Raw genomic sequence first — 72,089 nt, 5'->3', positions numbered from 1 at the left:
AGAGATTTTCGAATAAAGGCATCGTCTTCGATAAAAAGCCATCGTTAACTAACGAATTTTGTCTGGGAAGAGAAATGAATCTCATGAAAAGGTTCATTCATTGAGAAATGAATCTCCGACAGCCATTGTCTCTTTTTCATTTACCAAATCAAAAAAATTTTGATTTGATTCGTGACTCTGATTAATTTCTCAAATCTCCTTTCTCAAAGCCACAGCTTCTATAAAACCTAATAAGTTTCATTAAAAATTTCTCTCCTCTCAAAAGCAGCACGAAATCGTAATTGTTATTTTTTTGTATTTACCTTCTCTGATTCATTTTTCCTTTGCAATGTCGATTTTAATTGAGATTACTGACTCGATCTCGTTTTTTATACATGATCGCAATGGAACTTTCAATCGTGGAGCGCGATCGAATAGAAGTTGTTCTTGTTGAAGAGCACGACAAAATTCAAATCTAGTAAGTTATTTATGTTGAATTTATTGTTTTCGTTGTATGCAGTAACAGATCTAGCATTTCAAATGAAATCTGGAGGAAAGAGATGATAGAGAGGCGATATGGAGTATTGATCTATTAATTTTACTGTATTGCCCCGTTAATTTTACAGTATTCATCTTGTTATTTTACAGTATTCATCTTGTGGAAATCTGGAGGAAATAGATGATAGAGAGGTGATATGGAGTATTGATCTGTTAATTTTACAGTATTGCCCCGTTAATTTTACAGAATTCATCTTGTCATTTTTACAGTTTTTCTGTTGAATTTGTTTTTTTTCATTGTATGCAATAACAGATTTATCATTTTGACTGAATTTTTATTTGAATATTAGTCGTATGTTGTAATTTCGTATGATTTTGTATTCTCTGTTTTTTACAGTACATATATATATGAATTACAATATATATGTCTCATTTTACAGGATATCGAACTGTTCTGAAAGTTTCTGGATGTTTGAAAATGTGAAGTACGTTTTTTGTAGGATTTGTTATTTATGTTACAGCGTTGAATGATGAATTTTTCAGTATTGGTGCATATTGAAATGTTTCATATTACATGCACTCTTATGAACATATGTTGTTTTGTGGTAAACAGATTTTTTGTGTGATAATGGATGTATGTATAAATTTAGCAATTTTAGAGTATACATGGTATTATTTTATTGTTTATATTTTGCAATTTTACAGTATACATGATTCTTTGTAGGTTGTAGTTTAAACTGAAATGTAGCATTTGTTACATTTTTATCTTACAGTATAGATGGTATTATTTTATGGTTTAGTTTTAGAAATTTTACAGTATACAAGATTCCATTGAAAATTCTACTGTATACAAGATTCAATTTTACAGTTCTGCTGATTTAATTTTACAGTATACAAGATTCAATTGTAAATTTTACTGTGTAGAAGATTCAATTTTACAGTATACAAGATTCAATTGAAAATTTTACTGTATACAACATTTAATTTTACAGTATACAATATTCAATTTTACAGTATACAAGATTTAATTTTACAGTATACAAGATTCAACCCAGTGCGGATGCTAATAATTAACTCTAACTGCCAATAACCGCTAATAACTGCTAATAACTAACTCTAACTGCCAATAACTTCCTATAACTATAATTTCCAAAAGTACAGTTTGAAAGTACATTTATTTTGTCATGTTGTGCAAGTTGCAATCTTTTTCTAACTATCATGGGACCACTTCAAATAGTTGCTAGATGTTTTGTGATTAACTGATATATTTTATGTGATATATTGTATAATTATACAGCATGTAGAAGTAATTTTACAGTATTCGCGCAAGTCAAAGCTGTGGACAAATAGTGGACAAAATGTTGTGGACAATTAGACGCTTCCTTTTTTTAATATTCCTTTAAGTAGGCACCGTTGCTTGACCATCCAAAAACAATGATTTTGTACCTATTTAACAAATAATATTTTTTTCCAAAAAAATATAAAATTTGGTCTACAAGCACATTTTAATATAGAGTTTATATTAAATAATTTGAATCGGTTGTTTGAATTTTCAAAATGAAAAATAAATACATGAGGCACGAGTGAAGTATGAAAGTGATGAGACATTTCAACACTACTCGTATAATAAATAAATAAACATAATTTTCTCCCAAAAAAACATTAGTACATAACCATTTAACAGTAACTTTGCTGAGAAATATTTGTGTTTTTGAAGTAAACATCATGTAAGACAACTCTTTCTTTTGTTTTGTTGCTAAAGTTACAGGAAATGTGATTAGGTGAATAACAACTACAAGTTTCTTCAATTTTACAAGAAAGGAAGAAAAAAAGGAGCACCATATTAAAATGAAGAAATAGCATTGAAAAAAAGGTCACAAGTCACAACTAGCAACAAAGGCGTGATAAACTATGATCTCTCTGGCTAGCAGTAGACAATTTTTATATTTATTTCAGTTAGTTGACCAATAGAAAAGTCCAGACATACACATCAGTTAATTTCTGTATCTTTTAGTCTTTTCTAAAGGTCAAGCACTTGAGCAATTTCATGTGACCTTCCTTGTGACGGAGAAGTAATAATTGTCAATATAATGTTGGGTACTGTATTTCATAATGTGTAGTGAGGTTTATTTTTTATGAAATATCAAAATCAAATCATATAAAACTTAATACACAGTCAACCTATAAAGCCAATAACATGTTTGTAAAGTTTTTTTTTTTTGTTTGTTTCTATTATCAAGATATATTTTCAAGAGATCCAAACATTTATATTATTATAATTAATTTCTAACAAACTGTAATCTTCGTTCAATATTTTAAAATATTAGATCAATACTATCACCAAATATATATTGGGATGATACGTACAGAATATTAGAAGTAGAACATAACTATTATCAAATTATGGATACACGATATCTTTAGTAATACTTAAACCGCACATAGTACAACCTTTATTAATTTCGATATTATAATTCAGAATGAGTGAGTCTATGGTACTATGCATATTACGATTTGGCACTGTGCTACGGCTCTATATTCGAGTTTTCAAATCCTAACGGTCGATCCGAACCGTTCATCTTGTTCTCCATATTAATATGTATTTGGAGATCAAATTTTACATTTTTTAAAATTTTGTTACTATTTTTTTAAATTTATTGAAAATCATTGTTTTTGGATGGTCCAGAATTTTCAGATCAAGTGATTTTCTAAATATCTAAAAAAATGTAAAATTTGGTCTCCAAACACATATTAATATGGAGAACAAGATGAATGGTTCGGATCGACCGTTAGGATTTGAAAACTCTAATATAGAGCCGTAGCACAGTAACAACCCGTAATATGCATAGTACCATAGACTCACTCATTCAGAATTATTTTCTATTAGGCTTTCTAGCTATACTATCAAATAATAATAAGTTAATAACAAGAATAATAATTGACTGGAAGGAGGTGCGTACTAGAGTTCGCCACTTCTAATCCAAAGTGAACAAAATCTTAATTAGGGTTGACTTGAATTCACTGTTGTGTATTTTATTAAGGCATTCAAAGTTTCAAAACAGGGGTTCGTCTCATCTCCAGTCCAACAAACACTCGACTTAATTTTGTGTTCTATACGAAATGATTTCTTAAATCTAAACTAAGTAACGGTATCTCCGTTTGTTTGACTAACTGGATATTGTCATAAAATCATGTTATGAACAGAATTTGATACTAATCGGGTTTCCGACAGAGAAAAAGAACTACAGAGTCCAAGTCAAATTTTGCATAGGGACACCGGAAAAGTAGCAAACAAAGAGAGATTTGGTGAAAAGTAGCAGTTGGAAAATCTAAAAAAAAAAAAAGAGAGAGACTTGGTGTAGACGTGCAGTGTTGGGTCTTAACTGTTCAAACAGCCAGATTCTCAGAATCTCGGTTCCATTTTTGTTTTCTGGCAGTACAATTCTCCATCTAATTCTAAGGTCGTCAGTTTTGAACTCTCTGAAACAACCTTCTGTTCCATTTTGTTATTCTTTATATTCACAAGGAGTAATTTGATATCCGAACATACAATATCAATTTTAATTTTTAAAGACTTGATTATGAAAATTAGGATTTAGGACAATCTCTGCAACTTCTCGTCCGCATAATATATATATTAAAGAAAATTTTAATTTTCAAAATTAGACAATTTCTATAGGAAATAGTTTGCATTCAGAATAAATTAAGCATAAATCAATATGTTTTGAAATGTTAAAAATGTGTACAATGATAAACGACATGATTATCCAAACTGTAAGTTAACGAAAGAAAACAGAAAAAAAATATATTGATTTAAGAGTTACATTGCAACTTAAAGCACTTCATATATACATATCTCTTTTAAATGAGGAGAAAATAAAAATGATACAAAAGTCAATCAAAATAAATAAGAAGAGATAAACTGGATAGCACAAATTAAATGATATATGATGTCATATAATTAAAAACTTGAAAGCTTAATGCAAATGTCTATTTTGGGTGTGTTCTATTATTTAATATTCTTTAAGAAAACGACCATGAAACTTTTGATGACTAAACGAGTGCCTAATATATATATTATCCTTAATATAGAAGTACGAGTTGAACTTTTGGTTCCTTCAAACTGTATCATGATGATGATATACATGATATCATATACCCAGTTCAAATTAAAAATGCACACAGAGATATTGCATGATCCTCAAATATATTGTCAAGTGAAATCTGCACACAATGCATGACTGAATGACTTCTTACTGACGTCGTTTAACCTTTCAAAACGATTGATCTTTGATTTCTAAGAGTTCTAATAGGTTTGATTTTCCTTTTTTTTCTATTTTTTTTACTCCTTTTGCCAATTTGAAACCCGTAGTCATGCTAGGCTTGAAAAATAATTACAACCAAAACGGGCCTTTAATTTAGACATACTTCCTTTGCAAAGTCCAGGTAATGATTCAAAATGTGGGTTTTATATATTGGACTGGACTAGCTAAGATTTAATCAGCCCAAAATTACTCGGCTCATTTGGAAATAAATTTAATTCAGCTTCGTGTTCAAATCAAATAAGGCTGGAATATAAGTGTAAAATAATCATTTGATTGGTAATGAAATCCCTTCCTCCATGTTGTAGTTTATTACAATTTTGATTAACTGAGGGATCAATTGTATAATTCAGTTAGTAGCTTGGGAGATTAGAAACATACTTTGTGCCTGAAATTAGCTTTTTTTGCACTTGTTGCAACATCATTTTTACTGATTCGTGCATCTATTGTATTGTTTGCTTTTTATTTTTGTCAAATAACAAATATATCATATTCTTCAGTACATTTTGGATTGCATTTAGTTCAGCAGGATGTCGGTCTCTGACAAGCATGACTCGCTGCAGATATCATCTACCTGTCATAGGTCCAATATTTCTTTAATTACACTCTTCTGGCATTCATCCTCACAAAATGCCTGTAAACCATTTACCATACAATCGAAACCATAATATAATTTGGTTATGGATCAAGCTTTTGAGGATAATTTACCCTCTGATCGATGAAATTGACATCTCCCATTTCAGTCTTTTGCTCCTCTCAGTCTGTTGTCTTGCTCTCTCTTTCATGATTCCACCGCTGGATTGTTTAATTTTGCATTACAAGTTGACAAAGCAAAATATGCACCTACACTTTTGCACAGCCACATTGATAAAAATAAGAATACATTTGTCAAGTAAAAAATTCATTAAAATAATTTATGATATTGATCATAATTCAGATGTTCAGATGACTTCAGGTTAGTTTATCAGCTGGATGTTTTATTATTGTAGTTATCATATAACCAGGCTTATAGACAGACAATTAACTGTCCTCGGCTCATACATTCTTTCTTCTGTTCCGTCTTCCTTTGCTTCAAACAGTCAAATTTTTAACTAGTGAGCTAAAAGGAGCATAGTAGATATTAAGTTGCATGCAAGCTTGAACTCCAATCTAATTTATTATAAAGTGAATGCTAAAAAGAAAAAATAGTACTGCTTTTGACAACACGATTTGCATCTCTAGCTATCTATCCGTTGCTTCTTAGGAGTACATTTCATGCTTATCAGATTGTTAAATCTCCTTCTATTCTCTCCTAAGTGAATATTTTTGAAACAAGCATATTGATTATTGCCATCACTGTTACGTGGCAGTCTTGATCTCCAAGCATTTCCTTTCCCCCTTTTTACCGGTAACACATCGGAAGACTAAGCAAAGAATACAAACAAATATATGATCAGTAGCAATATAATGGAAAACTATATAAGATGCAAACAACAAAGCGGTCTTAATTCCTTACATGACATAACAGATTAGTTATATCCCCAGCAAAAGGACATCCTTAGTAAAGAAATATAACGAGTTTATCCAAAAAAACTTCGACCATTCATGTCAAGTATATCAATAATAGGAATCTAATAAATCTCACCCAAAGATCCCAAATAATTAAAGAGTTAATGCAATTTTGTAAATTGAAGGACAATTAAATTGACCCTACCCACCCCCCCTCCCCCCCATGTAGCTCAGCCATTAGGTTCCATTGTATCCAGTATGAAGTCGGATGGGCACAACCAGCAAAATATGGCACAAAATTTCTCAATCTTTAAGTTCAATTCATATTCCTAATGCTTAACCATCTACAAGTAAGCAGCTAACAAATAGGAGGGCATAAATAACCAAAAAAGAAGCCGAAATATCCACTGTTATTAATAGTTCCATGCTGATTATGCCAAAAGAAAAGAACCAATCAAAGCAAGGTGGGCCCCAACCTTCACAAGCACACAAGAAAAAGAAAAGGAAAAAAAAAAAGTTTGAAAATAGCCCCTGAGTTTTTTGCCTGCAGCCCCTGTTGAACATCTTTCTGGTTTAAACCCATGAACTTCCTTGCTGTGTTCAACCGAGCCCCTCAATCAGTTCCTGACTACTAATGTGTGACAGTATTGCTCTAGATGTACATTGTAGAAAAGGTACAATTAAAACAACTGGATAAGGTACAATTAAATTTGATTCTCAACCTTTCAGCTACTTTTTCACATCTACATTTGTATTATTAGCTTACATTTCTATTTCAGTGGTTCCTCTGTTTCTTAAAATGTTTAGTTTCCTAATTTCAACAAAAAGCAAGTTAATTGCTAGAAGGGAAGCAAAACAGTAAATACACAAAAATAAGGGCTTGGTGGAGCTTATTACCTCATGTTCCTTCAAATTAAGGCTAACCTCTTCCACATGTGACATAAAGTTCAGAAATTGAGCAACAACAGTGACGTGGTTCGGACGACGGCCACGAAGGGTAACAACAGCTTTTCTCGAGAAGGGAATCTCTCCATGAATGCATCTTATGTCTTCAAGGATTCGACGATTTTTCACAACAAGGAACTCCAATGAAGGCATGGATAGCCTCAGAGGCAGAGAATCAGGATGCAGAATACTACTGGAAAGAAGCAGCTCCAATTTTTTTACCGTTCGGGAGGACAGGGAAACATCCCCTGAGGCCACATAAGTTGTAAATCTTCTAAACAACACAATTCAGATAGAAGCTGTTCGATTTAAGTCTTGTTGTAGGTAGTCAAATTGATAGAAAGGCTTTTCAAGCGGGTCAAAGCGATTGCGGAAGGAATAGTCATTCGACGAATAATGCGAATTGAAAGCGACTCGAGAGAGCTAATGGAGAAGACATCGCGGATAGCAGCTTCAAATTGCCAATAGCCATCGATGGTGAGGTGGCGGAGGCCAAGAGCATGGGCATGGACGAGCAAAGAACAGATGAATGAGTCATTAAACTCACATGAGATTGGAGACTCGACCTGAAGTTGGAGGTGGAGGAGAGGGTTGGAGGATGTGCAACTGAGGCCATGTCAACGTAGGGTAAGTGGTTGAATGAGGGAGGGTGTGTGATGGGGAGATTTACCGAAGGGGAGGCCTTCCAGAAGTGGCGAAAGTGACGAGAGAGAACGGAGTGAAGATGCGAGTGGGCAGCAACGAGAGTATCGAGACGATCAGAGTTTCAGGGAGGTTGGAGAAACGGTCGATTTGATCGGAATCCTGGAGCTGCGCATTGATTGGGGAGGTCGCCATGGCTAGAACCCTACACTAGAGAGGAGTGAGAGGGAAAGAAAGACAGTGAAGCTCGTTGTCAAGTATGCGGTTACCGCGTTGAAATTAATCAAATTATGGATTATTGGGCTCGGAGTTCCTAGTTTGTGAGGCCTCTTATTAAAGCATCTTCGGTGATTAAATAAGATCACGTTACTATGTTAGTCTTTCAAGATCAAAGTTCATCTCCTGCGAACTTTTGCTTAAAAGAGCGTAGATCGATAACTGCTGAGAAATAATTTATGCGACAAATTGGATCGCTGGCTACGTTTGGATAAAGTTAAAATAGTTAGAATAGTGAAATTTAAAAATAGCAAATGAGAATAGAAAATAAATAGTAATTTTCATATTAATATAAAAATGATGTTATTTGGATTAGTAAAAATGTTGTTTGGATTGTATATTTGGAATAGTGAATAGCTGTAACCGATAAAGAATAGTATTAACAAGGTGCTAATTAAGAGGAAAGATAGGTAAGCGGGATCTCAAATGAATTGTTCCGATGTGAAGATAACAGAAGTGGTGTCAATTTTATAATTTTGGGATTGTGTCAGCGGAAATCCGAGAATGAAATATTTTTTCTCTCTTCACACTTTCGAATAGTAGTTATTCCAACATTTAGAAGGAATAGAGAATAACAGTTATTCTAACCATTCCGAATAGCAAAAATATTGTTTGAATGCACATTACTATTCCGAATAGCCTCTATTCTAGAATAGTCCTCTATTCTAACTATTGTCATTTCATCCAAACATACCTAATCAATATCTTCGATGAGTGCAAGACTGCAAACGCCTCTCGCCTTTTTTTCTTATTGTTGTTTTTTGCGGGTTGCTACTAAAAGCGGATTTGTTTAAAATGAAATATGCTAATCACAGTCCACAGTTTCATTAAAAAAAAAAAAAAAAAGGAATAAGTAGTAAAATAAGGTTCAAGTATTTTCATTTATAAAAAATAAAATATATATATATTCTAATCACAAAACAAGGTTTAAGTATTTTCATTCCAAAGTCCAAATTACTCCAACAATAATTGTTATATAGATCTGGACAAGGCGATATTATGTTTAGATGTACTGGCATACACATGCATTGAATTAGTGTAGGCTTTCAGGAAATCTAAATGGATTAGCTCACTATTCTACTAGTCTAATCAAAAGTTGAGTTAACTACTATTTTTAAACTTACACAACAAGAATGAGACACCTTTCGCGAGGATAAAAAAGTGACTTTTTGCGACGGACTACTCTCATTCTTCAGCTTTTTCTTTTTGCGACGGTACTTTTCGCGAGGGAGTACCGTCATAAATTTGCTTTTTCTCTCGCAAAAAGTATCTACATTGTTGTAGTGTTAAGACTAGCTCTATTCTTGTTTTATTCCTTGTTTCGTTTAATCTTACTCTTAATATGTCTAGAGATAAGTGCAAGAGATAGAAGGCAGCGGCACGAGGTTGTTTGGTAAAAGAAAAATTGAATAATTGGTTTCAACAGTCGCTACATAAAGATAGAATTGAATGAATTGTAAAATGTTAAAATAGGGTGGATCAAATTATTATAGTTAAATATGTCATTCTTCACTCATTATCTTTTATTTTCCGTTCAGCCTGGCAATTTCAAAAAGTTGGAATTAGATAATATATTTCTTCTAAGCGTACAACTGACTTAATTATGTATACATTTTCCGTTATGTTGTAACATAAAATTATTATAGTATGAAAAATGCTCAATTTTTTTTTGAGGTTTTTATTCTTTATTTCATCTCTCGCCAGACAAGTCTTTAATGAATAATATGATTCGAGTGGTTCGGCAATTAACATGAGATTAAATTTTAAGTAGGTATGAGGAGTCCATGTTCGGTAGAACTGGATTAAAAAAGTAGTTCATTCAAATACTAAGGAGGCAAAAGAGGCTTAATCCAAGTAAAATGGTGCCTTAAGAATTGAAACAAGAGGATCGTAAGTTTAGAAATTCGGATAAAAACAAAAAACAAAAATTAATCCCCACTATGAAGATGTTGTTTGAATGAATTAAGCTTCTAAAGAATCTACAAAAACTAAAAAGATACTAAAGAAGAATTGCGGAACACCCACGAAGTGACCCTGATAAAGTTTAACAAAATAAGTGCTATTGTATTATCCAAGAGGCAAGAGGGGTATATCAAGAATAGGAAGCGTATCCTCTGCGGAGGTTTTAATCTGGTCCGTTCGTTTCGAATCGGACGGATCAGATCATATTTTGCCCGAATTGAAGAAAAGAAAGAAAATATTTTCAAAATTTGCAAAATCTGATTTGATCTGTCCGATCCGAAACAAACGGACCAAATTAAAAGCTCTGCACAGCTCCGCAGAGATTGACTCCGCAGAGGATACGCTTCCATCAAGAATACTCAGTGCAGTAACATAGATTTCTTAGTTCGGCTCTCACCGACACCTGGCAAAATAGATTTACAACTCTCTTGGTTAGGGCTAAAAGGGCCATATAACTTTTGTATCCGCTTTCTAATTGTTCTAATTTTATCAAGTGTGAGTATAAGGTATTGTGCATAGCGCGGCATTAGATCATACTACGGATTAATATTTTAATTTTCAAAGTTTAAATTTTCAACATAATTTACATATAAATATGTATTTACGGACTTGATTTTACATGTTTTTATTTTTCAAGATGAGTAAAAAAATAACTACTTTTGAATGATCTAGAATTTTCAAATCAAGTGATTTTCTACTTATCTATAGATGGTAAAAAAAAATTAAAAAAAAAGATAAAATTTGATCAAGAAGTATATTATCATACAAAAATCATGTTAAACAATTCATATTGATTGTTTACAGTTTGAAAATTAAAATATTGATATGTAGTATGGACCAATATGGATTGTGCATAGTATAATAGCCTCATTCTCAATATGCACTCTAAATTCCTGATCAGTATATTTTCATTTCCGATTTTTTTATTTATTTCCAAAAAAATATATAAATTTAAAAAACTAACTAAACCGCTTGTTTTTTTTCCAAAACTATCCAAACCGGAAAAAAAATTTCCGGTTTCAATACCAATTTCCAGAAATTGGATCCTAAATCCGAAATAATTTTTTCCGGATTTAGGATTTCTTTTTCTTTTTTTGCTAAATCCGGAATAATTTTTTCCGGATTTAGGATTTTTTTTTTTAGGAAATTTTTTTTTCAGTTTTTATTTATAATTTATTTATTTTTTGTATTGAAGTATTACAAATATTTAATATATTTTTTAAAAAATAGATGGAATACTATATAATTTGATTTATTCGAAAGACTGCTACAAATAATCCGGATCAACATTTTTCATGCCGGATTTTTTACGGCGGTAAAAAAATAATATAATATAATATATGTATATGTATATGTATATGTATATATAATATAATATATGTATATATATGTATATATAATATAATATATATGAAAATGAAGATATAAAATATGAGGTATTGGAACCCTCGTTTAGTGTCTTAAAAATTCAGTTTAAGTTTTCGTTCAACGGTAGGCATTCAACGATCGGTATTTTCAAAGTTTTCAAAGTCCAAACAGTCGATCCAAATTCAATGGTATTAACGATGAGACCCGCATAAAATTTAATTATATTATAAAGAATATGTGGATAATATGGATCATGTATAATGTTGAACTTCAAATTAATTTATATTTTTAAAGATTATTAAGGATAAAAAGAGCAAAGAAAATGACATAATCATTATTATACGCAACATGATAAATTAAGTTATAAGATTCATAAACAACGGATTTAGTGCAGTGGCACGAGCTCTCGTCTTCCTTCAGAGAAATATAGATTCAATTTTCGAAAATTATAAAAATATTAAGGTGTACCATAACCCTTCAACTCACAAAAAATAGTTATAAAACTCAACAAGTATGATTTTCTCAAAGCGTTTCTACAATAATCTACTTTAAATGTGATGGTAAAATTACTTGGCAGTGTTGATTTTCCGCTAATATTTATGTCGGTAATAACAGATTCAAATCTGCTCATTTTCTTAAGAAAAAAAACCATCCTCCTATTCTTCCATTCGCAAAATTAATCACACGGCTTCAATTACATTTGATTCGTTTTAATATATTATATTGATATAAAAGAAAAAAAATTGAAGCTGTTTGATTAATTTTTAACTGTTCGAATGAAAGAATAGAAGGGTGCTCTTTTGAATCCGGTAACAACTAACTACGCAATTTTACTCTCAACAATAGTTTTTTTTTTTATTCTCATCTTAAAAACAGGTTCTTGTAGATATACAATTAACATTCCTGACATCTAAGGGCCTGTTCGGCCGACAAATGAGAATGGGCGCGGGCACAGGATTTGAACTGAAAAACACTGTTCCCGTAGGAAAAAAAAAATTCAGTTAAACTGTGGAAAAAAAAAAATAATGATCTGGTCTGTTCAACTGAATTTTTTTTTTCCCACGTGAATAGTGATCTGGCCGAACAGGTCCTAAATGAATGAACTTATCCGAGTCAGCTGTGTCATTGTTATCATCCAGTTGTGAAAAGTCTGTGAGCTTGTCAACAGTCTTTTTCTATGTCCTTACAAAAATAATGATGCACTAGATGAGACTGCCACACAAGACCGCGTCAATCATTGTTGAAGAACTAATATGATTTTCTATAACAAGTTAGACTGTTATTTTATATTGTATCAATTTTTTTTATAAAAAAGAAGAAGATAGAAACAATTTGATTTTGCATGCGGTATAATTTAATTTATTTCAATTAGACGGGGAATTATATTTGACAATTGGCATCATAATACCCGTCCAGCAAAAAATATCTAATATACGACAATATTGCAATTATCAACTGTTACATCTTCATTTCTGCTGTCAATGGCATGCGTCTACGAGTCAAAAAAATACAACGCATGATGCAATCAGACCTATCAGACCTGGCTCTTGGCTAATGGTAACGACATCTCTTGTTTTCTTGGGGAATATTTGAAGGATAATTCAACGCATGACGCAATTGACCCGAATTTAAATCTGATTAATTTAGAACCATCCAAATTATTTTAATACTCCCCCACTTGAACTATTTATCCAGGTGACCTTTCTATTTTTCATATACTGTATTACCAAATTTATGATGGGTGGAAGTTTGATATTTCTTTTATATCAATATAATCTATTAAAACGAATCAGATGTAATTGAAGCTGTGTGATTAATTTTGAACGGACCAGAGTCTATTAAAATGAATCAGATGTAATTGAAGCTTTGTGATTAATGTTGAATGGATCGTATGCGCTATTCAGAGTGCAACACTTTAACAGGAGATCTCAGCGGGGTCTTCACGGTGTGTCAGAATCTCTTTTTGTTATTTTTTTAACGAATAAATGATGGTAAGACCAGTTCTTGTTCCACTAGCTAAAATAATCAGAATTTCTTTTTGTTATTTTTTTAACGAATAAATGATGGTAAGACCAGATCTTGTTCCACTAGCTAAAATAATCAGAATTTCTTTTTGTTATTTTTTTAACGAATAAATGATGGCAAGACCAGATCTTGTTCCACAAGCTAAAATAAGTCGAGAACCTGAAGTCGTTGTTGACTGACTCCGTGGCGGGCGCCAGGGATTAGTGGGGAATAGATCTCTCCATTTCATATCTGAATGGATATGTACACCTTATCACACAGCTATCTTTTTTGTATAGACAAGAAAAAAAAAAATCCCCTTTTGCTAGTAAAGCCATTATGATGAGAAATATATTAATAAAGTTTCCAAACTCGAACTTTCAGATCTTGAATTTCTTTACAGAAATTCGCCATAAACTTTAAGGTCAACTTGTTTATAATACTTAAAAGTTTAAACTTATATGAATTTTCTTTTTTATGATAATTGTTGAATAAGTAAAAACTAGTCTTTAGTTTAGTGACAGGCAATACTTTCTATGTGAGAGATCACAAATTTAAAATCCGAATTGAAAATTTCTAGTGGATATTAAAAATAGTTGAATGCTTTGAATCTCACATTATTAAAAAAAATTGTTGAATAATTAGACTAATAAATATGTTTAACTGTAGAGCATTTATATAGTGATGGAACAATATTTATATGAATCTAACTAAATAATTATAAATAGAGTGAAACCCATATTTGGTTAGAGAGGGTCAGAATAAATACGATAGTGGATAACTATATATTATTTTGAGTGTGTTAGAAAAAAAAGAGATGGAATAATCAAATATTTAACCTGAGAGAATTCGACGAGGGAAAAAAAACATACATGAATAGAAAAAGGACAGAAGTACGCAGTCAACAAAATGTTTTCTACTAATCACGAAAGACGAAATATCTAAAATTTTTGTATTTAATTTATAAATCTGCAAAGTTATATATAACTAATATCATATATGAATTTATCTAAAAATAATTAGGCTTTGTTATTTTTTGTCAGTTTTAGATCATGCTAAAAGATGCAGTGTTTCAATTAGAAATGCTCGACAACTTACGGTTTTCAGCAAAAGATTAAAAAAAAAAAAAAAAAACTAATTTTAGAAAAGTTCAATAATATAGGAGCTTTATTTCTTAAAAAAAAACACTGATTAAATGAGACATGCAAATGTCGAAATCAAAATCTCCTATTCACATGTGAGCATGAAATTCCAGTCAATTGAGGCAAAAAATTCATGTCAATTAAATCCATCGGTGTATCCATCCATGACACACATTGTCAAGTACTGAGAGTATTTTATGAAGTCACTCTAATTAATTGTATAATTCTGAATTTTGACAATTTTCTGGTGCGAGAATTTATCTTAAGGTCAAATATAAGATATCTAGATTTTACTTTCACAAGCATTGCATGTAGGTCTCTTTTGAAAATACTTAGTATAAGAGAAAGGGGAGATAGCACAATTGGCTAGGAAAATATCATAGAGTTGTTATACTCAAAAGTCGAGAGTTCGATTCCCTTTCACGAACCATGGTAGCTACTACCAAGTTTTAAAAAAAAAAAAAATACTTAGTATAAGGCTCTTCAAAAAAAAAAAAAATGAGATAAAACTCTAGAACAGCTGTCAACCTCTCTCTTCCACCTTTCACCTCTCCATTCCACCCCCTCGTATTTAGAATCTAAGTTTCACCTCTGATAATAATATTGTCCCCTCTCTCGGCACTACCTCTTCGAAGCGGAGAGGAGAATGAGAGAGATGGGAGGGAGCTGAGTATAACGGAATTGAAAGCGCAGTATCATTGAAGTTTGAAGCATCATTTTGATCGGAGCGCGATTGTGAGTAGATACAGTCGTCAGAGTGCGGCGGTGGTCGAAATAACAAATGCGTGTTGGATCATTAATCCAACGTTTAACTAATATATAAAATAATTATGTATTGTATACTGTCAATTTTATGTTCAATTGAAAGTTATCATATGCAGTTTATTATTTATTAAGCATTAATGTGTAATATAGGGTGTGGACTTTTAGTGTGTAGAACTTAAAAGAGGTTAATTCATTTTAATAATGGATTGAATTGAATAATTATAATATTTGGACAACCAAGGAATTCTTTTGTTTGTATATAAAGATTTGGTTCCCATAATATAAGGCTATTCATAAATTCATTTCTCATTATCCCATTAGATGAGAGTGTGAGAGGCTTTGAAGAAGGCAGAACAAATGAGACTCTCTAAAGGGCATTGCTATTCTGGAAGAACCAAATTGGTGGCGCTCTCACGCACAAGATAATTAAGGATTAGGGTACGCTTTCACTGTTCAGATTTATATTCAACACAGATGGTCCTGCGATGGTCGACGATGGTTTTCGTCGGTCCCAACAATGTGGTCGTAGAGCAAGATGGGACTAAGGTATTATTGTGATGAGGAGTGTATATAAGTGAGATTAGAAGAGTAGATCTAGGATTTTAGAGAGTGATTAGAATAATTTCGAGTAATTTTGAGAATTTTGTGAGAATAAAAGAGTAGATTTAGAAATTAGAGTCACTTGATTAATTGTAAATATATTTTTTATCAATCAAATTATTGGTAGATATTAAAGCCACTAATTTAAAAAAAAAAATCATGTATAGATTAGGTTACTTTTCGCTGATATTTAATTTTAATAAAGTTATATGACGAAATTTTAGTATAACATTTATACGTATGTTTAATTTTAAATGATGGTTTGCAGATACTTTCTCTTTGCCAAGATGTCTTCAGTTGATAATTTATAGTAAAATATGCATATCACTTCAATATTATGATCTAATTAGTTTAGTCACAAAATATGCAAGTTGTCATTCTAAAAAATAATAAACATGTGGTATCATTCTAATTACTTTAGGGATTCTCTTCTCAGTCTCTATTTATTTATTTGCATGAAAGCTTTAGGAAACCTGTATCTCTACTTATTGGTAGGAATGAAACTCTCTAATAAAAAATGATCAATAATAAATTTATAATTCTAATTGTCTGTAGCTACAATTGTGCCGGACCTCTGTGGTCGCAAATAGTACTAATCTTACACAAATTACACTAAAGAGATTCAAATAATACAAATTGTTATATATTTAGATGTATCGGTTATTATAAGGACAAAATGAAAAAATTGAGACTTGTCGTGAATTCCATAATTTAAAATATTAATGAAAAATATTGATAATTTATGAAAAAAATAGTATGTTCCTCGAAAACAATTAATATTATGAATAAAAATATAAAATTTCTCTCAAAAATAAAAATAAAAATAGAAAATAATATTCAATAAAATATTCAACAGTCTGACTAATACGCTTATCTAAGAACTTCACCACTAAGTAGTTACAAGTCAAATATCAGTTTTCAAAGTTCAAATAGTTGATCCAAACCGTTCGACATGATTTCCATGTTAATATGCAGTGGTGGAACATAGTGCTGTTAAGGGGTGGCTTAGTCACCCCCATAAATTAAAAATTAATATTTTAGTTCTTCATATTTTATAATTTATATAAGTACTAAACATATCAGCCCCCTTGTAAAATAAAATTACACAACAATAATTTATTTAGCCCCCTAATCTTAATTTTCTAGTTTCGCCGCTGTTAATATGTGCTTGGAGACCAACATTCTTTTGAATTCTTTTACTATTTTTTAGATAGATACAAAATTATTGTTTTTTATGGTCCAAAATCTTTTGAATCAGTGAATTTTCTATTTATCTAAAAAAGTGTAAAAATTTCAAAAATATAAAATTTGATATCCAGACACATTTTAACATGGATATTATGTTGAACTGTTTGAATTGACTATTTAAACTTTAAAAAAATGATATTTAACTTGTAACTTATGAGCACTTGGTGGTGAAGTTCTGATATAACTATATAAGTGTATTAGCTAGATTCAAAATTCAAATAATAATAGATTTATCGTTGGTGTTATAGTCATTCTGTACTCAAAATCAACAATACTGAGTAAAATTAAGAATTAGGTATGTAATTGTCGCCTTCTTCTTTTTCTTCTTTTATCTTTTTTATCTTATCAGTATTTTTTTTTTTTTTTTGGTTCTTATCTTATCAGTATTAACAACTCTTTTTTGAAAGGTTTGTTATTTAGAACAAAAGAAAAAAAAGAATTGAAAAGGGCTAATATTATAGTTCTTTCGAAAAACACCATGCTGATGTGGAATACAGCAAATACATAATGCTTTCCCTGAATTTTATGCATGTAAAAAATTGGATTTAAGATATTTCCTAGCTTCACTAGTTCACTAGTTCACTATTCAACTTGTGATCTCCGTTTCGCAAACAAAATGGAAGCCGTGTTTTCACTATTATTTCCGATGGAGATGGAAATGAAAAACAAAACAAAAAAGGATGCATCCGCTCACCTTCCTAAGTCCTAACCACACTTTTGGTCTTCTTTTCGACCCTTCCAACGTGACCTCACCTCACCAACACCTCAATTCGTCATCGGTCCAAGTCGGTTGCCATATAAATTCACCACCTGCTCCACTCCTACCACCACTCATTTCCATTCTCTCAGTTCTCTCCTTAGTCTCCTCTAGAAGTCTTCCTTCTCTTCTTCCAGACTTTTCTATTCTCTTCTTATAATCTCTCTGTGCCTCTCGTTTACCACCAGCTTGTCTCTGTGTTTGAGCTCTTGCTACAAAGGAAACATGTCGGACATGAAGGTATGATTTTTGTTTTCTTGATTTTATTTTTAGAGGGTTTGGTAGATCGATTTTTGAATTGGGCGGTTTGTTGGAATAGGGATCAGAACTGATGGGGTTTCGGGTCTAGACTTTTGATTTTGATTTTAATGTCCATTTCAATCAAAAATCCCCATTTAGTTACTACTGTGTCCCATTTAAGAGAAAATTTAAAATTTGGGTTGAGGCAAACTAGTATTGGAATTTTATTGAGCGATATATCTTATGCAAATCTCATATTTGTGAACTAGTTTAATTTTTTTTGCAATCTTCTAATGTTTTACTGATTTGTCTTTTTGGAGCAGAAGATTGTGTTAAAATTGGATCTACATGATGACAGAGAAAAGAAGAAGGCGATGAAATCTGTCTCCGGTCTCGAAGGTGTGAATCACCTTTTGCCGTTATTTTTTTTTTATAACTTTGATAAATGAAATAATCAACAATACAATTGCTAATATTCTGAAGTTGCAATAAACCAATTAGCTCAGTAGTGACTTAGCAGACCCCTGATCAACACTAACCAAACTAACCAAATTTGCATAAATTAATTTGTGTATTGTGATAATTACAACTCCACCTTTAATTGGACAATTGATCAGGGTTTTTCCTTGTAATAATTCTGTTTCTCTATTAATTAACTAAAGAATTATTGTTGCTATGTAACTGATGACTTTTGTCCTCTAATTTGCAACAGGAATCGATTCCATTTCAATGGACATGAAAGATAAGAAACTCACAGTGATCGGCTCTGTTGACCCGGTCGAATTAGTTTCCAAACTAAGAAAACAGTGGAATCCTGAAATCTTATTAGTGGGATCCGCAAAAGAGCCAGAGAAAAAGAAAGATGAGGGCAAGAAGAAGGAAGATTCCAAGAAAGATGACGATAAAAAGGATGCTAATAAGCAAGTTGCTGAGTTGATCGAGGCTTACAAGGCATACAACCCTTACATGACCACACACTACTATGTGCAAAGCATGGAAGAAAATCCTAATAGCTGTGTTATTTGCTAAGAGATGATGCATGATGAATTGGGAATTGCACATAAGCCTTGTTGAGTCATATGAGCGTGGTTCAAGAAGACTGGAGAGATGGTGATCTGTATAATTACGGAGAAGTCGGACTTGGTTATATAGTAGTAGTAGTCAATGGTGCTATATCTTAGAGTTTGTACAAAGTATAGGGCTTTTTTTTTTCGCTTACTATTTTGTGGTGGTATTATATTAATTTATTTGTGTGTTAAACTGTAGGAGATAAATTTTGGCAAAAGTAATGAAGCAGAAAGAGTAACATGGTATCTGTATTGTCATTATGAATTAATTTGCGGATACGGATACGGATAATATCCGTATCCGTAATTTTTAATTAAACGGATATCCGTGTGTAATTTTTAATTAAACGGATATCCGTGTGTAATGGACCCGGTAAAAATTTTTTTTTAATTAAACCTTCGATTTATCTTTTCTGCGCGAGGGTTCGACTTTGAGACTTGGGGCGGAGGCTCTATTTATTGTTGCAGAAACAGACAGAAATTAATTAATCTTTAGTCATGTATATAGTTTGAAATAAAGTTAATTAACTAACATTTTTAGTCATGTATATAATTTGAAATAAAGTTAATTAATTAACCTTTTTCAGATTAATAGAAAAGTCAGAATATAAATTTTAAAAAAATTTATACATCTCGTTCAAACTATCTTTTCAATTCAATTTCTTAAATGATATATTTTTTATTCGATTATTTTGAAAATCAAATATTAATTTCAATTAGTATTTTAATTTCAGATTGTGCAGCATCTCTTTTTTATTTTAGAATTATATATGTTTAGAGAGTCTTTTGTGTTGGTATATTTTGATTCAAATTATAGTTATGTTGGTGAATTTTAGTTAATTAGATATAGTCGGTGAATTGATGAATTTTAATTATGACTATATATATTTTGTAATGACATAACACATGTATTTTGAATTAAGAATCTGAATTATATCCGTATTTGTATTCGTATCCGAAAAATATTCAATCCGTATCCGTATAATATCCGATCCGTATCTGTATTCAAAAAAAAAAATACGGATACGGATATGATTGTAGCACTATCCGATCCGTTTGCACCCCTACATACATCGAGCATATTAAAACTAAAAAGCTACATTCCCACCAAAGAGGTTTATTGTTTGCAACATATGTCAAGTTGATGACTCAGTTGACAATTATTGTCGAGTTGAAAAGTATAGTGCTTCCTAAAATGAACCTATATATGGAACTTTCACAATCAGCAAGATATGATTGTCGCAGGAAATCTACTTATATGGAAATCATGACAATATTTTTTCTGCAAAAGATAAACGGAAACAATGTGTTCAAAATTGAGCAAAAGAAGGTAAAAATACTTGAACACATGACAATCATATTCCCAGCTACCTTTGTTGTTTCCAAGAGATGTACGAAGGGAGCAAACGTATCGGATAGGGGTAAAATTATATCTATATTTGTATTTATTTTTCAGATACTGATACTGATACGGATCATTATTTTTTGGATACTGATACGGATCAAATGTTAAACAGATATAGATATGGATTAGATATTAAACTGATACGAATATGAATTGGATATTATCGGATACAAATACGGATATAATTCGAATATTCGATCATTATGGCCAACAATATAATTTTCTCATAGTAAACTTGTTAAGTCATTACCAAATATTTATACAATTAACAAATTTAATTACTAACATATATACAGAATCCAATATACAAAAAATGTGATCCAGGCATCTTTGTTTTCTTTCTTTGAAATGGATAAATTGGCTTTGAATATATCTGTGAGACATGGTGTCAAACTTCATTGTTTGATCAAATGTTACTTTATGCAATTTAGTCTTTCTGACATAATCTAATTACCAACTTCGATAAATTTGCAACTCTCACCCTTTATATTCTTTTAGTTGTACACAAGTCCCTGGAACAACCAATATATCATATCAGTAAGTGTTTGAGAGGTTCACAAAAATTCAATACCAGTTTTACATAGTAACACAAAAGGTATCAACAAGGAAACATATAGCTATCCATCGGTATGGCAAGAATTTGAACTCAGTACCAACTACCAAGAGAATCCTAAGGTTTTAAGTTTTCAACCAAAACCAAAAATCAAATCAGCCTAGATGTCCTGAGCTTTAGCCCACAAGAAATCAAAGGTAAAAGAAGAGAAATTACAATCAAATTTTCTCCATACTTATATCGGTGTTTACAAGCCATACAACCCTCACATGACCACCCCCTACTATATTCGCAGCATGGAAGAAAACCCTGCTAGCTGTGTTATTTGCTAAGAGACTGTGCATGTTGAATTGGGAATTGTACATAGGCCTTGTTGAGTTATAGGAGCATGGTTGGAGAAGAGTGGGTGGGCAGCGGCCATATAAGTATGGAGAAATTGGCCAGTGGTTATCCATTGGCATGATTTAATGTGTTGCATCTTAGAGTTAGTTAAAAAAAAGAAAAAAAAAAGATAAGGCTAATAATAAGCCAATTGCTGAGATGATCGATGCTTACAAGGCATAAAACCCTCACATGACCACACTCTACTCTGTGCACAGCATGGAAGAAAACCCTAATAGCTGTGTAGCCTGTGTTATTTGCTAAGAAATGGTGTATGTTGAATTGGGAATTGTACACAGGCCTTTGATGAGTTGGAGCATGGTTGGAGAAGAGTGCAGAAGCAGCGACCCATATGATTAAAGTGTTGCATCTTAGATTTTTTTTTTTTTTTTAAATTAAGGCTTTTTTCCTTACTATTTTGTGGTGTTATTATTGTCGAGTTCAAAGTATAAAGCTTCTTAAGTGAACCAAAATATTGAACTTTTACAATGACAAGACATGATTATCACAAGAAAATTACTAATCGGAAAGCATGACAAAATATGTTCTGCAAAAGATAAACGGAAGCAATGTGTTCAAAACTGAGCAAAAGAAAATAGAAATATGTATATACTTTTTTGAAAGGTTTGACAGTGAAATGTCAAACAATTACATCTACAGTTCTGCATACAGTAACAGTAAGCTAAACATCAACACCACAGAAAGTAGAAATACTTGAACACAGAATAATCATATTCCCAGCTAGCTCTGTTGTTTCCTAGCGATGTACGCTAGGAGACTATCCCGTAGCCTACCGACAGAGCTTGACAGTATGTACTAAAAATCTAATTACTTAAAATTGTACACACACACACATTATGTCGGTCAGTGAAAAATATTTTAACAATAGAGCAAGGAACTAGAAGAGTTAATAAAAACTACTTGATAGATAAAGGAACAAAAGTGGTAAACATTTTACACTTAATTGTGTACTATGGCTGTACCTGCAAATCGCTAGTGGGCAAACACCACAATTGATCATTGCAATTTGGGTTATAACATCAAGCTTCTCTTTTGGGATATAAAACAGAGCCAGTCCCACAGTAAATCATGATTACATATTCTGAAGCAGGCGAAGCCTCATGAGGCATGCGTTCTGTTCCAAACCGGCACCAAACAATGGTTAGGGTACAAGATTCTTAAGACAGGCTATTGAATTCATTCTGGGTGCTTCAAGCCAAAGTGTTACCACAATGGAGATAAACGATGCCACACATAACCTCATTCTTGGGCTGAAATATCAGCAATTTTTCGACATATGGTCATTCCATCGCCTATTGGAACCTGTAAATTTACCGTGGTCAATATTTTAGCTGCGATGTGCAGGGTCCAATGTGTGTGTTTTGTGTGAGGGAAAGCAAGAGAGGAGAGAGAGATTAGCCTACCAGACTAATACTGATACGTTTATCTTCCAGAATTTTCATGTTAAAGTTTCTTATACTGACAGTTTTTGGATCGTTAACCTGAAGATAAGTGACATATGTTTACTTCACAGCAAAAGCATATATTAGTTTAAAAAATGATATGTTTTACTAAACAGCGGCACCAATTTCTTACACCAGGATCAGCAACTTTTCCATGCCAAAGAACATTATCCATGATTATTACACCACCAGTTCTCACCTGTGTAGTATGAATATTAACATGAGTTTGACTAATACAGATAAAGTCTAAGTACAGTAACAAGAATGAATAATAAAATTTACATGATATTCACTTTGGAATTAAAGACTTGCTTCTAGAAACTGGTTGACCTTCATACAGAAAATATCATGTACCAGATATCAAATACTAAGAAGATAATTCACAAGGAACTTACTAACTGCAATAGAAGTTCAAAATATTCATTGTAGGATCTCTTGTCAGCATCAACAAATGCAAAATCATAACTACAAAACAATGGGATAATAAGCATTTGGTTATTGAGCAATTTAGAAAGACTACAATCTTCAAACAATCCAGAACTAAGGTGTAATTGACCTGTTGGCTTCACCACAAAGGATTAATGATTTTAGTGTATCAACCGCTAAGGAATGCCTTACATCGACCTAAAGATGATCAAAATCAAACAATAATTAATTATGCACATAAATCAAATAAAATAGGCACCAGACCTAACTTTCTAGTACATTCAAAGAGTAAAAGAACAACTAACCAATTCAACAGAACTGCGCATAACATATTTTATTTGGACAGAAAAATCATAAAATACTGAGTACTTCAATCAAATAAAAAGTAGGAAACATCTCTCGGATACTACAACCAACCTTGTGTGAGACGCCTGCTCGTTTATAAAATTTCTTAGCAACTTCAATACATCTTGCATCTCTTTCACAAGCAACTAACTGGCCTGAATCCGGAAGGGATAATGCAATGGCTAACGAAGAGTAACCCTAAAATTAGTAAACATCAGATGCATATGTTACTAAATATTGGTAGCTTAGGTGATAAAATTAAGCCCTGGTAGGTCAAAAGTTGAATGATGGGTTGAAAAGCAGTATGGTATGAGCATACAGTGATGAAGAGTGCAAATTATAGGATTATGTTACATTGTACATCAGATGAGAGTTGAAATTAGTTGTCAATATTAATTTGTGCTTGTATATCCAATCAAGTGGGTCTGACGCTGGCATAATAAGATCCTTTATGAAGCGTTACAATCTGATATCTGAGTACTATACCTCTTGAAGTCATTACTGGCACATGCTGGGGTGTCTGGAGTTGATACTGGGCCATATAAAGCCTGCCCAGGCGGGTCCAGTGTTACTGCTGGATCTAAATTACAATAATAGTTGTTGTGACTTTTCACATATGTTTAAGTTCTGGACAAAAGCATCAATACAGAGACTGATCGAGCTTGTCACAATACCAGTTAAATTCGGTACCAGAAGTACCAGGTTTGAGCAATAAGAAACAAAATCATACAGTGTAAATGCCAACTTCAATGCACTTTTTTGCTCCCATAATCTGCACCAGCATTGCTAGTAGTTGTGCCTGATCGGGTGACACCTACGAGACAAGTTAAACGAGTTCATGATAATTTTAATTTGTTTTCTTTGTTCAAATTAAAGTACGTTATTATACCAATCACTTTAGTAAGAACCATTCTTTAAAAATAATAAATTTCCTTCTAACAAAATATCAAGAGATGAAAGGAAGGAAAATTCATACTTGCATTTGACTCCCGTGCATAGTTGATGTCTCTTCCCTAAGCTCACGTAGAATCTTTAAATTAAGAAATACAATCAGAATTCTGGAAAAGAAAAAGATAATACACGTAACCAACCCCTAAAATAAATAAAACACCTAAAGCATCTACTTGATACGATCATATGCAGACAAAATTTAAAATCAACCGTCAGAGAAATGCAAACAAGGAATCTGACCTGAGGTTCACGGACATTAGACAAGACATATTCGTACAACTGAGGAGTGAGGCTTATCACCTGCTTCCTCCCGTACTTCCCGTCTTCTACCACCACCACCGGGGCCCCATTGTCAGTGGAGATACTCCTAAAAGTGCGCTTGAAGCGACAGCGAACGAATGGAGGGAATAAAGAGACTTTACTGGAGGGAATTGGAGTTCGTAACACTGGAGGGAGACCGACCGAGAGTAGAGCGGTCATGGCGCTGAACCTGGCGAGCATTTGGAGCAAAATGTTCCCTCGTCAGTCGTCACTCGTCACTCGTCACTCGTCAGGTCGGAAAAGCAAAAATGCACAAAAAAAACAGGCGCTTGCTTTGTTAATGCATTTATTTGGGCCTTCAGTGTAGACTAGTTAATTTCCGACTACATTTTGGGTCGTCCTAATATTTGGGCTTCTGAGGTAAGGTTTATTTTGGTATTTTCTAACCTGGCATGTGGCATCGGACTTATTTGGGTTTCTGGATTTGGATGGGATCAAGGACAATTCAGGAGTAAAACTTAGGTTCTATGGATAACATAAGGTTATCCGTACAATGGTCTCAAAAATATATCATATAAATTTAAAATTTCGATCTAAGTAGTTCAGTAAATTGGTTATATAATGAACTTGTAAAATGTTAATTTTTACTATTTTTGAATTTTTTTTAAAATATTTTTCATGATTTACGAAAAATGACAAAAAATGATCTAAAATATTGTCAATTTTCTTTTATTTTTTAAGTCATTTTTTGTCATATTTCATAAATCATAAAAAATAGTAAAAATTGGTATTCTAAAAGTTCATTACCATTATATAACCAATTTACTGAACTACTTAGATCGAAAATTTAAGTTTATACAATAGATATTTAATACCGTAGCACGGATTGCCTTATGCTATCCATAGCACCCAAGCCTTACTCTAAATTCAGACTATTAATGTTGTTTATGTTTCGACCAATGTTTTTTCACCTGAAATTATAAAACTAGAGTTCAATAGACTCAAGATCAAGACGCATAAAAATCAACACACATAATTAATTCCAATTGATTGTTGACTGCTTTAACTTGTACATTCTGTACTAAATGAACTCTAAGCTTCATAAATTTGATGCAAATGAATTACCGTTACATAAACCACAGCTGTTAGCTACTGAGCGCTGTGAATGTTTGAAGTGCTACTGATGATAGTTTGTGTAATATTGTGTCTAACAATTTGCAGTTGGGTGAGCAAGTATCTGGTTGGTAGTCTGATTACAGTTTTTGTGTTGGTAGTCTGATTACAGTTCAATAGACTCAAGGTTGTTTAGTTTTAATAGGATTTTTAGTTTTGAATACTCTGCCGATGATGTATTTGTGCCCTGAAATCTTGCTACTGTCTAACAAGGTTCAGTAACTAGTTAAGGATGCCGGGTGTGAGTGACTGAGGCATTCATGCATGGTATCCCAGGGTTTATTAGGGGTTTTTTCCTTTTTCTATATGCGAAAGGTAAGATGTTTGTAAAACTCGTTTACTGGTAAATACAAATATGGGCTGCTACAGCCTACACAGCCTTTTTTTTACAAAATAAAATAAAATAACATATTCCAAAACCAATAGCCCAGATGTGTTATTTTAAATTTCAACAGATAGTACGTGTTATCATGATTTTGTTGGAATTAATTTCAATTAATTACAACATATGTGGGCTTATATGTAATATAAATATATATTAAATAATAGACTGTCAAAATTAGACCCGTTATGAAGTGATCAAATTAAGTATTATTTATCGTGTTCAATATGTGTCATGAGAAGTGAGGCCTTTCACCTTTGATGTGTAGAATGAGTATTAATAACTTTATGATTTAGTGATGATCTAAATTATATAAAGTTTGGTAATAATACAATTATGCTATTGGTCGCTGGGGAACACAATCAAATATGACAATGTTCCGTAAATAAGGAAATACCCAATAAGACAAGTTCTGAATTCAGACCCACTAAGGATCCAATAAGAAAACAAGATTAATTAATTAATTAATAAAATTAATTAATTAAAAGGAGAAGGCACCTATTCATTTGATTAATTAAAAGGCGCTTGATATCACTTTATTAGACCTATTATTTCGACTTGTTTCCATACAAAAATCTATGTTTTGAACCAACAAATGGTGCCTTTTACATTGAATATCCATAGAATGTGGTACTGCTATGTTTTGGTTCTTACTTTGCAGGAATTAGGCGAAAACGGGCAAAATCAGGAAAGTTACTGAAATCTGAGACATCTGATGCGACCCTCATCACATCCGATGCGACCCTCATCAGAGCCGATGCGACCCTCATCAGAGTCGATGCAGGTTGCATCAGACCTGATGCAGGTCGCATCGCGAGTTTCCAGAGCAGACAGCAAAGGCCCAGAATTGAAGCACTCGTTTTAAAAAGCCTATAAATAGGCCACCCCTGCTACCAGAGAGGGAGTTCCGAAATTTAAAGATTCAAAGCCTCAAGGAGAGAGAAAAGATCAAGAGAGAAGAGAGAGATTGGAGATCGCTTGGAGAAGAAGAGAAGATTGCAAGATTCTCTCCAATCCACCTTGGATCTTTGAGCTTCATCATGATCTGCCTATTCTCTCTCTCTTTTATGCTTTCTTTTGCTATGCTTGAGTAGATCTCTAGTTCTTAGGGTTAGGATGTAGTCTCTAAACCTTGTCTTTGAGTTGAATGATGTTTTGATCTAAGTTTGAACTTGTGTGATTGTTGTTTGAGTATTCATTGTTTGCTTGATTGTGATTTCTTGATTGATTCTTGATTGTCTACTGTTAGATGTCTATAGCATCTCTTCTAGTAATTTGGCCTTGATGTATCTTGTAATTGTGATTGAGCATTTGAGGTAGATCTAAGATCAATAGTAGCCGAGAGGTGAAATTTCTATTATCGAAAGGTTGTAGATACCTCTAGTTAACCAGACAATCAATTTAGGTTAGATACCAGTAGGCGAGAGCCACAGGTTGAAGCCTCGCACAAGAAATCAACTTAGATACGAACACATGTCAGCTCTGCTCGAGGGCCATGCGACCCGCATCAGAGATGATGCGAGTCGCATCATACGGGTCGCATCAGAGATGATGCGAGTCGCATGATAGGTCCAGAGAAGGCAAAGTTTGGGATGAAACCTGAAACCCTAGGAACGCCTTTTATCTTTGATTCAAAACTAAAACCTTTAACTGCTTTCATTACTGTTAATTGAATCTTCATTTGAAATTAGGAAATATAAATAAATCAAACCCAACTCTTCGCACTTCTAGTACCTAGCTTGGATAAGTGGTGATTTAGAATCGAATTAAACCGTCCCTGAGGATCGATACCTTAATATACTATACGGATAGGGTTGTGCACTTGCAACCCTAGACGAGAGTAGATTCAAGGTTTAAACTGGTATAGCTTGCTATACCTGAGACTTTGTAGCCTACTTTTGTAAGCGAACAAGTTTTTAGCGCCGTTGCCGGGGACGGCTATCAATTCTTTTCTAGATTTTTGCTTATCTTAGTTAATCTAGATTTTAAATTTGTATCTTTTCTTTTTCTTTACTTCCTTATTACTAAAAACTGGCTTTCATACCCCCTCCTGCAAGTAAATTCAGGCTGACTTACCAACTAAGGAGCAGAGGACCGCTTTTTGACGACACTCCTCCAGACGACACAGTTCCTGCTCAGTCATCAACTGACGCAACCAGCATCGAAGTCGACGCGACCCTCATCACATATGACGCGACCCTCATCAGAGCTGACGCGGGTGGCATCAGAGCTGACGCTGGTGGCATCACTATTGACGCAACTTGTGTGACAGAGACAATGTCAGAGCATCCAAGCAGGGAAGATAGGGAAGCAGATGCCAGAGAAAGGGAAGTCCTGACCGACCAATCTGACGATGAAATGGATGTCTTCATGCCAAGGACCTTACGGGAGTTCAATGTACCAAGGGCTGGGGATGTCAGAGGTGCAATCAGACTACCAAGGATACCTGGGCAACAACCGAACTTCAACCCAGGAGTTGTAAACATGGTTCAGCAGAATGTCTTCAATGGCATGGATCACGAGGATCCACATGCTCATCTCCAAACCTTCCTCGAGTGCATCACAACCATCAAGACCAATGGGGCGACAGCTGATTACACCAAACTTGCTTTATTTCCTTTTACTCTTAGGGACAAGGCTAAGAAATGGTTAGGGTCGTTACCAAGGGATTCTATTACCAATTGGAAGGAGATGTCTAAGTTGTTTCTCACTAGGTTTTTCCCCCACAAAAGAACTGCCAAGGTAAGGAACCAACTGACCAGTTTTAGGCAGAGGTCCGATGAACCCCTCAATGAGGCATGGGAAAGGTTTAGGGAATTGCAATACTCTTGTCCCCATCATGGTATTCCTGATTGGTTGTTGATTCAAACATTCTATGATGGTCTAACTGAGAGCACTCGCACTTCTGTTGATGCAGTTGCAGGTGGGGCGTTAATGTCAAGGGAACCTCTGGAGGCCATGAACCTGATTGACAACATGACACAGAATCAACAGTGGTCTTGCCGTGACAACACCCGACCTGGAGGTGGAGGCAAGTACGAAGTTGATCAAATCACCACTCTAATCACCAAGTTGGATGCCATGCAGAGGGCAATGGACAAGTTGAGTGTGAAGGCAGTCGAACATCTGCCACAAGTCTGTGTCATGTGTGGAGATGAAAGACACCCTTATGAGCATTGCCCACTAGTGCAAAGGGATGAGGAACTCGAGCAAGTAAACTATCTCCATAATGAATCATCCCACTTTCTGAGACCCCAATTCAACAATCCCTCCTTCACCAACTCCTTCAACAACCCTTCTAGCAACAACAACAGGAACTTCTACCAGAATGCTTTCTTCCCCAATCAGAACCATCGAGCACCTCAATCCAGTCCTTCTGAGCCATATATTGCTCCCGTTGTGAGTAATTTCATATATGAGCAAGGAAAGATGAACCAGATGATGTTTGAGCAAATGAATCAAATGGCTGCTCAGAATAAGTTGCTGATGGAGCAAATAGATGCCCAAAACAAGTTGATGATGGAGAAAATGGGTCACCAAACCGCACCAAGCCAACCACAACTTGGAAAGCTGCCCTCGCAGCCAGAACCAAACCCCAGAGGAGAAGCTAAGGCGATCACACTGAGGAGTGGGACCCAGTACGATGAACCAGCCTTCCCAACTGATCAGATTCCAACTGATGCGACCCGCACCACAACCATGCGACCCGCATCAACCTCGGAGGAACCTGTGAATCCTGGTCGCATCGAGCCAATGCAACCAGCAACACCACCTGAAGAACCTGTGGACGCGACCCGCAATGGTACCATGCGACCCGCATCAAAAGGGTTTGACAAAGAGAAAGGAAAAGGGGTTGAGAAACCTGTACCTTACAGACCACCTGTGCCCTTTCCCCGACGATTAGCTGAGAACAAGTTGAACGCACAATTCGCTAAATTCACTGAGGTGATCAAAGGCCTGCACATCACGATTCCGTTCACCGAAGCTCTGACTCAAATGCCTACTTATGCCAAGTTCTTGAAGGACATTCTATCCAACAAGCGAAGCTTGGGGGGGCATGAGAGGGTGAAACTAACGGAGCAGTGCAGCGCCATTCTGAACAGGGAGCTACCACCCAAACTGGGAGACCCTGGTAAATTCTCAATTCCTTGCAAAATTGGGAAAGCTACCATCAAGCGAGCCCTGTGTGACCTAGGGGCCAGCGTGAGTCTCATGCCACGCACCATCTTTGAGCGCATGGGAGTAGGCGAGCTCAGACCCACGCGCATGACTCTACAGCTTGCTGATTCATCTGTCAGGGTACCACTCGGCATAGTGGAGGATGTGCCAGTTCTAGTCGGAAAGTTCTATGTCCCTGCTGATTTTGTGGTGATGGAGATGGAGGAGGACAAAGAAATTCCCATCATTATGGGACGACCATTCTTGAAGACGACTCGAACACTCATTGATGTGGAGAACCGAACTCTGACTCTGCGGATTGGAGATGAGAAAGTGGAGTTTAATCTCAACCGAGCTATGAAGTGCCCCTCTGAAACAGAAACATGCTGCTGGCTTGGTGTGGTCGATCAATTGGCCAAAGAACAATCTCGTAGGCAATACAGACCGGATGAATCCCACGCGGGTCGCGTGCCACAGTTCGAAGGCCTGGAAAACAGAGAACGAGGATCTGATGAAGCTGACGCGAGGTCTTCACACGATCCGAGTGAACCTGACGCGGACCGCGTCAAGGTCCACACAGAGCCGCCGACTCCTGAGCTCATAGGCAAGTCTTTAAAAGAGGGATCACTTGATAATAGTTATTTTAATAATTTTGAAAATATTTTTTCAATAAAATTCAAATAAAATTATAAAATTGAAAAGTAATTTTGTTGATAGGTTTTTGAAATTATAGATAGTTTAACAATAAAATTTGATACGATTATAGTATTGTTTGATGATGCATTAAAGACCGTTAATTTGAGAGCGTTAAAATTAAATCATTTGATGTACAGTAAACGGATAAATAATACTTGTTATTTTTATAGACATAATATGTGAATACAATGACATTTGAGTTCTAATTTAATATTTAATTTTGAAGATTGTCAAAATAATCCGAAAAGAATTGTTAAGTGACCTCTCAGAACTAAATACCTTTGGTTTATTTCCACTTAAGTAATAGGAAGTATATTCCGAATGAAATGAAAATAGACCATAAATTCAAGTGGACGTCACCATAAAAGCCGAAATTTAGATTGATGGTAAACAGCAAAAAGAAATACTGAAATTTGGTAAATCGAGATGGGAACCACTCGGTATGGCGTTCTTACGCAGGAAAATATCTAGTTAGAGGTGCTACTTTTACCCGATTACCCGGATCCGACCCGGATCCAACCCGGATCCGATTAATTTGGATAGGGTATGGTTTAAAAAATATAACCGATTAAATTATGGGTATGGGTACAAAATTAATAATTTAATATCCGACCCGGATCCGAACCGGAACCGATACTGTAATGGGTAGGATATGGGTATCATTTAATTATCCGACCCATAACCGGAACCGACCCGATACCCGTATAAATACCCGATAAAATATATATTAATAACTCTACATCAAGTTTTTGTGTTAGATAATATATTTCAGCTGAGCTATAATTTGATAAAACTTAACCAAATTTATACTACTGTTTTACACTACCCTTTAATTACATCCTTAACTAGCCCTTTAATTACGCCTTTTAATTTTTGTTCTATATTATACACATGTGACACATGACACATGATTGTCAAATTTATTCTTCCATAACCAGCTTATTTTATACCTTTTTTCTTCTATTACATTCAATTCATAGATTTTTTTTTAATTATAGAAAAGGAAATCATTATCTCTAATATTTTACTTTCTAAAAATTATCTCTCCTCCATCCTCCTGAATTCAAAAGCTATTAACAAAAAATTAAATTCAATATTTTTTGTTACACCACGAGTACTCCAAACAACCAACAACCAACTAATAATTTAGAGTTATTATTTTTATTTTGCTATGTAGCATGATATATTTTATTATTTATAAACATGATTAATAGTATAATTTTTATTTTGCAGTAGTTTTTAATTTATATTGTAATGATTTATTATATGAGATGTTTAAGAAATTATAATTATATTTAAATGTAAATAATTTCTCGAATACTTTGGAGTTGTGACTTATACCCGCTCTAGATCCGGAACCGCCCCGTATCCGAACCGGACTCGATAATCCACAAACAAGTTACGGGTATCTATCTACCCGGAACCGAAAGACTGGACCCGAAATATCTACGGGTAGATAGGTATCCGGATCCGGACCCAGCCCGATTTGAAACAAATAAGTATATGGATCGAAATTTGGACCCGAACACTTTTAGGGTCCGGGTCCAAATATAATAGTACCCGGACCCAACCCGACCCGATAGCACCTCTATATCTAGTATAGCATCCCTTTTTTTTCAGATTTTTTACGCAGGAAGAAGTCTCCTAAACCAAGTAGTTGCCTTTCTATTTTTTAAATTTCTGTAAATTATTTCCCATTTTTTTCTATTTATCATCAATAAAAAATTCGGCCATGAAAGAGACAAAGTCGTCTCTCTCATGCGTAGAAAACAAGATCCGAAGATTCGATATTTACGTTGCACTGACACCTTCTTCTAGGACACTAATTCTCCTGTTGAGTAACTTTTCATGTAACGACTCTAGTTCCCCCCTTCTTCTTTGCCACTACACAAAAGCATATGTAAATTTTAGCAGAGAAAAGCTGAAAGCTCTGTTACGAAGATTACGCAGGGAGATCAGCAGTGACGTAATGTGGCCTACGGGCATCTTTGACTTAAAATAGGTTTAAAAAAAAAAAAACAGCAGCGAGATAATTTAATGGTGGTCCTCATCAACTTACATTTTACTTATTTTGAATTCTGAACCGAGATGCACTGTATCCATCCCTGTGGTAAATCTAGTTATCTACAAGTTTTTATTGAATATTTCATATTTATTTGGTAATTAATGTTATATTGATGAGGTAATCTAATGATAAAAAAAAAATCCTTTATTAGTGAATATTTTCTTACTAAACCTTTATAAAAAAACAAGTTTTATTAGAAAAACAGACATTTCCTACTTACTTTTGTTTGATTGGGTGGTTAAAATTAAATACTCAATTTCAAAAGTAAAACAAACTTTCCCTGCATCTTTATTTTTTGGTCATGAAATATGGTATATTATTAGAGCACTGCTCCATATGTTTAGTTAATGGAAAATTTTCTAGAGGTCAGTGTTGACTTATATATTTTGCGACAAATGGGCCACTGGGTTGTTTTTTTTTCCATATTAATTGAAGAACCGAGGAGAAATGAAGAGATTGAAACAGAGAGAACACTTCATTTTGTCTACTTATTTGATGGGAATAAAGTATATTTATTACAACTATTCTATCAAATATATTAATAAGACTCACAAAATTGATATCCATAATATATTAACAATTTGAATTCATGATCCTTTAAAATTATTCTAATGTTTTAGGCATCCATACGTTTTATTTCCCCATTCCTTTGTTCTGTTGGTTGTTCAGACCTTTACCGATGATTCTGTGCTCTTTTGTTATAGTTGCTGTGCTATATTATCTGGACTTGCACTCAGGGTATGGCGCGTGATCAGTGACGTGTGGATCAACGAATGACATGTTAAACTCTGAACGAGTTGTTAAAAGTGATGATAAAGACGTCCACAATCAAATCTAATTCAATGATCATTGAATTTGATTTGGGACACGTTTTATTTATATGAATAAATTGGGAATGAGAAAGCAGTTGTTTTAGCTTCTTTGTATTTTGCTGGTTGCAGTACCAGTAGAGTCTGAAAGCATTTTCTAATATCTTATATGAATATACTTAGGTTATATTTTTGTGCATATATCATTTTTGAAAAGAATACTAACATATATGTTAATGAAGGGTGCCCCACCCCCACAAATGCATTAAAGCATCCAATTCAATGCTTTTCCAGTGAAAGTCAGCAGAGCTATTACGCACTTAAAAGGTACTGATGAAATGCAAATAAAAAAAAGCCAGTTTCTTAATCAAACAATTTTGATTGACGCTTGCATCAAAATGATATAATGCATTTTTTTTTTTGCATACAATCGCTTTGTGCCCTAATCGATTGTAAACGAAGCATAGTTGTGCATTAATCTTAGCCATCTGATTTTTAATCGAATGGATGTCCGTGGAGAATAACACATATGTGCAAGCATGAACAGTACACAAACACTTCCAGTCCAGATACCACAGTGTATAAATACTCTACATTGACATTTTACATAATAATCGAATATTACTATAATCAAAATACAAGTACAATTAAGAGAGTCGAATTCAGCGATCACTGAACAAACCGCTCTCATACCTTACAACATGCTAACCCTCTACACCATATATTAATTCTGCATTATCCCGGAAACCAATTATCGATATACTAAGCATTAACCGAGCATGTACCATTCTCACCATCAGTATCATTGCTATTAGTATCATTGCTATCAGTATCATACTTAGAGTAGACATCCAGGAAGTACAAAACAGAGACCAGCACCAAGCAGCAAGCCAACATAGGTATAGGCCCAAAGATCCATAAAAATAGCGGCAGTGAGAAGTAGAGAGCTCTAAGGCCTAGTGACCAGAAGTAGCTTCCTCGGTTAAGCACATTGGCCACATATTTTGTTCCAGGACCTGGTAGCAGAATAGCTGATGTGGGGAGCTGATTGAATGGTACATTTATGAGTATGCTTCCTGTTAATTAAAGCAAAAAATTTCCATCAGAAATTTTAACATATGCGCGGTAATATTCTTATTACCATTGACTATGTATGTACAAGTGTACAACATATGTGTTATAAGTTATTACAGCTAAATTTGATACCACCAGGTTAATAGCAGTAGTGTTCTACAGGGTATTGTTTCCTCATTTCCAGAAATAGCTTGGTGAAATTGATCAAATTTATTAGATTGTATTTAAGATTATGAAATGATACAATAAAAATGTGATAATCCCATTGCCTGCTTGATGACAGGTTCAACCTTGATAATACAAATTAAATTAATTGAAGAGTCCAGGTGCTGATACTCTGTATCATACTTAATGGTGATAACACAATTCAAGGAAAGATTTTTCACTGAATATTTGTATAATGTATTAACCATATAGTACCGTGGCTATAGTAGCGGATGGATTGCAAGTTCAAGAAGAAAGCCACGAGAAAGCAGACTAATATGGCAAGGCACTTCACCGAGAGGCCTAGTTGGGTTGTATTGCCCAAAATTAGAGCACCGCCTCAGACGCCACCCATAGTGGCACTATTGCTGTTTGTCATGATGATAGCTATGATGGAGCTCAGCATAATTGCCGTGGAGGCAAGGACAGTCGATGCCATTATGTTGTTGCGAAGACTCTGCACCGCTAGCACCCCATATTTGGCTGGATCCTGAAAAACATGAAAATAGAGTTACAATGGCAATGGCCACAGTAACTAGAAGTAAAATTTTGAGGAATAAATCTGCTGCGATTCTAAAGGATTGCAGGGTCCTGCGATTCTAATCTCAACCATTTATATATTTTGAGATTAATGCACAAAAACTATCTCCTTCCAAGATTCATACATTCTAATAAATGAATGATTGGAATTGGAATCGCGAGACCTCTTCCGAAAATTGTAGATGAACAAATTTCCCAGTCAAGATTTGACTTGGTACCCATTTGGTAAAGACTTGTCAAGAAATTTAATTTACAGTTCTCTTTTGTTTTAATTTGGTTGATCCCTATGATGTTTCAATTTTCATGACTTCGTCTAGACTCTAGATGCAATATGAATATTTTCTTTTCTTTTGGTTAGGGATGGGACAGATAAACGTGTTTTGGGGTATACCGGTATCACTTATCAGTGTCTGGTAGACTGGTACTGTGGTGTTTTGTATAGTGTGTCTTGTGTATGTTAGGAAGAAATGAAACCACTGGATTAATTCCACCTTTTAAAAAAAATATTAAGTAAATTCGATTTTGTTATAAATGCTTTTTTCAAAAAGAAATTTTCTGTCGCAACACACAAGTACACACATGTACACACAGTTCAAATAACTTGAACCACAAAAAATCCATTAAAAAATTGGTCTTAATTACCATCCGTGGTTCATGACGAATTCGTGTCCTCTGCATTAACTAAAAAAGAATCTTTTGAGTTGATGTATCTAGACCGTATGATCTGCTTTAAGATCTGTGTGGACTAGATCTACACTAATATTAAAGGGTCCTGAATTATAGACTGGTCGGATTGACTATGTTTAAAATCAGACGGCCGAGATGCGTTAACTAAAAAAATAATCTTTTGAGTTAATGCAGACGATGCAGACTCGTTCATCACTGCATGTGTTGGAAATTTTTTTAATGAAATAAGATAAATAAAAATAAAACGAGGGAATCATCGGAAGATCCGAGTATCTTACCAAGCAAAAAGAGGGGAGAAAAATCAACCAGTCAGCAATATAGAAACTGTGAAATTAATGACATAAATGTGCAAGAAAAAACATGTGGGCCAATATCTGAAGGTTCGGATCAGATTTAAATATATATATATATAGAGTTAGGCTGGGGTGCTATGGATAGCATAGTGGCCTCTATGCTACGGCTCAATATTCGAGTTTTCAAAATCCAAACGGTCGATCCGAACCGTTCATCTTATTCTCCATATTAATATCTGCCTGGAGACCAAATTTTACATTTTTCTGAATTTTTTTACTATTTATTAAGTATTTTACAAAATTGTTGATCCAACGGTGGCTGCACAAAACAGTAAAACCGTTGGATTAGCGATATTCAAAGTGGCTTAATAAATAGTAAAAAAATTCAGAAAATTATAAAATATGGTCTCCAAGCAGATATTAATATGGAGAATAAGATGAACGGTTCGGATCGACCGTTTAGATTTTGAAAACTCGAATATTGAGCCGTAGCATAGAGGCCACTATGCTATCCATAGCACCCCAGCCTAACTCTCTCTCTCTCTCTCTCTATATATATATATATATATATATCCTAAAAATCAAGCGCAATATGAGCCATTTGATTTTGACCCAAACAGTAGCGGAACATAATAGAGTTTGGGGGGTGCTAAGCCTCCCTGTCATTTCAATTATTTTTTGTCAAGTATATAGAAATTTGAGTAAAATATATTTTTTGTACATAGTAGCCCCCTCTATGTAATATGACAAATGTATAGGGTCTTAAGATAAAATATGAAAAATAATTATGCAATATGTTTGCTTCTGTGAGTTTTGCTTTCATATGTACTCTTGACTTTTGCACCATCAATATTTTAAAAATGAAGAAATTTTTTAATTTGAAAAGTTATCAACCGTACAAAGAATTGAAATAAAAACATTAAATGTCATTGAAAGAAAGAAAACTTCTTAATTAAATCTGAAATCTCATGTAGCATTGATCTCCAGTTCATTAAAAAAAAAACAAATCAATCATCTCTTCAGAAGAGTTGCGATGTGCAAAAATTATAGAAAGCAGAGTTAATCAGAAGTGTAGCGAAAATTCAATTTTAATTAAGGTTTGTGTTTGTTTATAGTTTTTAAAATTATTATTCATTATAACTTTGGGATAAAATGATAATTTATTTATTTTATGTATAATTTGTATAGATAAAATTATATCTAAGAGAAAGACATTAGACTTTTATTTCAAGGCGAAGGAAAACAACTCAAACTCTGACATGAATTTCAAGTCTTGATAATTAGATTTCTGAATTGATTACATAGTTCTTTAAGTTTTGCTTGTGATGAATATTGATCAAAAGCAACCTTCACAAAGTTCTTTAAGATTATTTAAATATGAAAGAAATTCAGAGAAATGCCTCCAACTATCAGATTTCATGTTTTTAGTTTAGTTTTGATAGACATGGTATTTTATTGGTGTTAGTTATCTATTGTATTTTTTTATGAAATCAAAAAGTGAAAGATTTTGTGCTATAAATTTGTTTAATTTTTTTTTTAAATGATGTTTAGCTCTCCCTATATTCAAATTATAGTTCCGCCTCTGGACCCAAATCGTTTAAGATAGCTCATTGTCATCACGATATTCTCAATACTGACAGTACATATGAAAACACAAGTTCCCTATTTCTAGTATTAGCTAAAGAAAATAGCAATTTTCTATCATTTTCCAGCTTGCACCAGTATGCACCTAGTATTAGTCTTTAATTCCTATCTATTATTTAGGAGAACATGCAACAATGATTAAAAAGACAACAAAAGAGTTTCACCTGCATTACAAATTGAACCCAAAGGCGACGATTCATGGAATTGATTCCAATAACAGTAGTGCTTGGATGCATCACAACGCGATAAAGAAGCCACAAATGGTACCCCAAAAGTGCCAAGACACCAATAGGAACCAACACACAATCCAGCTCTTGTTTCTCCATGGTTGCAATTAATATTTTTTTTGTCTATATATATATATATATATATATATATATGTGCCCCGTAAGATTGAATTTTATTGAGAAATTTGGGGCAGGCGGTTTTTGGTGGAGTAGAAAGAGAGAATTTATGACTTGTGATAGACAGGTGTCAAACACAAAATGTATAACTTTTGCGGCTTAAAAATAGGAACGGAGAAAGGCAACACCGGGATCTTCTGCGACCATTTGAAATTAGTGATAAATTTTAAATATGATAATAATTTGACGTTTTTTAAAATTTACTATTGGGAAATAATTCTTAATTTGTTTATTTAAATGATAATATAAAATATTCATATTTGTATAATATAAATAAATGACGTAAATTTTATTTAAAAAAATATATGAAATAAATAACGTGTTGTGTGCATAATTCGTCAAATTCACAAATAATACGAAACCGTATCACAAAAAAATTGAGATATTAGTTAAGAATGTAATTAATATGCATATAATTAGTACGTAACTATATGTAATAACTTTATGCATAACATCATCATCACAAAAACTGAATATTTATTTCCTAACTGAACATTGTAATATATGTAAAGTACGTAACTATATGTAACACTCGTTCCATCCACTCTTCCATTGCCAAAGAGAGGAAGAATAACTCAAGAAAAGGTAAGAAAAGCAAACCGCTGGTATTGGAGAATAAAATCCTCAGAAGGATGATGCGAAGAGCAATGACCAAATCCAGGAAGCAGAATCAACGAAAAGGTAGAATCCGCTAAATGAAAGCACCGGCTCGAGCGACGACAGAGCAATGAGCAGTGACCAGATCCACTAGGTGGAAGTACCGAAATCGGTAACTAGATCGACCAGGTAGAAGTACTGACTCAAATGGATAGAAAGAAGGTGTATACGGAGAGGGAGGTGGGGAGGCAGAGGGGGCTCGCTCGCCATGGCGATAAAAATCGCCTTCCGCTTTTTTCTACTAATAGGCAAGTCTTTAAAAGAGGGATCACTTGATAATGGTTATTTTCATAATTTTGAAAATATTTTTTCAATAAAATTCAAATAAATTATAAAATTGAAAAGTAATTCTGTTGATAGGTTTTTGAAATTATAGATAGTTTAACAATAAAATTTGATACAATTATAGTATTGTTTGATGATGCATTAAAGACCGTTAATTTGAGAGCGTTAAAATTAAATCATTCGATGTACAGTAAACGGATAAATAATACTTGTTATTTTTATAGACATAATATGTGAATACAATGACATTTGAGTTCTAATATTTAATTTTGAAAATTGTCAAAATTATTCGAAAAGAATTGTTAAGTGACCTCTCAGAACTAAATACCTTTGGTTTATTTCCACTTAAGTAATAGGAAGTATATTCCGAATGAAATGAAAATAGACCATAAATTCTAGTGGGCGTCACCATGAAAGCCGAAATTTAGATTGATGGTAAACAGAAAAAAGAAATACTGAAATTTTGTAAATCGAGATGGGAACCACTTGGTATGGCCGTTCTTACGCAGGAAAATATCTAGTATAGCATCCCTTTTTTTCTGATTTTTTTACGCAGGAAGAAGTCTCCTAAACCAAGTAGTTGCCTTTCTATTTTTTAAATTTCTGTAAATTCTTTCCCATTTTTTATTTTTATTTTTTTCTATTTATCATCAATAAAAAATTCGGCCATGAAAGAGACAAAGTCAAACCTGTTTTCGTCTCTCTCATGCGTAGAAAACAAGATCCGAAGATTCGATATTTACGTTGCACTGACACCTTCGTCTAGGATACTAATTCTCCTGTTGAGTAACTTTTCATGTAACGACTCTAGTTCCCCCCTTCTTCTTTGCCACTACACAAAAGCATATGTAAATTTTAGCAGAGAAAAGCTGAAAGCTCTGTTACGAAGATTACGCAGGGAGATCAGCAGTGACGTAATGTGGCCTACGGGCATCTTTGACTTAAAATAGGTTTAAAAAAAAAAAAAACAGCAGCGAGATAATTTAATGGTGGTCCTCATCAACTTACATTTTACTTATTTTGAATTCTGAACCGAGATGCACTGTATCCATCCCTGTGGTAAATCTAGTTATCTACAAGTTTTTATTGAATATTTCATATTTATTTGGTAATTAATGTTATATTGATGAGGTAATCTAATGATAAAAAAAAATCCTTTATTAGTGAATATTTTATTTCTAAAATTTTATAAAAAAAACAAGTTTTATTAGAAAAACAGACATTTCCTACTTACTTTTGTTTGATTGGGTGGTTAAAATTAAATACTCAATTTCAAAAGTAAAACAAACTTTCCCTGCATCTTTATTTTTTGGTCATGAAATATGGTATATTATTAGAGCACCGCTCCATATGTTTAGTTAATGGAAAATTTTCTAGAGGTCAGTGTTGACTTATATATTTTGCGACAAATGGGCCACTGGGTTGTTTTTTTTTCCATATTAATTGAAGAACCGAGGAGAAATGAAGAGATTGAAACAGAGAGAACACTTCATTTTGTCTACTTATTTGATGGGAATAAAGTATATTTATTACAACTATTCTATCAAATATATTAATAAGACTCACAAAATTGATATCCATAATATATTAACAATTTGAATTCATGATCCTTTAAAATTATTCCAATGTTTTAGGCATCCATTCGTTTTATTTCCCCATTCCTTTGTTATGTTGGTTGTTCAGCCCTTTACCGATGATTCTGTGCTCTTTTGTTATAGTTGCTGTGCTATATTATCTGGACTTGCACTCAGGGTATGGCGCGTGATCAGTGACGCGCGGATCAACGAATGACATGTTAAACCTTGAACGAGTTGTTAAAAGTGATGCTAAAGACGTCCACATTCAAATCTAATTCAATGATCATTGAATTTGATTTGGGACACGTTTTATTTATATGAATAAATTGGGAATGAGAAAGCAGTTGTTTTAGCTTCTTTGTATTTTGCTGGTTGCAGTACCAGTAGAGTCTGAAAGCATTTTCTAATATCTTATATGAATATACTTAGGTTATATTTTTGTGCATATATCATTTTTGAAAAGAATACTAACATATATGTTAATGAAGGGTGCCCCACCCCCACAAATGCATTAAAGCATCCAATTCAATGCTTTTCCAGTGAAAGTCAGCAGAGCTATTACGCACTTAAAAGGTACTGATGAAATGCAAATAAAAAAAAGCCAGTTTCTTAATCAAACAACTTTGATTGACGCTTGCATCAAAATGATATAATGCATTTTTTTTTTTGCATACAATCGCTTTGTGCCCTAATCGATTGTGAACGAAGCATAGTTGTGCATTAATCTTAGCCATCTGATTTTTAATCGAATGGATGTCCGTGGAGAATAACAAATCTGTGCAAGCATGAACAGTACACAAACACTTCCAGTCCAGATACCACAGTGTATAAATACTCTACATTGACATTTTACATAATAATTGAATATTACTATAATCAAAATACAAGTACAATTAAGAGAGTCGAATTCAGCGATCACTGAACAAACCGCTCTCATACCTTACAACATGCTAACCCTCTACACCATATATTAATTCTGCATTATCCCGGAAACCAATTATCGATATACTAAGCATTAACCGAGCATGTACCATTCTCACCATCAGTATCATTGCTATTAGTATCATTGCTATCAGTATCATACTTAGAGTAGACATCCAGGAAGTACAAAACAGAGACCAGCACCAAGCAGCAAGCCAACATAGGTATAGGCCCAAAGATCCATAAAAATAGCGGCAGTGAGAAGTAGAGAGCTCTAAGGCCTAGTGACCAGAAGTAGCTTCCTCGGTTAAGCACATTGGCCACATATTTTGTTCCAGGACCTGGTAGCAGAATTGCTGATGTGGGGAGCTGATTGAATGGTACATTTATGAGTATGCTTCCTGTTAATTAAAGCAAAAAATTTCCATCAGAAATTTTAACATATGCGCGGTAATATTCTTATTACCATTGACTATGTATGTACAAGTGTACAACATATGTGTTATAAGTTATTACAGCTAAATTTGATACCACCAGGTTAATAGCAGTAGTGTTCTACAGGGTATTGTTTCCTCATTTCCAGAAATAGCTTGGTGAAATTGATCAAATTTATTAGATTGTATTTAAGATTATGAAATGATACAATAAAAATGTGATAATCCCATTGCCTGCTTGATGACAGGTTCAACCTTCATATTACAAATTAAATTAATTGAAGAGTCCAGGTGCTGATACTCTGTATCATACTTAATGGTGATAACACAATTCAAGGAAAGATTTTTCACTGAATATTTGTATAATGTATTAACCATATAGTACCGTGGCTATAGTAGCGGATGGATTGCAAGTTCAAGAAGAATGCCACGAGAAAGCAGACTAATATGGCAAGGCACTTCACCGAGAGGCCTAGTTGGGTTGTATTGCCCAAAATTAGAGCACCGCCTCGGACGCCACCCATAGTGGCACTATTGCTGTTTGTCATGATGAGAGCTATGATGGAGCTCAGCATAATTGCCGTGGAGGCAAGGACAGTCGATGCCATTATGTTGTTGCGAAGACTCTGCACCGCTAGCACCCCATATTTGGCTGGATCCTGAAAAACATGAAAATAGAGTTACAATGGCAATGGCCACAGTAACTAGAAGTAAAATTTTGAGGAATAAATCTGAAGCGATTCCAGAGGATTGCAGGGTCCTGCGATTCTAATCTCAACCATTTATATATTTTGAGATTAATGTAGAAAAACTATCTCCTTCCAAGATTCATACATTCTAATAAATGAATGGTTGGAATTGGAATCGCGAGACCTCTTCCGAAAATTGTAGATGAACAAATTTCCCAGTCAAGATTTGACTTGGTACCCATTTGGTAAAGACTTGTCAAGAAATTTAATTTACAGTTGTCTTTTGTTTTAATTTGGTTGATCCCTATGATGTTTCAATTTTCATGACTTCGTCTAGACTCTAGATGCAATATGAATATTTTCTTTTCTTTTGGTTAGGGATGGGACAGATAAACGTGTTTTGGGGTATACCGGTATCACTTATCAGTGTCTGGTAGACTGGTACTGTGGTGTTTTGTATAGTGTGTCTTGTGTATGTTAGGAAGAAATGAAACCACTGGATTAATTCCACCTTTTAAAAAAAAATATTAAGTAAATTCGATTTTGTTATAAATGTTTTTTTTAAAAAGAAATTTTCTGTCGCAACACACAAGTACACACAGTTCAAATAACTTGAGCCACAAAAAATCCATTAAAAAATAGGTCTTAATTACCATCCGTGGTTCATGACGAATTCGTGTCCTCTGCATTAACTCAAAAAGAATCTTTTGAGTTGATGTATCTAGACCGTATGATCTGCTTTAAGATCTGTGTGGACTAGATCTCTACTAATATTAAAGGGTCCTGAATTATAGACTGGTCGGATTGACTATGTTTAAAATCAGACGGCCGAGATGCGTTAACTAAAAAAATAATCTTTTGAGTTAATGCAGACGATGCAGACTCGTTCATCACTGCATGTGTTGGAAAAAATTTTAATGAAATAAAATAAATAAAAATAAAACGAGGGAATCATCGGAAGATCCGAGTATCTTACCAAGCAAAAAGAGGGGAGAAAAATCAACCAGTCAGCAATATAGAAACTGTGAAATTAATGACATAAATGTGCAAGAAAAAACATATGGGCCAATATCTGAAGGTTCGGATCAGATTTAAATATATATATATATATATATCCTAAAAATCAAGCGCAATATGAGCCATTTGATTTTGACCCAAACAGTGGCGGAACATAATAGAGTTTGGGGGGTGCTAAGCCTCCCTGTCATTTCAATTATTTTTTGTCAAGTATATAGAAGTTTGAGTAAAATATATTTTTTGTACATAGTAGCCCCCTCTATGTAATATGACAAATGTATAGGGTCTTAAGATAAAATATGAAAAATAATTACGCAATATGTTTGCTTTTGTGAGTTTTGCTTTCATATGTACTCTTGACTTTTGCACCATCAATATTTTAAAAATGAAGAAATTTTTTAATTTGAAAAGTTATCAACCGTACAAAGAATTGAAATAAAAACATTAAATGTCATTGAAAGAAAGAAAACTTCTTAATTAAATCTGAAATCTCATGTAGCATTGATCTCCAGTTCATTAAAAAAAAACAAATCAATCATCTCTTCAGAAGAGTTGCGATGTGCAAAAATTATAGAAAGCAGAGTTAATCAGAAGTGTAGCGAAAATTCAATTTTAATTAAGGTTTGTGTTTGTTTATAGTTTTTTAAATTATTATTCATTATAACTTTGGGATAAAATGATAATTTATTTATTTTATGTATAATTTGTATAGATAAAATTATATCTAAGAGAAAGACATTAGACTTTTATTTCAAGGCGAAGGAAAACAACTCAAACTCTGACATGAATTTCAAGTCTTGATAATTAGATTTCTGAATTGATTACATAGTTCTTTAAGTTTTGCTTGTGATGAATATTGATCAAAAGCAACCTTCACATAGTTCTTTAAGATTATTTAAATATGAATGAAATTCAGAGAAATGCCTCCAACTATCAGATTTCATGTTTTTAGTTTAGTTTTGATAGACATGGTATTTTATTGGTGTTAGTTATCTATTGTATTTTTTTATGAAATCAAAAAGTGAAAGATTTTGTGCTATAAATTTGTTTAATTTTTTTTTTAAATGATGTTTAGCTCTCCCTATATTCAAATTATAGTTCCGCCTCTGGACCCAAATCGTTTAAGATAGCTCATTGTCATCACGATATTCTCAATACTGACAGTACATATGAAAACACAAGTTCCCTATTTCTAGTATTAGCTAAAGAAAATAGCAATTTTCTATCATTTTCCAGCTTGCACCAGTATGCACCTAGTATTAGTCTTTAATTCCTATCTATTATTTAGGAGAACATGCAACAATGATTAAAAAGACAACAAAAGAGTTTCACCTGCATTACAAATTGAACCCAAAGGCGACGATTCATGGAATTGATTCCAATAACAGTAGTGCTTGGATGCATCACAACGCGATAAAGAAGCCACAAATGGTACCCCAAAAGTGCCAAGACACCAATAGGAACCAACACATAATCCAGCTCTTGTTTCTCCATGGTTGCAATTAATATTTTTTTTTGTCTATATATATATATATATATGCCTCGTAAGATTGAATTTTATTGAGAAATTTGGGGCAGGCTGTTTTTGGTGGAGTAGAAAGAGAGAATTTATGACTTGTGATAGACAGGTGTCAAACACAAAATGTATAACTTTTACGGCTTAAAAATAGGAACGGAGAAAGGCAACACCGGGATCTTCTGCGACCATTTGAAATTAGTGATAAATTTTAAATATGATAATAATTTGACGTTGTTTAAAATTTAATATTGGGAAATAATTCGTAATTTGTTTATTTAAATGATAATATAAAATATTCATATTTGTATAATATAAATAAATGACGTAAATTTTATTTTAAAAAATATATGAAATAAATAACGTGTTGTTTGCATAATTCGTCAAATTCACAAATAATACGAAACCATATCACAAAAAAATTGAGATATTAGTTAAGAATGTAATTAATATGCATATAATTAGTACGTAACTATATGTAATAACTTTATGAATAACATCATCATCATAAAAACTGAATATTTATTTCCTAACTGAACATTGTAATATATGTAAAGTAGGTAACTATATGTAACACTCGTTCCACCCACTCTTCCATTACCAAAGAGAGGAAGAATAACTCAAGAAAAGGTAAGAAAAGCAAACCGCTGGTATTGGAGAATAAAATCCTCAGAAGGATGATGCGAAGGGCAATGACCAAATCCAGGAAGCAGAATCACCGAAAAGGTAGAATCGGCTAAATGAAAGCACCGGCTCGAGCGACGACAGAGCAATGAGCAGTGACCAGATCCACTAGGTGGAAGTACCGAAATCGGTAACTAGATCGACCAGATAGAAGTACTGACTCAAATGGATAGAAAGAAGATGTATACGGAGAGGGAGGTGGGGAGGCAGAGGGGGCTCGCTCGCCATGGCGATAAAAATCGCCTTCCGCTTTTCTTTTAAGCGGCACCGCTTTTTTTTACTAATAGGCAAGTCTTTAAAAGAGGGATCACTTGATAATGGTTATTTTAATAATTTTGAAAATATTTTTTCAATCAAATTCAAATAAAATTATAAAATTGAAAAGTAATTCTGTTGATAGGTTTTTGAAATTATAGATAGTTTAACAATAAAATTTGATACAATTATAGTATTGTTTGATGATGCATTAAAGACCGTTAATTTCGGAGCGTTAAAATTAAATCATTTGATGTACAGTAAACGGATAAATAATACTTGTTATTTTTATAGACATAATATGTGAATACAATGACATTTGAGTTCTAATATTTAATTTTGAAAATTGTCAAAATTATCCGAAAAGAATTGTTAAGTGACCTCTCAGAACTAAATACCTTTGGTTTATTTCCACTTAAGTAATAGGAAATATATTCCGAATGAAATGAAAATAGACCATAAATTCAAGTGGGCGTCGCCATAAAAGCCGAAATTTAGATTGATGGTAAACAGAAAAAAAATACTGGAATTTAATTTGTAAAACGTGATGGGAACCACTCGGTATGGCGTTCTTACGCAGGAAAATATCTAGTATAGCATCCTTTTTTTTCAGATTTTTTACGCAGCAAGAAGTCTCCTAAACCAAGTAGTTGCCTTTCTATTTTTAAAATTTCTGTAAATTCTTTCCCATTTTTTATTTTATTTTTTTTTCTATTTATCATCAATAAAAAATTCGGCCATGAAAGAGACAAAGTCAAACCTGTTTTCGTCTCTCTCATGCGTAGAAAACAAGATCCGAAGATTCGATATTTACGTTGCACTGACACCTTCGTCTAGGACACTAATTCTCCTGTTGAGTAACTTTTCATGTAACGACTCTAGTTCCCCCCTGCTTCTTTGCCACTACACAAAAGCATATGTAAATTTTAGCAGAGAAAAGCTGAAAGCTCTGTTACGAAGATTACGCAGGGAGATCAGCAGTGATGTAATGTGGCCTACGGGCATCTTTGACTTAAAATAGGTTTAAAAAAAAAAAACAGCAGCGAGATAATTTAATGGTGGTCCTCATCAACTTACATTTTACTTATTTTGAATTCTGAACCGAGATGCACTGTATCCATCCCTGTGGTAAATCTAGTTATCTACAAGTTTTTATTGAATATTTCATATTTATTTGGTAATTAATGTTATATTGATGAGGTAATCTAATGATAAAAAAAAAATCCTTTATTAGTGAATATTTTCTTACTAAAATTTTATAAAAAAACAAGTTTTATTAGAAAAACAGACATTTCCTACTTACTTTTGTTTGATTGGGTGGTTAAAATTAAATACTCAATTTCAAAAGTAAAACAAACTTTCCCTGCATCTTTATTTTTTGGTCATGAAATATGGTATATTATTAGAGCATTGCTCCATATGTTTAGTTAATGGAAAATTTTCTAGAGGTCAGTGTTCAATTATAAATTTTGCGACAAATGGGCCACTGGGTTGTTTTTTTTTCCATATTCATTGAACTTTCTTCTGCCAAATATATTTTGTCCCACCACTTAATTTTCTCCTACGTTGAAGAACCGAGGAGAAATGAAGAGATTGAAACAGAGAGAACACTTCATTCTGTCTACTTATTTGATGGGAATAAAGTATATTTATTACAACTATTCTATCAAATATATAAATAAGACTCACAAAATTGATATCCATAATATATATATTAACAATTTGAATTCATGATCCTTTAAAATTATTCTAATGTTTTAGGCATCCATACGTTTTATTTCCCCATTCCTTTGTTCTGTTGGTTGTTCAGCCCTTTACCGATGATTTTGTGCTCTTTTGTTATAGTTGCTGTGCTATATTATCTGGACTTGCACTCAGGGTATGGCGCGTGATCAGTGACGGATCAACGAATGACACGTTAAACCCTGAATGAGTTGTTAAAAGTGATGATAAAGACGTCCACATTCAAATCTAATTCAATGATCATTGAATTTGATTTGGGACACGTTTTATTTATATGAATAAATTGGGAATGAGAAAGCAGTTGTTTTAGCTTCTTTGTATTTTGCTGGTTGCTGTACCAGTAGAGTCTGAAAGCATTTTCTAATATCTTATATGAATATACCTAGGTTATATTTTTGTGCATATATCATTTTTGAAAAGAATACTAACATATATGTTAATGAAGGGTGCCCCACCCCCACAAATGCATTAAAGCATCCAATTCAATGCTTTTCCAGTGAAAGTCAGCAGAGCTATTACGCACTTAAAAGGTACTGATGAAATGCAAATAAAAAAAAGCCAGTTTCTTAATCAAACAATTTTGATTGATGCTTGCATCAAAATGATATAATGCATTTTTTTTTTGCATACAATCGCTTTGTGCCCTAATCGATTGTAAACGAAGCATAGTTGTGCATTAATCTTAGCCATCTGATTTTTAATCGAATGGATGTCCGTGGAGAATAACAAATCTGTGCAAGCATGAACAGTACACAAACACTTCCAGTCCAGATACCACAGTGTATAAATACTCTACATTGACATTTTACATAATAATCGAATATTACTATAATCAAAATACAAGTACAATTAAGAGAGTCGAATTCAGCGATCACTGAACAAACCGCTCTCATACCTTACAACATGCTAACCCTCTACACCATATATTAATTCTGCATTATCCCGGAAACCAATTATCGATATACTAAGCATTAACCGAGCATGTACCATTCTCACCATCAGTATCATACTTAGAGTAGACATCCAGGAAGTACACAACAGAGACCAGCACCAAGCAGCAAGCCAACATAGGTATAGGCCCAAAGATCCATAAAAATAGCGGCAGTGAGAAGTAGAGAGCTCTAAGGCCTAGTGACCAGAAGTAGCTTCCTCGGTTAAGCACATTCGCCACATATTTTGTTCCAGGACCTGGTAGCAGAATAGCTGATGTGGGGAGCTGATTGAATGGTACATTTATGAGTATGCTTCCTGTTAATTAAAGCAAAAAATTTCCATCAGAAATTTTAACATATGTGCGGTAATATTCTTATTACCATTGACTATGTATGTACAAGTGTACAACATATGTGTTATAAGTTATTGCAGCTAAATTTGATACCACCAGGTTAATAGCAGTAGTGTTCTACAGGGTATTGTTTTCTCATTTCCAGAAATAGCTTGGTGAAATTGATCAAATTTATTAGATTGTATTTAAGATTATGAAATGATACAATAAAAATGCTTAATGACAGGTTCAACCTTGATATTACAAATTAAATTAATTGAAGAGTCCAGGTGCTGATACTCTGTATCATACTTAATGGTGATAACACAATTCAAGGAAAGATTTTTCACTGAATATTTGTATAATGTATTAACCATATAGTACCGTGGCTATAGTAGCCGATGGATTGCAAGTTCAAGAAGAAAGCCACGAGAAAGCACACTAATATGGCAAGGCACTTCACCGAGAGGCCTAGTTGGGTTGTATTGCCCAAAATTAGAGCACCGCCTCGGACGCCACCCATAGTGGCACTATTGCTGTTTGTCATGATGAGAGCTATGATGGAGCTCAGCATAATTGCCTTGGATGCCATTATGTTGTTGCGAAGACTTTGCACCGCTAGCACCCCATATTTGGCTGGATCCTGAAAAACATGAAAATAGGGTTACAATGGCAATGGCCACAGTAACTAGAAGTAAAATTTTGAGGAATAAATCTGCTGCGATTCCAAAGGATTGCAGGGTCCTGCGATTCTAATCTCAACCATTTATATATTTTGAGATTAATGCACAAAAACTATCTCCTTCCAAGATTCATACATTCTAATAAATGAATGGTTGGAATTGGAATCGCAAGACCTCTTCCGAAAATTGTAGCTGAACAAATTTCCCAGTCAAGATTTGACTTGGTACCCATTTGGTAAAGACTTGTCAAGAAATTTAATTTACAATTGTCTTTTGTTTTAATTTGGTTGATCCCTATGATGTTTCAATTTTCATGACTTCGTCTAGACTCTAGATGCAATATGAATATTTTCTTTTCTTTCGGTTAGGGATGGGACAGATAAACGTGTTTTGTGGTATACCGGTATCACTTATCAGTGTCTGGTAGACTGGTACTGTGGTGTTTTGTATAGTGTGTCTTGTGTATGTTAGGAAGAAATGAAACCACTGGATTAATTCCATCTTTTAAAAAAAAATATTAAGTAAATTCGATTTTGTTATAAATGTTTTTTTCAAAAAGAAATTTTCTGTCGCAACACACAAGTACACACAGTTCAAATAACTTGAACCACAAAAAATCCATTAAAAATAGGTCTTAATTACCATCCGTGGTTCATGACGAATTCGTGTCCTCTGCATTAACTCAAAAAGAATCTTTTGAGTTGATGTATCTGGACCGTATGATCTGCTTTAAGATATGTGTGGACTAGATCTACACTAATATTAAAGGGTCCTGAATTATAAACTGGTCGGATTGACTATGTTTAAAATCAGACGGCCGAGATGCGTTAACTAAAAAAATAATCTTTTGAGTTAATGCAGACGATGCAGACTCGTTCATCACTGCATGTGTTGGAAAAAAAAATTAATGAAATAAGATAAATAAAAATAAAACGAGGGAATCTTCGGAAGATCCGAGTATCTTACCAAGCAAAAAGAGGGGAGAAAAATCAACCAGTCAGCAATACAGAAACTGTGAAATTAATGACATAAATGTGCAAGAAAAAACATGTGGGTCAATATCAGAAGGTTCGGATCAGATTTAAATATATATATATAGAGTTAGGTTGGGGTGCTATGGATAGCATAGTGGCCTCTATGCTACGGCTCAATATTCGAGTTTTCAAAATCCAAACGGTCGATCCGAACCGTTCATCTTATTCTCCATATTAATATCTGCTTGGAGACCAAATTTTACATTTTTCTGAATTTTTTTACTATTTATTAAGTATTTTACAAAATTGTTGATTCAACGGTGGCTGCACAAAACAGTAAAACCGTTGGATTAGCGATTTTCAAAGTGGCTTAATAAATAGTAAAAAAATTCAGAAAATTATAAAATTGGGTCTCCAAGCAGATATTAATATGGAGAATAAGATGAACGGTTCGGATCGACCGTTTGGATTTTGAAAACTCGAATATTGAGCCGTAGCATAGAGGCCACTATGCTATCCATAGCACCCCAGCCTAACTCTATATAGAGTTTGGATTTTGGAAACTCGAATATTGAGCCGTAGCATAGAGGCCACTATGCTATCCATAGCACCCCAGCCTAACTCTATATATATATACTAGTATCATACCCGTGCGTTGCAACGGAAACATATTATAACAAAAAAAATATCAATGAAAATAATAATTATCTACAATTAAGACACATGTTAATAGAAAATTTATATGATTCTGTATTTTTAATAAATCGTAAACTTTGATAACAATTTGATGATGTGATGATTCTTTATTTTTAAGTATCAATGATATCAAATAATAGCTCGATTCGAATCTAATATCAAATATCATACAACAATTCAATATCAACATATAATGATATCAAAAAACATAAATAAAAAGTATTATCGTGTGTATGTATAGGATATATATATATATACACACATATTATAAGAGAAATATATATTCACACACACGTTCCAATTTATATTCTTCTTCTTCTTTGTTTCTAATTTAGAATATACACATACACACGCACATTGATATATTATATATTGGAAATATATTCTAAATTGTCCACAGCAATATGTATAGAAACAAAGAAAGAGAAAGAAGAAAATAAAAAAAAATAGTTTTCATTGTGATCCATATAGAAACGAATAAGAAGTAAGGAAACAAAGAAATAAAAAAAAATGGAAGGTAGAGTCTTCTTAATTGAAGAGGAGAAATATGGAAACAAAGAAATAAGGAAACAGATAAATATATCGCTAAATTTCAGATTTGTTCAATTTTAATTGTAACATATTGTGTGGCAACACATGTGGTGAGTATGTTTTTAACTAAATTTAGACTTTTATACATAAGTCAGATGTATTTAATCAAAAGAAGATAAATTATGTAATTGGAGGGCTGAGATCAAATCCGAAGTTTCATCTTTCAATCGTAACCGTTGGCGGATCGGACACTCAACGTGCTTAATAATATAATGGAGATATAGAGAGTAATGCTACCCTACTTCACGAATTAAACCGCCTGTTTTAATTCACGTTTCTGACCCTTCGATCTGCTTCAAAAATCGTGCTGATCAGATCTAAGATTTTCGGAACTGGACGTCTCCGGTACAGAGGCCTTAATAACTCCTTGCCCAAATTAGAGGAACTGGACGTCTCCCATTTTCACCACAGACGCTCCCAACCCTCTCCTTCTCTCTCACGCGAAAACATAAACCCTAGATGCAAGAAAATCACGATCACGCCTACACAGCCCCCAGTCCTGACAGCACCAACCTATACGCCCCCTCCTGATTCTCTCACGTAACCCATCTCCATCTCCAGCGACTCCATCAAAAGCACCAACTTCTATCCCGTGGCGCCTCCCCCTTCTCTCACGCGACCTCCCTCCTTTTTCCGGCGGCTCGCAAGAAATCGACGGCGCCACCTTGTTTCAGGTATGGTCTTGTACTTCTCATCTTTTGTTTAGTTTTACTCGATTCCAATTTTAATGTATACAAACATGCAGCAAGTAGACAATCAGCATGGGAATATACAAGTTCAGTCTCAAATTAACATATTTTAATGTATATGATTCTTAATGTCAGATTTTAATTAAGTTTGGTTTCTTTATCTGTTAATAAATTTTCTTTTGCCTACAACATAAAATTTATTTATATGTTAACAGACCTTTCCATTAAAACTGACGAGCGACGAGAACCAATGTCATCATGCGATGTTTCTAATAGTGTAGAGGTAGGCTCAAATGACTTTTATGTCAATGAAGATGAAAATAATCTGAGAATTCATATGTAGGTAATTTTTGTTATTTTATATGGTACATAAAATCTGGTACTAAAATCTGGTACTAAAATCTGGTTCTAAAAACTGGTACTAAAATCTGGTACTAAAATCTTCAAATTCTAGTATACTCAATTGCATATATGAGTGCTAGTATACTCAAATCAAAGGCTGCATTATTACCAGAATAAGATTTTAATTTCCTTATTTTTAGTTTCATATGAATGCATTTACCTCACTTTTTCAATCGCAATTCAAGTACTGTTAATCAGGTAGCATGGATTACAAACTTATACCAGATTTTTACAAGTGTAACATGGTCTTATTGCTTTTGATAGGCATCAAATTCTATAAAAATGTCATCTTGTGTTGATGGAGATGAGATTCCTGTTGATAGAGATGAGATTACTGAGAACAACAATGAAGTTAAAAAATGAAGGTGAAAGTGAAGTTTATGACGAAGAATTTGACTGATGTGTTATTAATCGGTTTTTTCTAGTTTTGTCATGCAGTTGTTATGCTGTTTTGTAACCTCTAGTGTTGTTTTTGGTAATTGTTTTTTTAAGGTTAGTGGCTTTAAGTTGTTAATTGTTGAGGAGATTGAAATATGAACATTGATCTATTGTGGTTAATTGTTGTAATTACTTGCTACTGTTAAGTTTTTTTCTTAATTGGGTTTGTTACTTGTTTTTCAATGTGTGTATTGCTTGATGTTTTGATTTTAGATGATGTATGAATATTTCCAATATTTAAATTTTCAGTTAGTAGTGATCAATTGCTTACTAGTAAAATGCATGGGTATGTTACTAGTTAATTACTTGTTGTTAAATATTTTTTGAATTGGGTTTGTTGCTTGCTGTTTGTATTTTGCCTAAGAAAATGATGTATGTTGTGCTTAAAATTGCTTGTGTTAGGTAACTCAAGGTTCTGAGCATTATGAGTGTCTTAAAAAGAATAATTGGACCGTTTAAAATCTGCTATGGTAATCCTAATCATTACTTGTTTATGAAAAAAAGTGAATTTTCTGCTGAGATACTCAAATTGTAGCATGTAATTTCATTCACTGTATCAGGTCTCAAGGAACTACAAAACTGAACAAATCCACTTTTGTGAACAATTCCATAGTAAAAAAAACATGCTTTGAACAAATTGCCATGTACTTATTGTGGTATGATTAATCTGATTCAAATTGTTATATACATGGCTGTATGCCCCATATACATATTCCAACAAATACATAGCAAAAATAAATACAAGTATCTACAACAGTATACAAATAAGAGAGTGCAACAAAATATGCAACTTCTACTTCTTTAATGACTTTCTCTGCATATGTGTACCATTTTTGCTTCTTTGAATCTGCAAAAAATACAAAGATATATATGAAAAACTTAGCCATGTTTAGCACTTTTGCAAGCAGAAATCTTCAGCCTCAGGATTCACGCAGTTCATTGACAGTGCTTGGTACCAGCTCAACTGTACTAGTAACTGGTGCAAGAGCTAGGTACTAACTGGTTGTAACCCTTGGGGCTTCTATATAATTTTAATAGCTTAATAATGTATAAGCTAAAATAGTGAGCTTACATGTCGTATGTCAGTGAAGTCTAGTATGACGTCGTCAGTGAGCTTACACCCTTTCCAAGCACATCCTTGTTGCTAGTGCTGTTTGTAAAGATGAGACGAATATTTTGAAATTAGACTTAACTTGATTTAACAGATAAATTTGATCATATATAAATTCAAAATAATAAGATCATTTAATGTTGAATTTTAGGTAATAATAAATTTTACTGGGTCAATATGCAAAAGCATTGAATAAACTAGAGCCCATACAGAATCCTTCAGAGTAGCATTATCATTTCCAAAACAATAATAATTGTTTTTTTTTAACAAATCGGGGGAAATTGGTAAGCCTATTAGAAATTTGTAAAATCCAACGAAATCTGGAGAGTTTGACCAAACCATTTAATCAAAATTCAATTCCTTCTGAGATGTAGACAATACACACTAGACAGGTACTGCCAATCAGAATAATGAAACTCTTTTTAAAAATCTTACAAGTCGGTACCGCTGATTGCGCGTGAGAGAGAAGGAGAGGGGTCGGAGTTGGAGCTGGGTCCGTCGAAGTTGGAGCTGCGCTGACTGTCAGATCCTAGATCTGACGAGGCTTAGAACAGCGTGAATTGAACACGACAGAGAACAATCAAACAATTTTATTGAAATTCAATGGAAAATGGAGATACACGGCACAAGGCCAAAGCATAGCTAGAACACTAAAAAATACTTGATAATAGTCTAATCTAACTAATTACCCTTACTGCCTATTTATAGGCGACAGTGCTTAAGAAATAAAATTCTAACTCTATCGAATGAATCCTATAACTGAATTGCTTGAATACACCACAGTGAGCTGAATTGGCGTAACAAACCTCTAACCTACTTTCACTGGACGACTCCATTGCTATTGTCCATTTCTCCCTCCAGTTCTAAAGTAGCGGTCCCCACCTGACAGTGAACTAATCTCAATTATTATCCTGACCGTGACCCATTTTGCCTGCCCTTGCTGCCCAGTTCTTCTTTCTCCTTCTTCGTGACATAGAACCGGGTTGAAATTGACCCGTGCTCGCCAGGGACGTGACACTGAGCGACCAGTCGGAGGCAGCGATCGCGTCTGGGGTTTAAATGGGGTTTCTTTGAGTTTTGGCGTGAGGAAGAGAGAGTCGCCTCTGCCTCTCTCTCGCGTCTAGGGTTTAGAGTTTTGCGTGAGAGAGGAGGCGGAACAGCGGGAGGGAGGTCTGGAGTTTAATTGGAGATCTCCAGTCCGCCAAATTAGAATAATATATCTAAAGGGGGCTAAACTGGACGTGTCCTGTTCCGTTGTTTTTAGATCAGATCAGCACCATTTTTGAAGCAGATCGGAGGGTCAAAAACGTGAATTAAAACAGACAGTTTAATTCACGATGTAGCGTAGCATTACTCATATATATATATATATATAGAGTTAGGCTGGGGTGCTATGGATAGCATAGTGGCCTCTATGCTACGGCTCAATATTCGAGTTTTCAAAATTCAAACGGTCGATCCGAACCGTTCATCTTATTCTCCATATTAATATCTGCTTGGAGACCAAATTTTACATTTTTCTGATTTTTTTTACTATTTATTAAGTATTTTACAAAATTGTTGATCCAACGGTGGCTGCACAAAACAGTAAAACCGTTGGATTAGCGATTTTCAAAGTGGCTTAATAAATAGTAAAAAAATTCAGAAAATTATAAAATTTGGTCTCCAAGCAGATATTAATATGGAGAATAAGATGAACGGTTCGGATCGACCGTTTGGATTTTGAAAACTCGAATATTGAGCCGTAGCATAGAGGCCACTATGATATCCATAGCACCCCAGCCTAACTCATATATATATATATATATATATATATATATATATGAGTAAAGCTAGGGTGTGATGTGCTCACCAATAGGGTTTGGTGAGCAGAACTCCAAAAGTATATCGGATTGACTTTAAACGCTGAATCCAAACCGTTGAAATTCTTGTACTTCATAAGTGATGCATGTACATATAAAATTTTGAAAGTTTCGAGTTTATTTGCTACACGGTCAAGCGGTCAAAGAAAGAAACTTTTTATAACTTAATTTATAAGTTGATTTATATATTTAATTTTTATCATTTCTTTGACCGCTTGACCGTGTAGCAAATAAACTCGAAACTTTCAAAATTTTATATGTACATGCATCACCCATGAAGTTGATCCGATATACTTTTGAAGTTGTGCTCACTAAACCCTCTTGGTGAGCACATCACACCCTAGCTTTACTATATATATATATATATATATATCCTAAAAATCAAGCGCAATATGAGCCATTTGATTTTGACTCAAATCGTTTAAGATAGCTCATTGTCATCACGATATTCTCAATATTGACAGTACATATGAAAACACAAGTTCCCTATTTCTAGTATTAGCTAAAGATAATAGCAATTTTCTATCATTTTCCAGCTTGCACCAGTATGCACCTAGTATTAGTCTTTAATTCCTATCTATTATTTAGGAGAACATGCAACAATGATTAAAAAGACAACAAAAGAGTTTCACCTGCATTACAAATTGAACCCAAAGGCGACGATTCATGGAATTGATTCCAATAACAGTAGTGCTTGGATGCATCACAACGCGATAAAGAAGCCACAAATGGTACCCCAAAAGAGCCAAGACACCAATAGGAACCAACACATAATCCAGCTCTTGTTTCTCCATGGTTGCAATTAATTATTTTTTTGTCTATATATATATATATGCCTCGTAAGATTGAATTTTATTGAGAAATTTGGGGCAGGCGGTTTTTGGTGGAGTAGGGTTTTCGGTTTACACAAAGGGGGACAAAAGGAGGTGATGAACAAAAAAGGAGCTTAGCAACATTGGAGAATAGAATTTATGACTTGTGAGCGACAGGTGTCAAACACAGAGTGTACAGCTTTTGCGGCTTAAAAATAGGAACGGAGAAGGCAACACCGGGATCTTCTGCGACCATTTGAAATTAGTGATAAATTTTAAATATTATAATAATTTGACGTTGTTTAAAATTTAATATATTGGGAAATAATTCGTAATTTGTTTATTTAAATGATAATATAAAATATTCATATTTGTATAATATAAATAAATGACGTAAATTTTATTAAAAAAATATATGAAATAAATAACGTGTTGTTTGCATAATTCGTCAAATTCACAAATAATACGAAACCGTATCACAAAAAAATTGAGATATTAGTTAAGAATGTAATTAATATGCATATAATTAGTAAATTACCTGATATCCGATGATACACATTAAATTCATTGTCAGATGCATACGGCGCCATTTTGTCTCACAAATTTATTCTGATTTATTGTGTTTTCTATTTAAACTCATTTTAACTTTTATTAAAAATAAAAAATATGTAGTATGTTTAAAAGAAATATTTTGTCTTCTATTGATCGATTTGAGCAATAATTCATTTTCTTACTTGTGACGCACATACAAATTTATGTCTGAATATTATTGTGTATGCATCACAGGTAGAGAAATGATATATTTATCCTTGGAAACCGATCAGGTAGAAGATATAATATTTTTTAAAAATTTATTTTTAATAAAAAAACAAAAGAGATAGTTTATAAATTTAAAATAATTTTTAATATAAAAATCAATAAATTGAGTAAATTGTGAGTTTTTTTAAATTTAGAAGGGTAAATACGTAATTTTGAGGTTTTTGAGGACTATACATGAAATTCCCCCAAAATAATTAACGCGTTTTGTAATTCGTACTCCGAATACGCTAAAAGAAATTATTACCATTTATCTAAGTGCGTAAAAAAGCTGTTGTAAAAGAAAATTTGGAACCGTATCTGTGAGATTCATCTCATCTTTGCATTTATGCGATCCACTTCGGATTAATCATGGTGCAATTGAAAAGTCACGATTTTTTAATCCTGTTGCTGCCATTTTGGAATTAACTTTTGTTCACCAAACGAGAGATCAAATATGCGTTTGCTTTTTCTTTACCGCACTAACGGAAAATGGTTCCAAGGCGGCGCTAACAAATTACGGGAAATATTGGGTAAATTTTGTTGGAGATAATTAAAATTTGTCATTTGTTAGAAATTGATCATTCAAATTTAATTTATATTTTTATAGTTACTGAATTTTTAATTTGTGACAATCAAATTATTCTATAATTTTTTCATCCAAAAAATTAATCAAATATAAATTTTCTAGTATTTTGGAAATATAATGAGCATATTCCGCTAAAATTTTGGATGGAACGAGCATTTACTGTTATATTTTGAACGGAATGAGAATATTCTTTTATTATTTTGGATGAAAAAGTTATAGGATGTCTTTTTTTCTTTTTTTTTTTGTTTCTGCTATAGGATGTCTTGATTGAAACAAAATAAAAGTTTAGTGGCAATGAAGGGACAAATCAAAATTGAGTGACCAATTTGTGATAAATGACAAAGTTCAGTGACCTCGAGCGAAATATACCTGGAAATTTGACATAAATTTTCTCCATTTACAAATAAATAATTAGAAAATATATTAATTATATGGGAAATATTTTGGTCTCCCAAGCTATCATACCCGAGCGTGCCCCCCCCCCCCCACAAAAACTAATTTAACCTAAAAAACCTTTCAATTTTGTTTAACTTTCATTTTCAGTGCTTATATTCAAACTTTAAAGTTCTGTTTATAACATTTTAAATTGCTACTCGCAAGTTTTTGAACTTCTATTTGCAAGTATTTAAATCCTAAATCTGGATAATTTTAACTCCTAATTACTTTTGTCTTCAAGAAAAAAAAAAAACTTTCACCCACTTTTTTTTTTCTTTTGTTTAATCATTCTTGTTCATTTTACGACGATCCGAGATTAATTTTACGAATCTAAAAGTGCGAATATTTTCTACTCGATTTGTTCTTTCAAATAAGATTAATTAAAAAAAAAAATACTATTGAGTTACTTTCAAGTCATTTTTTTTAAGTAAAGCCTATGAGCACTTTTAATTATCAATCTTTTAAACCTCAGTCTACAACCATCTAAACCTCTAGTATCTACCATTTTAACTACTACATTCAAGCATTTAAACCTGAAATCTAACAAAATAATAACACTGCAATCAAGCTTTTAAACCTATAGTATCACGTGTTTAAAGTAGTACACTCAAACATTTAAAACACTGCAATCAAGTTTTTAAATCTCACTGTATTTCTGTAAAATATAACATTTCTAAAGCAACAAACACTTAAATGTAGTAGTTTAAATGGTAGACATCAGAAGTTTAATTAAACAATTTTTAACTAAACAGAAATAATTTAAACCATCTTTACTTGAATTAAACAATTTAATTCTTCTTTAACTTTAAGCTGTAACCAAGCATGCCCTTAATTCCTAACTTGGATGTTTGACACGGCGAATTTGACACGGAAGGAAATTAGTATTGTAAAAGCCCAACAGACCATCACAAGAGGCTATAGAAATGTACATGCTAACTAATGGATCTCTCACATTCAAAATTTGAATTATCCCTCAAGAGGTTTTCAGGTCACGAATAAGATTGGGCCTTAAGCAGGATAGAGGGCCTTATTTTAAAATGGATTCGATCATGATAAAAATCCAGCTTTGTTTGATCAATAAGTCTAAAATTGATTGGGTCTACACTGGAAGAGGAACCTCTCTATCAAGGATCAACCTACAGTGGATTTGTGGCCTGTCTGTTGTTAAGTTCTTCTGAGGAAGGATGGTAGATCTAAATTAAATTACCAATCAAGGTGGTTTTCATTCAATAATTGATAATCAGATCTGGTTTTAGGACTTTGTTTCAATAAACTATTCAAGTGCTCATGATAATTGAATTCGAGTTACCAAATAAATAAAATATAATTTTTCAAAAGGTTGTTCCGTTCATAAATAATAAGAATAATCACAATTTATATCCGAACTCAATTATGTTAAACTAGGTACAATACGAATCTATTTTAAGTAGAATATGATTTTTATTTAAAGTTCGAACGCACCCATACATGATACATCTATTGTAATATCACCTTATTTGTACATGGGGAAATGGGATACTTTAATTAGGAATAACCTCAAAAAAATTATCCTATTTACTAATTCACTTCCAAGTCTCAAATACAGCATTGTACAATTTCTTTTATTAATTGGATTGAATACATAAATAAATACAGTATGTAAATCCATCTATACTACATCAAAACTTCCACAAATCGAACAACCCAATACACCTCCAACGGATTAAAAGAATATTTAATAATATAACCAAAATCAATCGCCTAAAACCAGAGAAGATCCATTAATGGAAGCCAAATCAGAACGCACCAGAACCTTCTTCACAAGCTCAAGCTGATCAGACAACGCCTTTATATGGCGTTGGTACATGTGCACCTGTTCTAACAATTTGAATTCATGATCCTTTAAAATTATTCCAATGTTTTAGGCATCCATTCGTTTTATTTCCCCATTCCTTTGTTCTGTTGGTTGTTCAGCCCTTTACCGATGATTTTGTGCTCTTTTGTTATAGTTGCTGTGCTATATTATCTGGACTTGCACTCAGGGTATGGCGCGTGATCAGTGACGGATCAACGAATGACACGTTAAACCCTGAATGAGTTGTTAAAAGTGATGATAAAGACGTCCACATTCAAATCTAATTCAATGATCATTGAATTTGATTTGGGACACGTTTTATTTATATGAATAAATTGGGAATGAGAAAGCAGTTGTTTTAGCTTCTTTGTATTTTGCTGGTTGCTGTACCAGTAGAGTCTGAAAGCATTTTCTAATATCTTATATGAATATACCTAGGTTAATTTTTTGTTCATATATCATTTTTGAAAAGAGTACTAACATATATGTTATGAAGGGTGCCCCACCCCCACAAATGCATTAAAGCATCCAATTCAATGCTTTTCCAGTGAAAGTCAGCAAAGCTATTACGCACTTAAAAGGTACTGAAATGCAAATAAAAAAAGCCAGTTTCTTAATCAAACAATTTCGATCGACGCTTGCATCAAAATGATATAATTCATTTTTTTTTCATACAATCGTTTTGTGCCCTAATCGATTGTAAACGAAGCATAGTTGTGCATTAATCTGAGACATCTGATTTTTAATCGAATGGATGTCCGTGGAGAATAACACATCTGTGCAAGCATGAACAGTACACAAACACTTCCAGTCCAGATACCACAGTGTATAAATACTCTACATTGACATTTTACCTAATAATCCAATATTACTATAATCAAAATACAAGTACAATTAAGAGAGTCGAAATTCAGCGATCACTGAACAAACCGCTCTCATACCTTACAACATGCTAACCCTCTACACCATATATTAATTATGCATTATTCCGGATCCCAATTATCGATATACTAAGCATTAACCGAGCATGTACCATTCTCACCATCAGTATCATTGCTATCAGTATCATACTTAGAGTAGACATCCAGGAAGTACAAAACAGAGACCAGCACCAAGCAGCAAGCCAACATAGGTATAGGCCCAAAGATCCATAAAAATAGCGGCAATGAGAAGTAGAGAGCTCTAAGGCCTAGTGACCAGAAGTAGCTTCCTCGGTTAAGCACATTGGCCACATATTTTGTTCCAGGACCTGGTAGCAGAATTGCTGATGTGGGGAGCTGATTGAATGGTACATTTATGAGTATGCTTCCTGTTAATTAAAGCAAAAAATTTCCATCAGAAATTTTAACATATGCGCGGTAATATTCTTATTACCATTGACTATGTATGTACAAGTGTACAACATATGTGTTATAAGTTATTACAGCTAAATTTGATACCACCAGGTTAATAACAGTAGTGTTCTACAGGGTATTGTTTTCTCATTTCCAGAAATAGCTTGGTGAAATTGATCAAATTTATTAGATTGTATTTAAGATTATGAAATGATACAATAAAAATGTGATAATCCCATTGCCTGCTTAATGACTGGTTAAATTAATTGAAGAGTCCAGGTGCTGATACTCTGTATCATACTTAATGGTGATAACACAATTCAAGGAAAGTTTTTTCACTGAATATTTGTATAATGTATTAACCATATAGTACCGTGGCTATAGTAGCGGATGGATTGCAAGTTCAAGAAGAAAGCCAGGAGAAAGCACACTAATATGGCAAGGCACTTCACCGAGAGGCCTAGTTGGGTTGTATTGCCCAAAATTAGAGCACCGCCTTGGACGCCACCCATAGTGGCACTATTGCTGTTTGTCATGACGACAGCTATGATGGAGCTCAGCATAATTGTCGTGGAGGCAAGGAGAGTCGATGCCATTATGTTGTTGCGAAGACTCTGCACCGCTAGCACCCCATATTTGGCTGGATCCTGAAAAACATGAAAATAGGGTTACAATGGCAATGGCCACAGTAACTAGAAGTAAAATTTTGAGGAATAAATATGTTGCGATTCCAAAGGATTGCAGGGTCCCTGCGATTCTAATCTCAACCGTTTATATATTTTGAGATTAATGCACAAAAACTATCTCCTTCCAAGATTCATACATTCTAATAAATGAATGGTTGGAATTGGAATCGCAAGACCTCTTCCGAAAATTGTAGCTGAACAAATTTCCCAGTCAAGATTTGACTTGGTACCCATTTGGTAAAGACTTGTCAAGAAATTTAATTTACAATTGTCTTTTGTTTTAATTTGGTTGATCCCTATGATGTTTCAATTTTCATGACTTCGTCTAGACTCTAGATGCAATATGAATATTTTCTTTTCTTTCGGTTAGGGATGGGACAGATAAACGTGTTTTGTGGTATACCGGTATCACTTATCAGTGTTTGGTAGACTGGTACTGTGGTGTTTTGTATAGTGTGTCTTATTAAGTAAATTCGATTTTGTTATAAATATTTTTTTCAAAAAGAAATTTTCTGTCGCAACACACAAGTACACACAGTTCAAATAACTTGAACCACAAAAAATCCATTAAAAAATAGGTCTTAATTACCATCCGTGGTTCATGACGAATTCGTGTCCTCTGCATTAACTCAAATCCGAACGAATCCGTGGACCGTATGATATGCTTTAAGATCTGTGTGGACTAGATCTACACTAATATTAAAGGGTCCTGAATTATAGACTGTGGTCGGATTGACTATGTTTAAAATCAGACGGCCGAGATGCGTTAACTAAAAAAATAATCTTTTGAGTTAATGCAGACGATGCAGACTCGTTCATCACTGCATGTGTTGGAAAAAAAATTAATGAAATAAGATAAATAAAAATAAAACGAGGGAATCATCGGAAGATCCAAGTATCTTACCAAGCAAAAAGAGGGGAGAAAGATCAACCAGTCAGCAATACAGAAACTGTGAAATTAATGACATAAATGTGCAAGAAAAAACATGTGGGCCAATATCAGAAGGTTCGGATCAGATTTAAATATATATCCTAAAAATCAAGCGCAATATGAGCCATTTGATTTTGACTCAAATCGTTTAAGATAGCTCATTGTCATCACGATATTCTCAATATTGACAGTACATATGAAAACACAAGTTCCCTATTTCTAGTATTAGCTAAAGATAATAGCAATTTTCTATCATTTTCCAGCTTGCACCAGTATGCACCTAGTATTAGTCTTTAATTCCTATCTATTATTTAGGAGAACATGCAACAATGATTAAAAAGACAACAAAAGAGTTTCACCTGCATTACAAATTGAACCCAAAGGCGACGATTCATGGAATTGATTCCAATAACTGTAGTGCTTGGATGCATCACAACGCGATAAAGAAGCCACAAATGGTACCCCAGAAGTGCGAAGACACCAATAGGAACCAACACATAATCCAGCTCTTGTTTCTCCATGGTTGCAATTAATATTTTATTTGTCTCTATATATATATATATATATGCCCCGTAAGATTGAATTTTATTGAGAAATTTGGGGCAGGAGGTTTTTGGTGGAGTAGGGTTTTCGGTTTACACAAAGGGGGACAGAAGGAGGTGATGAACGAAAAAGGAGCTTCGCAACATTGGAGAAGGAGAGAATTTATGACTTGTGAGCGACAGGTGTCAAACATAGAGTGTACAACTTTTGCGGCTTAAAAATAGGAATGGAGAAGGCAACACCGGGATCTTCTGCGACCATTTGAAATTAGTGATAAATTTTAAATATGATAATAATTTGACGTTGTTTAAAATTTAATATATATGAAATAAATAACGTGTTGTTTGCATAATTCTTCAAATTCACAAATAATACGAAAACGTGTCACAAAAAAATTGAGATATTAGTTAAGAATGTAATTAATATGCATATAATTAGTAAATTACCTGATATCCGATGAGGATACACATATTAAATTCATTGTCAGATGCATACGGCGCCATTTTGTCTCACAAATTTATTCTGATTTATTATGTTTTCTATTTAAATTTATTTTAAATTTATAAAAGAACTCATTTTAACTTTTATTAAAAATAAAAAATATATAGTATGTTTAAAATAAATATTTTTCCTTCTAATTGATTGGTTTGAGCAATAATTCATTTTCTTACTTGTGACGCACATACAAATTTTTGTCTGAATATTATTGTGTATGCATCACAGATAGAGAAATGACACATTTATCCTCGGAAACCGATCAGGTAGAAGATATAATATTTTTCTTAAATTTATTTTTAATAAAAGACAAAATGGATAGTTTATAATTTTAAAATAATGTTTAATATAAAATTCAATAAATTGAGTAAATTGTGAGTTTTTGAAATTTAGAAGGGTAAATACGTAATTTTGAGGACTATACATGAAATTCCCCCAAAATAATTAACACGTTTTGTAATTCGTACTCCGAATACGCTAAAAGAAATTATTAGTTTATTACCATTTATCTAAGTACGTAAAAAAGCTGTTGTAAAAGAAAATTTGGAACCGTATTTGTGAGATTCATCTCATCTTTGCATTTATGCGATCCACTTCGGATTAATCATGGTGAAATTGAAAAGTCACGATTTTTTAATCCTGTTGCTGCCATTTTGGAATTAACTTTTGTTCACCAAACGAGAGATCAAATGTGCGTTTGCTTTTTCTTTACCGCACTAACGGAAAATGGTTCCAAGGCGGCGCTGACAAATAACGGGAAATATTGGGTAAATTTTGTTGGAGATAATTAAAATTTCTCATTTTTTAAAATTGATCACTCAAATTTAATTTATATTTTTATAGTTACTGAATTTTTAATTTGTCACAATCAAATCATTCTATAATTTTTTTATCCAAAAAATTAATCAAATATAAATTTTTCGTTAGTATTTTGGATAGAATGAGCATATTCCGCTAAAATTTTGGATGAAACGAGCATATACTGTTATATTTTGAACGGAATGAGAATATTATTTTATTATTTTGGATGGAAAAGTTATAGGATGTCTTTTTTTTTTTTGGTTTCTGTTATAGGATGTCTTGATTGGAACAAAATAAAAATTTAGTGGCAATGAAGGGACAAATCAAAATTGAGAGACCAATTTGTGATAAAGGACAAAGTTCAGTAACCTCCAGCGAAATATACTTGGAAATTTTACATAAATTATCTTCATTTACAAATATATTAATTATATGGTAAATATTCTGGTCTCTCAAGCTATCATACCCTAGCTTGCCCCCCCCCCCCCCAAAAAAAAAAAAAAAAAAACTAATTTAACCGAACAAACCTTTCAATTTTGTCTAACTTCTATTTCCAGTACTTATATTCAAATTTTAAAGTTCTGTTTATAATATTTTAAAATGCTACTCACAAGTTTTTAAACTTCTATCTGCAAGTATTTAAATCTTAAATCTGGATAATTCTAACTCATAACTACTTTTGTCTTCGAGCAAAAAAAAAAACTTTCACCCACTTTTTTTTTTCTTTTGTTTGATCATTCGTGTTCATTTATATGACGATCTGTGATTAATTTTGCGAATCTAAAAGTACTAATATTTTCTACTTGATTTTTTCTTTCAAATAAGATTCATGGAAAAAAAAACTTTTGAGTTATTTTCAAGTCCTTTTTTTTAAGTAAAGCCTATGAGCACTTTTAATTATCAAGCTTTTAAACCTCAATCTACAACTATCTAAACCTCTAATATCTACCATTTTAACTACTACATTCAAGCATTTGAACCTGAAATCTAACAAGATAATAACACTGCAATCAAGCTTTTAAACCTATAGTATCATGTGTTTAAAGTAGTACACTCAAACATTTAAAATACTACAATCAAGTTTTTAAATCTCACTGTATTTCTGTAAAATATAATATTTCTAAAGCAACAAACGCTTAAATGTAGTAGTTTAAATGGTATACATCAGAGGTTTAATAGTTGTAGAATGATGTTTAAAAGATTGAGAATTTAAAGTAATTATGTGCTTTACTTTAAAAAAAAATAACTATTTGAAAATAACTCAAAAATATTTTTTTCATAGATCTTATTTGAAAGAGAAAATCGGATATAAAATATTTGTATTTTTAGATTCGCAAAATTCATCACGGATCATTGGAAAAATGAACGAGAATGATCAAGGAAAAAAAAAAGAGTGGGTGAAAGGAATATTTCTTTTTTTAGTTTGAAAACAAAAGTAGTTACAAGTTAAAACTAGTCATGTTTAAAATTTAAATACTTACCAATAGAGGTTTAAAGCTTGTGAGTAGCATTTAAAGGTTATAAACATAACTTTAAAAACTTAGATATGAATGCTGAAACAGAAATTAGACATTAAATATTTGGGGGGCGTGCTCCGTGATTTGTTTGGGTGGCAATTATCAAGCTCCTAACTATATTGTTTTCAATTTTTAAAATATATCATCTCTTAGATTTAGTTTATGGAAAAAAAGAATTAGAAAAGTCAAATTAAATTGTATGATAGTATATATCTTAAAAACAAAAGGTACGATTTTTTTTAATTAAAAGTGTGAGTATTAAAACTTTAAAATTTATAAATATTGATTCAGTTCAGAAACATTATTATTATTTTATCAATTCAACAAAAAATTAAAATGTTACATTTAAAATTTGAATTTTAGAATTTCAAAGAAGAAGATTCGACTTTTAATTTGTGAGAAAAAAATGAAAGTGATATTTTAGAACTTCATACGAAATTTTTGAATCGTAAACATAATAACGTTATTTGTGAAATATAACATAACTGAAGTTATGAATAGCTGAATAATTATTATGTTTATAGTTCAATATATAGAAAATGATATATAGAAAATTTAAAGCTCTTAATATTGATACATCTTTATTTCTACATTCTATAATTTTCGTACGGTAAAATTTGACTCTTTCAATTATATATTTCCATAAAAAATGACATCTAAAAATTTGTATTTTTCATAATTTAGAGGAATATAATTTGATATTTCAAATTGAAATTCAAAGTAATTAAATAGTTTGAATTTTGAGGCGTACAAATGTAATATCTTTTGTTTGAAGTTTATAAGTTATGATATTTCACAAAAAAATTAGAGTGAGTCTATGGTACTATGCATATTGCGATTTGGCACTGTGCTACGGCTCTATATTCGAGTTTTCAAATCCTAACGGTCAATCCGAACCGTTCATCTTGTTCTCCATATAAATATGTGTTTGGAGACCAAATTTTACATTTTTTAAATTTTTTTACTATTTTTTTAAATTTATTGAAAATCACTGTTTTTGGATGGTCCAGAATTTTCAGATCAAGTGATTTTCTAAATATCTAAAAAAATAGTAAAATTTTTTTAAAAAATATAAAATTTGGTCTCCAAACACATATTAATATGGAGAACAAGATGAACGGTTCGGATTGACCGTTAGGATTTGAAAACTTGAATATAGAGTTGTAGCACGGTGCCAAATCGTAATATGCATAGTACCATAGACTCACTCAAAAAATTGTGAGGTATGAAAGATTGACGATAATATTTTATTATAAAAATTTAAAATTAAAATTGTAGATGTATGAAAATATCTGCAATTTAATGAGGGGGAAGGGAAAAAAAAAATAAGGAGAGGATAGATGAAAATTAAGTTAATGGGACTGACAAGGATACTTTATTGATTTTTTTTTTTAAGAAAAAGATCCTCTCTTTCACTTCGACTTTTGCAATAAAAAAAAACATGTATATTATAAAAAAAAAATCACAAATGACTGTGCAACCAAGGTCATTATTCAATTTATATACTTACAATGATTTGCTTTCTTTGAAAAATGTTTGAATCAGCACAGTTGGGTAATTTGAAAGGATCTATGCATGAATGCAGATCTAAAAGAGATGAGAGTGAGTCTATGGTAATATGTATATCACGATTTGGCACCGTGCTACGGCTCTATATTCGAGTTTTCAAATCCTAACGGTCGATCCGAACCGTTCATCTTGTTCTCCATATTAATATGTGTTTGGAGACCAAATTTTATATTTTTTGAATTTTTTTTACTATTTTTTTAGATTTATTGAAAATCACTGTTTTTGGATGGTCCAGAATTTTCAGATCAAGTGATTTTCTAAATATCTAAAAAAATAGTAAATTTTTTTCAAAAAAAGTAAAATTTGGTCTCCAAATACATATTAATATGTAGAACAAGATGAACGGTTCGGATCGACCGTTAGGATTTAAAAACTTGAATTTAGAGCCGCAGCACGGTAACAACCCGTGATATGCATATTACCATAGACTCACTCAAGAGATGACTAAATCATTTCTACGAATTAAAAATAAACAATTTTATTCTTTATATATATTTCATAATATTAATAAGTATTTATACTTTTTACACCTTTTATAAAATAAAATTATACTGCTATAATTTATCTAACGTTCTCAATTTCATTTTTCTAGTTCCACCTCTGTATGTATGGATAATTTCTCGTATACTCGTATATATTGGATTGAGATCTAGAAAAAAAAAAGGGGGGGACAATAAAATAAAAGTATATATTTTGCTGAAATTACCTTTTTGTATTGCTTCATAGCTTAATCTCTTCTTAACTATCAGTACTCTTCATTTCTGTCTTCCCATTTTCGAATGAGAAAGAAAAATCAGGAAAATATGATACTTGCGAAGAACCTAGTCCATTTGCCAAGCTTCCGTCGTGATGGATATTGATTCGGTCTGAATGTTCGTTCAATTTGATTTAATAAGCCAACTTGGTTTTGATGTATAGTTATTCAGATAATCAGATATCTTTAACTCGCATATTTATTAAATGTATATTTTAATTTAATATATATCAATTCAAGTATTTGAAAAACATAGGCTGATCATGTTTAATATTCCAAAATTATAATTAACACTTAATTAATAAATAAGTTTTCATAATATAGCCAGAACAATGCATTAAGTCATAACATTGGATATACAAAGTACACTTTAACGATGAATTTTGTTCAAGAAACTGAAAATTAAGAGCTATCTATCATTAGAATTTATAGCTTAATTGATCAAAGAACTTCCATTATATGGCAATGTAAAATTATACATGTAAAGATATTTCTATATCATGTATTAAGCATTCTTAGACGCATTTAATTTGGTGGTTGTCATGCTCCTTGTGTCGGATCATTGCCTTTCCATGACAACATGTTTTAGACTACATAATGCATATATGCATGAGCAACATTTACCATTATGTTGAATTATGTACGAGAACTGTTAGTTTGAGCAAAGTTGTTGTTCTATAGCATTTGTTCTTCAATCTCTTGAACTTTTTTTTTTCCATGTACCGGTAATAATGTAAGGAACACTAACTTTTACTAGACAAACCAGTTTTCAACTATTATGTTATTAAGGATATTTCAAAATATATATATATATACTCCAGTTTGTGCAACTAGCTTATTTGGACTTAATTAGTGTATAATTTCTGGCTGAATTGAACAAGTATGTGTTATTATCTTTGATGGATTTACAACTGGCGGACGAAGTAACATTCTCCAATACCATGTTGAAATAAAAAAATTAAGTCCAACTTAAGTAGCATATTTTAACCAAACAAAACTAATTTAAGCCATAACTTAAAGTATCAAGTTTCAACTAAACAGAAATAATTTAAACCACCTTTACTTGAATTAAACAATTTAATTCTTCTTTAACTTTAAGCTGTAATCAAACATGACCTTAATTCCTAACTTGGATGTTTGACACGGAAGGAAATTAGTATTGTAACAGCCCAACAGACCATCACAAGAGGCTTTAGAAATGTACATGCTAACTAATGGATCTCTCACATTCAAAATTTGAATTATCCCTCAAGAGGTTTTCAGGTCACGAATAAGATTGGGCCTTAAGC

The 72,089-nt window shown here is 32.9% G+C and overlaps 5 protein-coding genes, 3 long non-coding RNA genes, 1 other non-coding gene and 1 pseudogene across 11 annotated transcripts; 2 read left to right on the top strand and 8 right to left on the bottom strand.

The window, feature by feature from the left end:
- Positions 1 to 5,958: 5,958 nt before the first annotated feature.
- On the bottom strand, positions 5,959 to 8,138 carry LOC144567357 (uncharacterized). The gene is made up of 2 exons (XR_013515401.1): positions 7,185 to 8,138; positions 5,959 to 7,098 (listed from the first exon to the last, which is right to left on the bottom strand). It is a non-coding gene; the product is annotated as an uncharacterized LOC144567357 (long non-coding RNA).
- Positions 8,139 to 18,078: 9,940 nt separating this feature from the next.
- LOC144567698 (heavy metal-associated isoprenylated plant protein 39-like) lies at positions 18,079 to 19,501 on the top strand. The gene is made up of 3 exons (XM_078317863.1): positions 18,079 to 18,236; positions 18,560 to 18,635; positions 18,949 to 19,501. The coding sequence occupies exons 1-3, from the start codon at positions 18,222 to 18,224 to the stop codon at positions 19,263 to 19,265; spliced, it is 408 nt and encodes a 135-aa protein (XP_078173989.1). The 5' UTR covers positions 18,079 to 18,221; the 3' UTR covers positions 19,266 to 19,501.
- Positions 19,502 to 22,353: 2,852 nt separating this feature from the next.
- LOC144567309 (uncharacterized) lies at positions 22,354 to 25,376 on the bottom strand. Its single transcript, XM_078317410.1, has 9 exons — positions 25,068 to 25,376; positions 24,853 to 24,906; positions 24,607 to 24,690; positions 23,949 to 24,074; positions 23,662 to 23,729; positions 23,501 to 23,570; positions 23,239 to 23,304; positions 23,067 to 23,144; positions 22,354 to 22,965 (listed from the first exon to the last, which is right to left on the bottom strand). Exons 1-9 carry the CDS (start codon positions 25,326 to 25,328, stop codon positions 22,903 to 22,905), a joined length of 870 nt encoding a protein of 289 aa, XP_078173536.1. The 5' UTR covers positions 25,329 to 25,376; the 3' UTR covers positions 22,354 to 22,902.
- Positions 25,377 to 29,382: 4,006 nt separating this feature from the next.
- LOC144567883 (small nucleolar RNA R71) lies at positions 29,383 to 29,489 on the bottom strand. The gene has a single exon (XR_013515532.1). It is a non-coding gene; the product is annotated as a small nucleolar RNA R71 (small nucleolar RNA).
- A 5,357-nt stretch (positions 29,490 to 34,846) lies between these two features.
- On the bottom strand, positions 34,847 to 39,155 carry LOC144567533 (uncharacterized; annotated as a pseudogene). The gene is made up of 4 exons (XR_013515433.1): positions 38,978 to 39,155; positions 35,866 to 36,139; positions 35,210 to 35,447; positions 34,847 to 35,179 (listed from the first exon to the last, which is right to left on the bottom strand). The product of XR_013515433.1 is annotated as an uncharacterized LOC144567533 (transcript).
- A 3,302-nt stretch (positions 39,156 to 42,457) lies between these two features.
- Positions 42,458 to 46,347, bottom strand: LOC144567468 (uncharacterized). 2 transcript variants are annotated; one of them, XM_078317613.1, is made up of 4 exons: positions 46,130 to 46,347; positions 43,477 to 43,750; positions 42,821 to 43,058; positions 42,458 to 42,790 (listed from the first exon to the last, which is right to left on the bottom strand). In XM_078317613.1, the coding sequence occupies exons 1-4, from the start codon at positions 46,289 to 46,291 to the stop codon at positions 42,745 to 42,747; spliced, it is 720 nt and encodes a 239-aa protein (XP_078173739.1). In that variant the 5' UTR covers positions 46,292 to 46,347; the 3' UTR covers positions 42,458 to 42,744. The 2 variants fall into 2 exon arrangements, with proteins under 2 accessions (XP_078173739.1, XP_078173740.1); XM_078317614.1 differs by having other exon boundaries at positions 42,458 to 43,058; positions 46,130 to 46,322.
- Positions 46,348 to 49,672: 3,325 nt separating this feature from the next.
- On the bottom strand, positions 49,673 to 58,702 carry LOC144567872 (uncharacterized). Its single transcript, XM_078318079.1, has 3 exons — positions 58,338 to 58,702; positions 50,644 to 50,902; positions 49,673 to 50,243 (listed from the first exon to the last, which is right to left on the bottom strand). The coding sequence occupies exons 1-3, from the start codon at positions 58,497 to 58,499 to the stop codon at positions 49,960 to 49,962; spliced, it is 705 nt and encodes a 234-aa protein (XP_078174205.1). The 5' UTR covers positions 58,500 to 58,702; the 3' UTR covers positions 49,673 to 49,959.
- LOC144567873 (uncharacterized) lies at positions 53,605 to 54,995 on the top strand. Its single transcript, XR_013515526.1, has 3 exons — positions 53,605 to 53,877; positions 54,108 to 54,175; positions 54,559 to 54,995. It is a non-coding gene; the product is annotated as an uncharacterized LOC144567873 (long non-coding RNA).
- LOC144567874 (uncharacterized) lies at positions 55,375 to 56,999 on the bottom strand. Its single transcript, XR_013515527.1, has 3 exons — positions 56,279 to 56,999; positions 55,805 to 55,882; positions 55,375 to 55,579 (listed from the first exon to the last, which is right to left on the bottom strand). It is a non-coding gene; the product is annotated as an uncharacterized LOC144567874 (long non-coding RNA).
- Positions 58,703 to 62,891: 4,189 nt separating the features above from the next.
- Positions 62,892 to 65,855, bottom strand: LOC144567327 (uncharacterized). Its single transcript, XM_078317431.1, has 3 exons — positions 65,481 to 65,855; positions 63,878 to 64,151; positions 62,892 to 63,479 (listed from the first exon to the last, which is right to left on the bottom strand). The coding sequence occupies exons 1-3, from the start codon at positions 65,640 to 65,642 to the stop codon at positions 63,181 to 63,183; spliced, it is 735 nt and encodes a 244-aa protein (XP_078173557.1). The 5' UTR covers positions 65,643 to 65,855; the 3' UTR covers positions 62,892 to 63,180.
- Positions 65,856 to 72,089: the final 6,234 nt, after the last annotated feature.

The sequence above is a fragment of the Carex rostrata genome, chromosome 16, assembly GCF_964058835.1.
Source record: "Carex rostrata chromosome 16, lpCarRost1.2, whole genome shotgun sequence".
In the NCBI taxonomy this organism is placed as follows: domain Eukaryota; kingdom Viridiplantae; phylum Streptophyta; class Magnoliopsida; order Poales; family Cyperaceae; genus Carex; species Carex rostrata.
Note: the sequence above shows the minus strand (reverse complement) of the source record. Positions and strands in the feature narration are given on the sequence as shown.

Coding starts and splice junctions, on each gene's coding strand:
- LOC144567698 (XM_078317863.1), top strand. Junction 18,636..18,948: donor ATCTGTCTCCGGTCTCGAAG/GTGTGAATCACC, acceptor AATTTGCAACAG/GAATCGATTCCATTTCAATG.
- LOC144567309 (XM_078317410.1), bottom strand. CDS start 25,328: ATGCTCGCCAGGTTCAGCGCCATGACCGCTCTACTCTCGGTCGGTCTC. Junction 24,907..25,067: donor CTAATGTCCGTGAACCTCAG/GTCAGATTCCTT, acceptor CTTAATTTAAAG/ATTCTACGTGAGCTTAGGGA. Junction 23,571..23,661: donor CTTTGTGGTGAAGCCAACAG/GTCAATTACACC, acceptor ATTGTTTTGTAG/TTATGATTTTGCATTTGTTG.
- LOC144567468 (XM_078317614.1), bottom strand. CDS start 46,291: ATGGAGAAACAAGAGCTGGATTATGTGTTGGTTCCTATTGGTGTCTTG. Junction 43,751..46,129: donor GGGTTCAATTTGTAATGCAG/GTGAAACTCTTT, acceptor CATGTTTTTCAG/GATCCAGCCAAATATGGGGT. Junction 43,059..43,476: donor CATCCGCTACTATAGCCACG/GTACTATATGGT, acceptor TTTAATTAACAG/GAAGCATACTCATAAATGTA.
- LOC144567872 (XM_078318079.1), bottom strand. CDS start 58,499: ATGGAGAAACAAGAGCTGGATTATGTGTTGGTTCCTATTGGTGTCTTG. Junction 50,903..58,337: donor GGGTTCAATTTGTAATGCAG/GTGAAACTCTTT, acceptor CATGTTTTTCAG/GATCCAGCCAAATATGGGGT. Junction 50,244..50,643: donor CATCGGCTACTATAGCCACG/GTACTATATGGT, acceptor TTTAATTAACAG/GAAGCATACTCATAAATGTA.
- LOC144567327 (XM_078317431.1), bottom strand. CDS start 65,642: ATGGAGAAACAAGAGCTGGATTATGTGTTGGTTCCTATTGGTGTCTTC. Junction 64,152..65,480: donor GGGTTCAATTTGTAATGCAG/GTGAAACTCTTT, acceptor CATGTTTTTCAG/GATCCAGCCAAATATGGGGT. Junction 63,480..63,877: donor CATCCGCTACTATAGCCACG/GTACTATATGGT, acceptor TTTAATTAACAG/GAAGCATACTCATAAATGTA.